Consider the following 71,567-nt stretch of genomic DNA (forward strand, 5'->3'; position numbering starts at 1 on the left):
TGGTTCTGGTTCTCGCTATGGCCTGCTGGCTGGTCAGGAGAGGAAAGTGTGGCTCTGCCAGCAGGAGGAGGCAGGAGGGATCCAGCAGCAAGGAGAAGGTCAGTGAGCATGAGAAGGACAAGGGTGCAGACTGGGGTGGCAGCACTTTGGCTGTGCCCAGCCCATCACCACTGGGCACATCCAGGATAAGGCTGGAGTGGGCTGTGAGCAACCTGATCTAGGTGAGAATGTCCCTGCTCATTGCTGTGGGGTCACCCTGGACAGCCTTTAAAGGTCACTCCCAAGCCCAACTGTTCTGTGATTCTGCTGCAGGGCCTGCCCAGCATGGAGGTTCTGCAGGAGCTGGTGGACGAGCTCCTCGGTGTTTGCTGAGTGCTCTCCCAGAGGAGCTTCATGCCGGAGCTGCACCCAGCTGTTGGGATGGCCATCAGCCCTACAGCCTGCGGTGTCCAGAACAGCAGCACCTATCGCACGCTGGTCATCCTGCGGCCACCCCCCGGCCACTCCTTCAGCCTGGAGAGCAGGAAGCGGCCGCCAGCCAGGTGCATCCGTGTGGTGCTGGAGTGCCTGTGCTCCGGGGAGCGGCTGCTGGGGCACACGTGCTTTCTGCACGCCCCTGGTGGCCAGCGGCCCACGGATCAGGACTGGTACCTGATGGACACCCTCTGCACGGGCTCGTACTTGGACATGGAGAAAGTCACCCGCTGGGTGCAAACACTGGTGCTGTCGGCCTGGCTGCTCCTGCCGCAGTCGCGCCACTGCCAGCTCACGGCGCTGCCCTGCGGCAAGTCCTCCTCCTGCAGCTTCCGGCTGAGCGGCGCCTCTGGCCTGCACTGCGGCATCGAGATGGCTCTGGCCGTGCAGCAAGGCAGCTCAGGTGCCTGCCCTGGGCCTTGAGTAGGCAGCAGCCGGCTCTGCCAGCAGCACCGTGGGCCAGAGAGCTGCTGCCTCTCAGACTCACTGCTGCGATGGCACTGCTGCTGAGGTGACAACTTTGCAGCCAAAAAAGAGTTGAGGGAGGTGAAGTCAACCATTCCTCATGGGACATTTTTTTGTATTCTGTTAGGATTCTTTAGTTCCTTTATTATGAACTCTGAAAAATATAGCTAGGTGATAGTACTTCCAAAACCCCCAAGGCAGAGCTGGGAGAGTTAACGTGACTTCAAATATGTAGAAGTTTTTGTTAAGAAAACTTATACATCCATAGGAGGCTTTCCTGCAGTTTTTATTCTTAAAAAAAATATCAGTTATTTTACAAACATTCGTTCTCCCATCAAGTCAGGAAGAGGAAGGAGGAGCTGGTTCATAAGAGTGCCACGTGCATGAGTGTGGGGAGGGTCGGCTTACCAGGGGCTGGTGTGGCAATAAGCGTATTCAAGGATTGTTGCGGGTGAGGGCCTTGTGAACAGGCCCGCTGGACAGCCAATGCTGTCCCTTTTTCTTTTTTCAGTCCCTTGTTGTGGTTCAAGAAACCTTTTAAAATTTTAAGAAGTGAGACACTGTTTCTCACAATGCATAAAGGTGCAATATCAAGGTATAAAATGCAATATCAAGGGTATAAAAGGCAATTTTGTGCTTGAGCCTCTGGCCTTTTGCCACGCACCCAGCGTTGTCCCTTTTGCTTTGCTGATTTTTTTTATTGTTCTCAATAAAAGATTTGTAACTCATTCCCCCTCGGAGTCTGGCTCATTTATAATAAGCCTGGGCTCCTGGAGAGCTGCTCCTGGTGTTGGGCTGAGCCTGCTTTGCCGAGCAGTCGCGGCCATGGAGGCACAGGTGGGAGCTGCACCCAAGGCCGGCAGGCGGCCGGGGCTCGCAGCTGTGAGGATGCCGGCAGCCTGTGCCCTGAGGCCGAGGCCGTGCCGGGCCTGCTGCGGACCGGCAGGGAGCTCCCGGGCAGCCCTCGGCTGTGTCTGTGCACACAGGGCAGGAACAGAGCCCGGAGGAGAGGCAGGAGCCGTGGCAGGACGCGGCCATAGCAGCAACTCACCGTGCCCAGGATGGCAGCCACAGCCCCTCCCCTCCCGGCCACAGCAGCAGCCGCTCGCCACAGAGGCTCCGGCGCTTCCCGAAGAGGAGGGCCCGGCCCCCAGCACGCCCTGGAGCCCCGCAGCGAGAGGAGTCACCGGCGCCGCAGACGGCAGCGCAGAGGGTGCGGGAGGGGGAGGAGGACATGAGGCTCTTTCTGGGTGGTGCTGTGGCAGCTCTGCCCTCTCAGCCTTCACCTTGAGTCCTTCGGTTCTTTTCCCTAAGCCCTGATCCCCATCCTTAGCCAAGGGCCCCCGGCCCTTTCCAGGCCTGCAGGAAAAGCTCCCTCAGTCACAGAATCACAGAATCACTGGCTCAGAACGCACCTTAGAGATCGAGTCCAAGCCATGCCCTAACACTCAACTAAACCATGGCACTGAGTGCCACATCCAGTCTTCTTTTAAAGGCTTGCAGGGATGGTGAGTCCACCAGCTCCCTGGAGAGGTCTGTCCCAGCAAGAACCAAGATAACACTGGGGCCTTCTACTCCCCAGCACTTGGAGCTCTGGAAGTTTGTCTTTCTGCTTAGGCAAAGGCCATGGAAAATGTTATAAATGATCAAATTGGCAGCCAAATTTATAAAAAATTTGACAATGGTTTATTAGAACGATAACAAAAATAGAATTTCAAAAAACCACCACAGCCAAGGCAGCATCAACCCCGGAAGCTGGCGCTGGGTGAACCTGGATCCCACTGACAAAGTGTCAGCGTCTCCTCAGTGGTTCACCCCGACTGCTTCATGCCGCTAGCTTATATACCATTTATTCTGTCTGGGGCAGAATTGACAGAAGGTTTCTTTTGTGTCCCTTCACATGTATAACTGGGACCATACATGTGCAGAAATATACAAAAGCCAGTCCAGATGTCTGGATGGCTGTCTGAACTTCTTTGGAAGAGCCTTCTTTCACATGTAGCAGAGCAGGGCTGGTGTTCGAGTTGGTAGATGCAATTTCCCCAGGTTCTCGAGAGTGGTTCAGACATTCCTGGGAAGTTGGCCCTCATGGCCCAGGAAGGTTTCATTCATACGTTAACGGGCCTGATATTATCTTAACGATGTCCAGGAACTAATTGAATAGAAATAAGACTCTGCTCCCAGCCATGGTGGTCAAAGACATAATTTGGATCTTACAATATTTTATACACATATATAGCATGAATTATCTCTACTATATACTACAGAAAAATACTGGGAAAACTAGTCACAAATACAGAGCTATAACTAGTTGTGCAAAGAATGCAGAAAACATAGGAAAGAAAAAAAAGACAAAACCCAAATGGCATCAGCAAGATCTTGGGCATGAACGCAAAGATCCAGGTGGTCTTCTTGGCTCTATTTCTTTGTATTTCTGAATCTTGCTTGATTCTCTGGGGAGATGCGTTTGGGAGGTAAAAGTTCATTTCCTTTTTTCTCCTTGGAGCAGCTCCTGTTCCTAACATCAGCTGAGCCTCTCTCCAGCCTGATGCCTCTGATTGTTGCAGCAAAACAATTTATGGCAGACAGAAGACACTGACACTTGCAGAGACGCGCCTTTTTCCAGTGCCAGCTATGAGTGGGAGTCAGAAGAAAAACTCCAGAAACCACAACTCCATTGGAAGATTCCCTTTTTTTTTCATTCCGTAAATAAGCTCTACATCCACTTCTGAATTGTCTGTTGTTTGTTAAGGATGGGAAATTCTCTTTCATGATTTTTTCATGTGGTTTGGAAGTGGATAAGGGTCTCCTTCATTTACAAACTCCAAACCAAAGTGCTTTTGGAATATGGCAATTTTTGCTCAGCCATGGTACTTGTGGATATGAGAAAGCAAGGGCAATGGTATTTGCAGCAAAAACTCAGCAAAGCTTGGCTCAGCCAAAACATCCTGGGGAGATACAGGCCTCTGGGTGCTCCTAGAAATGAGCAGAGTTCCAGCCAAATGGTTCTGTAGCACTAATTGCAATCTCTTTGCCCGGATCAGAGGCTTGCTCAACTGAAAAAGCAGACAGATCAGCAAGGAGTTCCCAAAGGCCCATGACATCGTTTTTATTCTGCTCATCTTGTCGAAGTTTGCAACTAAACCTGTCTTTGCCGTTTAGCTAATAAGAGAAAAAAACAAAACAAAACAAAAAAACCAAACAAAAAAACCCCCAGGCTTTTGACAGGGCCATTACATTCCACAAGAGGAATCATTGGTGTGCATTCCATGGACCTCTCTCAATCCTATAAAAGTATTGTAGCCCTGATTTAAAATTGGCCGGTATGAAACACTTTTGAGAGACAGAGACTAAAATGGCATGTGGGGTTTTTTTTAGAGTGAGGAAAACTACCCAAAGGGTGTTGTTTTGTGACATTTTAAAATATACTACCTCAAAATTACCAACTGCAATAAATCAAGAGGTAAAAAAGAAGTATTTTTGTATTTGGTATGTGAATAATTAGAAACACAAAAGTGTGAAGGTATGAATGTGTGTTTTTATAAAAAATAATGAAATTATAGACAAAAAAATACATACCCTGAACTACAATACAAAGGCAGATAGAAGTGTACTTGCATTAGCTCTTTTTACATTGCTGGAGTTTTTTCCTTGTGAAGAGGAGCTAGGGTATTGCTGAAGAAAAGTGACACAACCAGGACGGGGCAGCGCGCCATGCTCCATGCAGACGGCTGCCAGGGGCTGCCCGAAGAGCGCCCTGCTGCAGCCAGAGCCCTCCTGGCCTTGGGCCCGGGAGCAAAGGGCCAGGGCAGCCACCTCCTCCTGGTCCTGACCCTGCCACCCGTCCCTGCTGCGGCTGCTGAGGGAAAGAGAACCAAAGGCTGTCGGTGGAGAACACCAGGGCAGCGCTGCCGCAGCCTGTCCTGCCCTGCCCAGCCTTCAGCGCCCTGCGGAGCCACATGGCATGCTGGGCAAGGAGCAGCAGCTGGCGTGTGCCTGTGGGGCTCCTGAGAGCTGGCGTGTAGCTGGGAAAAGCTGCCCCAGCCCTGGCCCTGCCCTCTCCAAGCTGTGGCAGCAGCGCAGACTCTGTCTCTGCACAACCACCTCCAGCGCCCACCGTCCACTTGGGTGCCCTTGCCTGCCCAGGGGACGCCCTCCCTCAGGGTGCCACAGCCACATGGCCACACTTGGGGGAACAAGTGAGCACAGCTTGGCCAGAAGAAAAGGTCACCTTTGCTTCCCAAAGTCACCTGGCGAGAGGTCAAGTACTTGTCCATGGCTGGATGGGGCCAGGGCAGGCCCTTGCTTGGGATCAACGCCACTCTTGACTGCTTGTTCCTTGTCATACCTCTGTGCACATTGCAACCGTGTCACCAGCTCACAGCGGGTGTCCCTGCACTGCCACCAGCACCATTTTTGGGGAGCTGGCCATCACTCAGAGCAGCCCCGCACCCCACATCCCTGGAAGACTGCACCTGACCAAAAACATACTGACCCAGCTTGACAGCAGCCACTGGTTCTGAGAAGGATGTTGCAGCTCTTCTCTTCTCAGTGGATCACGTGGTTTTAGTGAAGAAAATCCAGTTCTTGCAGGCACTGGGCGAGAAAACAGACAACACACACAGCACAGCAGCAACAGGACAGACAGCCCTGCAGTGCAGATGGCTGGCACAGAGACTGATTTTGTACCATCCTTTGAAGAGATCTCTTGACAGGAAACAAAGCACCAGTACATGCATTCCCAGGAGAGGAGGACATCTTCCCCACCTTTCAGCAGTTTGCCAAAAGAATTCCTTTCCATTTGTAAAGCAGAGCAGCTCATGCTATTACCTATCCTGACGGGGTTTTCAGCATCAGGACCCTCACCTGTTTATGAGCAGGCTGAGCTCAAAGATGCCCCTCTCCCAGCTAAGGAAGTCTCCAGCCTCTGCAGTCCCACCAGCCCTCAGGGGCAGGGCAGCCAGCACAGCAAGGCTGGCAAAGCCCAAGCAGGAGCACTGACAAGCAGTGGGAAGAAGCCACAGCCTGCCTGAGCCCCGTACAAGCTGTTGCCCCCATTCAGGACACAACAGGATGGGCTGTGAGATCAGCCACACCGGGGTGCAGAGCAATGCCCTTTTTGTCCCAAGAGGTGATGGAAGACACAGAATCCACTGGGCTCTGGTCTCAGCCCCACCAGGTCTTATCTGAGAGCACAGCACTGGCAGCTCTTACAGGCAAGAAGCAGATTCATTGGGTTGTGCTGCAGAATCACAAAGGACTTGATGTGTTTTCCTAGAGACTGATCTGAGCAGGGCTTGGGCCAATGGGTAGGATTCTAACAGTCATGGGAAAGAGTGGGAATCAGGTATGAAAAAGTGCCATGGATCTGAGGAATATACCCTGGGTGGGCTGGAGGCTCTCTCCTGGGAAATGCCTGCAGTACAGTTTTATCTGATCACCCTGTCTCTTGGACACATCTTGATAAGCATAGAACTAGAAATTCAAATAAAGGCCTGTATAAAAGTATCAGTTTTTTTCATTGGGAGCACATGGAAAACACCTTGTGCTCTCTATTTCTCCTGTAACCTGACGTTCTTTCAAAGTAGATCTAATTGTCAAAAGTATAGCATTCTCTTATTGACAAAAATATAGCATTCTCATGAAAATAAACTGCAGATGTAGTAGTGGTAACAGTCATAAAAATGACATCAGTAAGACGTGGGGCAGAAGGGCTCCTTCAGGAGGGAGAAAAATAAACTCCACCAAAAAACTCCACAAACCAACAATAAAAAAACCCAAAACACAACAAGGGAAAACCCCACAAAAAACAAAAAAACCCCACCAAAAATAAACAACACCTCCCCTCAAAATAAATTCCCCAACCAAAAAGGGAAAACTCCAAAACCAGTCAATTTCTGTGAAGTTCTTTGCTCTGATGGCTGGTTTGAAGTCAAGAATCTAAGGAGAATTCAGGAAGCTGAAAACTCTGTTCAGTTTATCCACGAGCACACAGGACTTGCCTTGATCATTTACTAGGTCACAGCCTATAAAGATAAACCAGAGGGAAACAGCTGGAAGAGATTTCATTTTGACCTTTCTTACCTGCTCAACAGAACTTACCAAAATGAAAGTCACCAAGCAGGGCCCAATCCCTACTGCCAGCTCAGGTTAGAAATGAGGCATTAGTTTATTTCAGCCCTGGGTGTGTGGGGAATTCCTTCCCTAACACCTGCACATCAGCAATCTCACTTACTAGTTTGTATCCATGGAACTAAGACATATTCAGTACTTTGCTGAAACTCACAAGCTAAACATTACCCCAAATTTACGACATATTTATATCACTTCTCAGAATTTACTGACATCAGAGCAGGAGTGTCCTGTAGGTCCCTGGTGGTCGTTGCCACAGGTTCAGGAGGAGACCCAGGCACAAAAGAACCTAAGACACAACTGGGCTTGCAAAGCAAATTTATTTTATTAGTTGCAGTAGCAAATAATCCATACCAACCCCAGGATTCCTAAAACTCTACTGAGCAGGAGAAGGAGATGGATCGTGGTGCTCGGCGGCGGGGGCAGGTACGCAGTGCACTTCCACGACATCCCCTGGATCAAAACGGTGTGCATCTTGTTAGGAAAATTAATCCACAAACACCAGAGGTTTATGTCCAAAAAGGAGACAGAGAAGTCCTTTCTGGCTATATTTGAATAAAGGAGAGCCCACGGGGCATTTTTGGAGGATGCAGCCTCCTTTCTATCCTAATTTCCCGGCCCCATTTCCCTTCTCTCTTTCCCTATTGGCTGAGGTACTTGAGAGGTACAGACTCCCTGATACACCTGATACCAAAGATTTCCCAAAGATTTCCCTCTAATGTATAACCCTCCCTTTTAATTTTTAATTCTTAAGGAATTGAGGGGTTTTTCTTCCCCATTGTTTCTTTCATCTCTCAATGTCTAATTTCGTTTATCAGCAAACCTAAAATTTACTTGTAAAACAATTTTTTTTTTCCGTTTATCAATCAGTGGAATCCTTCTCATTGTTTCTTTTATCTTCCAGGGCTAGTTTTATCTACCAGCAGACCCACAGCTTGTTCGTAAAGACAAATCCACTATTCCTCTCAATCCCTCTTCTTTTTTTAATAATTGTCTTTACAAATTTTAGTTATCATTGATTTAATTTTCTGTGCCTGGGGTTTTTTTTTGCTTTGCAATTATTTGCAGAGACATCAATTTCTGGTCTTTTGTAGCCATCTCTGGATCAGTGGCATGGCTGTTACCTGCATCTTTTTGATCACATGTCGAATAAGTAATTGAGTAAGTTTATCCCTTAGCAAGGGATCATGCATCATGAAAAGATTAGAGTTGCTACAGCATACTTGAGGAAAAAAACCCAGTTGTTTTACTCATAGTCTACAGGTAACCACGAAAACATGTCCTCTTCTCATTTCTATCCTTTCCATGTTTGGACTGGTACATGAGCTAAGTTTCTTATTCTTTTTGTTATTTCTTTCACTACCTTTCCACTGTCATCTATTTGCAAACAGCAATTGGAGTTATTCAATTTGCCACACACTGCCCCTTCTTCTGCTAATAAACAGTCTAATACCATCCGATGTTGTAATATTGCACTTCTCATCTGAGTAGATTGGTCAGCAAGGTGGTCAAGAGCTGCAACTGTGTGGTTCATTATTACTTCAAAGACAGCTTGTAACCTAATTATCTGATTTAAATTACAAATGGGTTCTCTGGCACTCAATATTAATTCATTAGGATTCCATGTGGCTGGTCCATAGTGTTGTATAATTCGTTCAGGTGACCATTCATCTTCACTCCGTTTTGGGGTGCTCCCTGCAACCAGGCACAAATCAACTGACTGCTTTTCTCTAATTAGACCATCACATACCTTGATTCCTACCTGATTTCCCTGAACTTGTGGTAGCAGAAAGAGCAATGGTCTAATATACCCTGCCTAACATATCTCTGACTAGTTTGGGAGTAACTTGCGGTAAGCATATCAGCCACAAATCTAGTAATGCCCTTTTAAAGCCCGTGTCCTGTTGGCAAAGGGACCTTTCTAATTTTCATCATCAAGGGGTGGGTCAAAATACAGCTTGCTTCCTGGGCCTAGTGGCCCCCTGACAATGGTCGCCTTACCACAAGAATCACAGTATTTGCATCTCCAAGTTCCCACCTGAGGTTTCCACCTGCAGTTACATCTCAGGCCTGTTTTGCTAGATTTTTTGCTGGACCAGAACCTATTAAAAAGGGTTGGAGTCCCACTCTGGTGTTGCCACTTCTACTGATAGTCACAGACTACATGTGTCGTACTTGTGGAATTATCTCGGGGCCAGCTCAAAAAACTTATCTTTCCCTACTGCTTTACAGCCTTCAAAATCTTTTCAGTAATTATGGAAGGAACACCTTACCTAGCTACTATTAGTGAGCTTAACATGTGTTTGATTCTGTCTGCCTTGATATCTGGAACAGTCATAAGGAGAGCAGGTGGGGGTCCTGCAGTCTTTACCTAGAATAAAGTCTAGTCACAGACGCTTTTTCCTACATATATGTTTCCTGTTCGATTTAGACAATAAATGCTTCTTGCAGAAGAATGAAGCTGCCATGGACTTCTTTCTTCATCTCAAAATCCTGTTCCATTATGGACCTCACTCAGGGTACTAACCTACCATTTAGGCTCAACTGGGCTGGCCAGCCATAGGCAGCTTTCAGATCTCCCTGGCCTTCTGCAGACTCAACAACTGCTAAGGTTATAGGGTTTCCCTACTTCTTCTCTTAAGGTAAAAAAATTATTTTCTCACTTTTGGCCCTAACCTAACTGACAGTATAAGGGTGAGATTATTAAGAGAAACATTCTAATGCTGTAATCTATTCTCCTAACCTAATTTTACCTTTCACGGACTCTTCTACACCACTTGTGGTGAGAGAAGGCACAGAAACAGCTTGACATGAAGAAAACAATGGTGGCAGCGAGAATTGGACCCCAATGACAGGAGATCCGAGAGCAGGGATGCTCACACAAACTGTTTCAGCAGGCGCTCTGTGCGTAGGCACACAGGGCTTTCCCCGATGTCGACGCACTGGCTACTGCTCTCTTCCACCCCTGCAGAGTGTCAGTCGCAGCTTCTCATCTTTCCCTTCTAGCTGAGACATATAAACCTCCGGGGCCTCAGAGACTTTGACCTGAGCTTGATGGGTCCACCTGTGTTCAGCTGTCTTGACAGCTATTTCTGTGGTCAGCAACACTTGGAAAGGTCCATGCCACTTTGCCACCAGGGGTGCTTCTTTCCACTCCTTAACTAAAACCTAATCTCCTGGCTAGGTGTTGTGAACAGCAAAGTCCAAAGGCAGGGTCTGTGCCAGCTGAGCTTCTTGTCAAAAAAGATTTCACAAGAGACAGTACCATGGCCACATATTGTTTCAAATATACATCACTTATCTCTACGCCCCCATTAGGCTGAGAATTACAAGGGTAAGGAATTCCAAACATTAATTCAAAGGGAGGTAATTGAATATCTCTCCTGGGTCTGGCCCTTATTCTTGCTAAAGCCAGTGGCAAGAGCCGTACCCACGGCATCTTAGTTTCTATCACCAGTTTCAGGAGGTGTTTCTTTATCTCTTCATTCATCTTTTTAACCTGGCCTGAACTTTGGGGGTACCCGGGGGTATGAAGATTCTATTGTATCTTTAAGGCAGTCATAGTCCTTGAAGAATTTTTCTTGTAAAATGAGTTCTCTTACCTGGGTCTCTTGCTTCCACAATTCTATATCTTGGAATTATTTGTTCCAAAAATGCTTTAATAACTGGTCCTGTAGTTGCTGAAACAGCTGGAAATGCTTCTGGCCACCCTGTGAACTGACACACTATTACCAGAAGATATTTGAACCTTGCCACTCCGGGCATTTCAGGAAAATCTACCTGGCATCTCTGGAAGGGATCTGTACAGCTCAAGGCCTCCCTCCCCTGGCAAGTTTCTTTGTAACTCTGTTATTGGCTTTTGTCTTGGTTTGGGAAGACAGGAGTCTGCTAAGGAAGGCAGGAGCCTCCCCTGAAATGGAGAATGTAAACCCTCTTCACCCCTCCGAATTGCTATAAATTTTAAATTAAGGGGCTCTAGGCAAAAAATAGGGGAGCAGGAAATAACAGTTCTTTAATAGGGAAGAAAAACAAAAGGATAAAATAAACAATGCGGTACACTAGAACAACACTGAAAGAGTCAGAACTCAACCTGACTCAACCTGTTGGTCAGGGACTTTGTAGCAGTCCAGTTGGAAATGTGGCTGCAGTCCTCCTGAGGGGTCAGGTGTGGTTCTGTTGGAGCAGGGGGTCCTGTAGAAAAGGATGTATTCTTCCTCCAAAGATCCAGTGGAAGAAGAGGCAGTTGCTGTTGCTCTGGGGAATCCAGTGGAGAAAGCCGTGCTGGTGTTTTCCAAACCTCCGGATTATATCTGGGTAGGAATGCTTGGCTCCTCCCTCTGGGCGGAGCATCTCACAGTGGGGTGTTATCCTTCTTATCAGCCATGCAGTGACATTCAATAGCCTGTTATCAGCAGATGTCCCCTCCCGAGGGAGGAGTGATTGTGATCACTCAGAGAGATAAGGAGAATTGCCCACTAGACACAAGACAACTGCCAAACAGATGGTAATAGAATACATCTTGCCTTACAATCTGGAACAGTTTTAGCACAAATCAAAGAACTCTCAATAGCTCACTTGCTAGCCAGAATAAAAAGACCCACAGCAGCATACGTTTTGAGGAAGGCTTCTGCCAGTCCTTGTGATATTTCTCCATGTGATTCTCTTCATGAAGTTGCTTTAACAACTGCAAGGCCAGAGCTTTTGGTATCCACTGCTTACCACCTCTTGTAAACCAATTATCTCCTCTTTCCTCTGCCCCACTCTTCTTAATTATCTCAAGTTCCTCTGGTGGAAAAGACAGTTTCTCTGGCAGCCGTGCAATTACTGGGAGCAAAAGAAGCATCTTAGAGATTTTTTGCAACAATGCAGCTCCCCCAGCTTCTTCATCAGCCGGTCGGTTTCCTCTTACTTCCTCTGAGCACCCTGCCTGGTGCCCCTTGATGTGTATTATTGCTAACTTTTTTGGTAAGAGTTCACTACTTTGAATAGGCGAGAGATTAGCTCTCATGAGCTAATGCCTGCAGGTTAATAAACCTCTTTCTTCCCATAATTTCTTAAATGCATGTATCACCCCATATGCACACTTAGAATCAGTGAAAACATTCACTGTCTTGCCCCGGTATAATTCACAGGCTCTGACGAGTGCATACAGCTCTGCTGTCTGTGCTGACCGGCTGGGCGGTAACCTCCGCCCTTCCTTTAATTGCCTTCCTTTCAGGATAGAGTATCCTGTAAATCTGTCCCCTTCTATCACCCTTGAAGATCCATCAATAAAGACATTTTCTCCCTCAGGCCAGGGAGTACCTCGCAAATCTTCCCTAGCCAGGGTCTGGAGATCAATCACCTGAATACAGTCATGGGCTTCTTCCTGACCCCTCTCTCCAGGGCCGTTTAAACAGGAGGATGGTTGAACCTTTCCCCACTTTTAAATTCTAAATCCTCCTTTTCCATTAAACAAGATTCATACTGTAATAACTGAGCGCTGGTCATCCACTTAGAGGCTCTTTCAGTTAACAAAGCTTTAACGTGATGTGAAACTTTAACAATCAGATACCCTCCCCTTGTCAGCTTTCAGGCCTCAGCCACCATCAGGGCTGTGGCTGCACAATTCTGCAGACAGCAGGGCCAGCCTCTGGCCACCGGCTCGAACAATTTTGAAAAAAAACCAACAGGCCGCCTTGTTCCCCCACGCTCTTGCACCAAAACTCCTTCAGCATGACCCTGTTAACATCCACATCTAGTTCAAATTCCTTTTCTGAGTCTGGAAGAGCTAAGTCTGGGGCCTTAACCAATTTGTCTTTTGAGTTTTTAAAGCTTTGCTCTCCTTCTGGTGTCCATACCATGACATTAGGACTATCTTGGGTCAAAAAGTCATCGAAAGGTCTGGCCACCACAGAAAAATCCTCAATCCATGCTCGGTAGTATCCCACCAACCCTAAAAACTGCCATAACTCCTTTTTTGTCTGGGGTAATGATACTTGTAAAATCCCTTGCATTCTGTCTGGATCAATATACAGTAACCCTCCAGTCAGAATGTCTCCCAAATATTTGATGGGATCATCAAACCTTTTTCTCTACCAAATGTGCCTTCTTTTCAGATACTCTAAGCCCTTTTTTAGCAAGAAAATTAAGCAGCTTTAAGTAGCCTCCTCAACCACCTTTTCATGTCCCCCAGATAAAAGCAAATCGTCCACATACTGCAACAACCTAACTCCTGAGGGTGGAATAAACTCTCTTAATACTTTCTGCAAAGCTTGCCTAAACAAAACCGGTGACTCAGTGTATCCCTTTGGAAGAACTGCCCATGTCAATTGTTGCTTTACCATTTTTCCTCCTTCCTCCTTTTCCCACTCAAAGGCAAAATACTGTTTACTGTCCTCTGTAATCGGACACCCCCAGAAAGCATCCTTCAGATCCAGTACTGAATAATACTGATGTGAAGAAGGGATCTGACTCAGGATTGTGTAAGGATCCGGAACTGGGGGATGCCTTGGTTCAACAATTTCATGTATTATTCTTCAGTCCTGCACCATTCTGTAGGTTCCATCTGGTTTCTTAACCGGCCCGATAGGGGTGTTATAGGGAGACATACACGGCTCCAAGAGACCTGCCTTTCGCAGGGACTTGATGACAGGCTGTAACCCCTTCTTTCCCTACCTTGAAAGAGGGTATTGCTTTTTAGACACCACTTGTCCTGGTTGTTTCAAAGTAATTTGGAGAGGCTCTATGTCTAGCTTTCTGTGTTGCCCTGGCGCAGCCCACACTTCCGGATTTATTTCAGCAAAAGCCTTCTCAGATATTTTACACAAAGATATCACAGTGTTGGACTCTGTGTCATTTTTTACAATACTAATTTGCATTCCCACTTTAGCCATCAACTCCCTTCCCAGTAAATTACAATCACAGTAGGAACACACAGGAATTAATGCATTTCAAACCTGTCTCCCATTTCTATTAAAAGGGGTTGAATAAAATGCACTCTTTCATCCTTCCCACTCACTCCTTGAATAACCAGTGACCTTTTTGATAAATTCACCCCCTTAGGTATAAAATTCAAGGTGGATCAAGAGGTCCCTGTGTCTACCAGAAAACACACCTCCTCCCGGTCTGGACCCACCTTAAAAGTTATCAAGGGCTCCAGTGTGATGAGTCCTTGATATAATGGGAGCCCCTGACATGCCTAACAATCCATTTCCATTATCTTCTGGACTTCCTCCTCCTGAGGGTCCAGCTGTCTCTGCGGACACGCCATTTTCCAATGCCTTTCTGCCTGGCAGACAGCGCACTGGTTTCGCCCCAGCCGCTGTTTGGGTTGGCTCTCCCCTGCTGGGGAGGGAATGCCTCTGCCACTTCCTTGTGGCTGACCCTGACCGTCAACTCTGTCCCAGGGGACCCATTGGACCCTGCGATTTATTTCTCTGGGGCTGCAAAAATTCTGCCATCATCTTTGCCTTAGCTTAACATTTTCCTCATCTCTTCTGACATATATCTGTTGTGTTTTTGTGGTTAATTTTGCCATTCTTCATCTTTCTGTACTCCTTTCCTTATATCAGGCCAGGCCTTAATAACCAACTGTACCTTCAGCAATGTGTCAAAGGCTGGCCCCTCAGGATCTATCCCGCCATGCTCTCGCAGGGCATCCCTAATCCTTTCCAACCACTGAGAAGGGCTTTCATGTTTCTCCTGTTCTAACGACACAGCCTTAGCTATGTTGCCAGTTCTGGGAGCCCGTATCAAATAAGCACAGTAATCACGGAGGCGAGCTAGACTAGCCTGGTTATTTGGGTCCCACTGGGGGTCAGCCTGTGCGATGGCATCATCCACTGCAGGTACATTAGGTCCAGCACCCCCCGCTGCTGGTGGATGTTCATCCTCCCACAGCTGCCGAGCTTTCTGCAAAAGCATTTGTTTCTCTGATGATCCAAACAAAATCCCCAAAAGAAAATCCTAGTCCTTCCTTGTATAATCCACATTTCCCAAAAATTCCTCTATCTTTTCCCCCACCCCTATGGGATCATCCAAATATGGGGGCAAGTCTTTTTTCAAACCTCTTATATCCTGGGTAGGAAGTGGTACAATTACAAACCCAGACCCTTCCCCTTGATCCCCCAAAGGAATTTGGCAGAGTGGCATCTGGTGTACCCCTGTCTCTTGGGTCTGGGGGGCTTCTGATGTCCTAAATTGAGTTCCTCTTCTAGTTCTAGGGGGAGATACAATATGCTGCTCCCCTCCCCCCACACCATCATTATTCTCAGGTGGAGCCGTAGGAACAACATTTCCCTGCTCCCCTTGCACCGGGAGTTGAGGATACAGGGGACCTGCAGCTGGCCCTGGGTCAGCTGGCAACACTGAAGGACAAGATGGGGGAAGGTGCTGAAAAACATCCCAATCCTCACCGTTTTCCTCTTCTCCCATTTTCCTTAATACAATGATTTCTCCTGTTGCTTGTCTAATCCATATCAACCCACATTCCCTTTCAATCCTTCTTTTGCAATTCTCCTCTAAATAACTCCACAAAATTCAACACAAACGAATTCTATCTGTTCCATAAGGTGGCCCCCTTGGCAGCTCATACTCTGGCCACAAAAAATAAAAATATTTTACCCTGATCTCCATACTTTCCTCTGGGTGAATGTATAATCTGTTCCAAGACCTCGGCATTCTCCCCAAGGGACTCTCCGGGGGTATTATGGGATCGCCATCCCTTTTGCCGGGCCCCCTTCCCGGCTTTATCTTTGCAATCCTCCATGGGTGCCCTCTCAGGATTACCTGTGCTACCCTCCATGGGTGCCCTCCCAGGTTTGCTCCCCGAAGATCCCGTTTTAGTGACCGGTGAGATTTTCAGTGGTCAGTCCCTGTGGACTCTTCACGGACCCCCCTGGTCCACCACTCGTCTGTCTCCTGGACAGTCTCGGGAACCCAACCAATCGCCCGGAGCCGGCCGCCACCAAGGGGAGCTGAGCACCCACACCGGGTGAGGCGCACCTCCAGCTCCGCTCACTGCCCACCGCCCCGGACGGTGGAAAGATCCCAGAAGAACCCCCAGTAGTTAGGAAAATTAATCCACAAACACCAGAGGTTTATGTCCAAAAAGGAGACAGAGGAGTCCTTTCTGGCTATATTTGAATAAAGGAGAGCCCACGGGGCATTTTTGGAGGACGCAGCCTCCTTTCTATCCTAATTTCCCAGCCGCATTTCCCCTCTCTCTTTCCCCATTGGCTGAGGTACTTGAGAGGTACAGACTCCCCGATACACCTGATACCAAAGATTTCCCAAAGATTTCCCTCTAATGTATAACCCTCCCTTTTAATTTTTAATTCTTAAGGAATTTAGGGGTTTTTCTTCCCCATTGTTTCTTTCATCTCTCAATGTCTAATTTCGTTTATCAGCAAACCGAAAGTTTACTTGTAAAAGCAGATCTCTTTTTCCATTCCTCAGTCAGTGGAATCCTTCTCATTGTTTCTTTTATCTCCTAGAGCTAGTTTTATCTACCAGCAGACCCACAGCTTGTTTGTAAAGACAAATCCACTATTCCTCTCAGCCTGAATCCACGTGGGATGTCTTGGCTGCCCCACTCCTCCTTTGGTTTTGTCTGCAAATGCCATTGCCTTCTCTGCCTCAACTAGAAATACCACAGCTGTGCCAAAACCAGCCAGTGGGCCATATTCCAAAGGCAGCGTGGTCTGGAGAGGATGAATGAGGAAGAACCTTCTCCACTTACAAACTGTACCAAAGAAGCCCTAAGTGCGACTTAGCACCTGTTAAAAACAACTGGAAATTCAGAGGAAAATGCCGAGGTTTCTGAAGGGGTCAGAAGGAGGCAAATCTTCCAAATCAGCTGATGTTTTAAAAACTTTATTTACTAACAATTCTACTCTAGAAACCTATACTATAAACCTACTCTAGAAACCCAAACTACTCAACTATCCTACTCTAGAGTCCTACTCTACAATCCTACTCTAAGTTGGTTATGGAGATAAGATCTTGATTGTTACATTCTTCTTCTCCACTCCTCCTCCTTCTTCTTCTTCACTGAGTTGATGAGTGGTGCCAGGGTGGACGCTGGCTTGGCTGAAGTAACAAATGGATGCTGTCCACAGGGGAAAAAAATACAACAAAGAACAGTGAACCATGACTTTCCAAGCTCAGTGCTTCACAGAGTCAATCAGGATTCCTCTGGGACCGAAAAAGACCCAGAAAGAGGAGCAATGGGACCATCTGTTCCCCAATTGTCTTGAGCAGGACCTTGCCTTTACAGGCAAATGTGGGCCAGAATCCCATTCATCTGTTTATTGTGATGTCTTCATCTTTCTGGGATTTTTCCCCTGCCTGTGCTCTAGAAATGGTGCTCTCCTTCCCTGGGATTTATATCTTTCAGGAAACTCCAATGACTCACATAGGTCCCTATCCTTGAAGGACAGGCACTGTGCTGATTTCCACAGGGACAGAAAGCAGTGTCTACCTTTCCATGTCCTGCCCCTCCTGTGCTGGGGGGCACCTTCCTTGCTAGCATAGCCAGCCCAGTGGAAATGGGTCCTGTAGTTCCCTCTCTGCCACACAAGCTGGCAGTGACCCTGGGGCACTTCCTATCTGCTTGAGCGTTCCAGGCAGCAGATGGGGCTGGGACAAGTCCCTCCCAGCTGTCCCTATTTGCATGTCAGAAACCCCAGAGGGTGGGTTGGGGGGCACAAACCAGGAGCCCCTCAGAGCCTCACAGTGAGCCCCCCACAGCCCCTCCTGCCCACAGCCAAATCTCTGACTCCTCCGCTGGGACTGGCTTCCTTGGGTTCCCCCACTATCATTTCATGTCTCTGTACCCTGCATTGCTCTACTTCAATTCTTTTGCCATTAGATAAAACTGAGCACCCCACCAAATTACAGAAGAGGACAACAGAAACAGTCAGAAAACAGAGCAGTTCTCCTCTCAAGAAATGCAGATAGAGTTGGAATTCTTCAGTTTTGTAGAGAACAAGCCCAAGGGAGACTTTATTGGAACTTTTTAGGACTTCAGAGTTGTTTTGAAGAAAGTTGAGGACACCTTTTTAACAGGGCCAGGTACAATAGGATGTGGACAAATATTTTTAAACACAAAGGGCATCTAATCAGAGTAGGTCTAAGGAAGAACTTGCTTACTCAGAGCATGGTGCAACACTGGCACCATGATTTCCCCAAGTCCTTGTAGGTACCCCATCCCTGGAATCCTTTCCAGGTCAGGTGGCAATGGGCTCTGAGCAACCTGATCTCTGTAAAGCTGTCCCTGCTCATTGCAGGACACTTGGACCAGAGGACCTTTACAGAGCCCTGCCAGCCCAGCCCAGTCTAGGATTCCTCACTGTTTTCATTTGAAGAGCACCTAGAGTGGAGGTGAGGAGGAAGGCGGCTCATCTGATGCCTTGCACTCCAGTGGAACAGGAGCCCATCCCTCAGACCCTGTTCCACCTGCAGCCCCTTCACATTTTACCTGCAGGAGCTCCTTGGCAGACCAGCGCCACGCCTCATCTCTCTGCAGGCAGCAGCTCAGGAAGTCTCGCAGGCAAGATGAAAATAGGTTGGGCTGCCACAGCTTTTGTCTCCCTCCTGTGGCTATCAGGAGTTGAGGCTGCGGAAAAAGGAAACACCAGGCTCCACCTGCTTCTTTCCCATCTGTAACTGCTCTCCCAGATCCCATTGGTTAAGCTCCACTCTGCAGTGGCAGTTTCTGCCCTGGCAGAGACCCAGAGATGACTTTCCTTTACCAACCAAAAACCCAAACCCCGATGCAGCCACAGCTTTTCCAACATTCAGCACATCTTGCCTTGGCAGCTGATTTCATTGACTGACTTCTAGTTTGTGGGGACTATACCACCAAAAGCACATTTCCTTCCCTGAGGATTCACACCAGGATGACAGGCTTTTTGGAAGAGGGACTTTGCTGAACTAACTCTACTGTTTCCAAGGATTAGGACATGAAAGGTATCTCTGCAGTGCTTGTCGTTCCTTTACGCACAGTTGCCATAAAACAAAACTCAGCAAGCTTCTTGCTTTGTTCTTGACAATAGTGGTAATGGGAAGGAAAGAAAGGGAATCCACCAGGTATTCCTCAGGTAAGGAAACAAACATTTAAATCTCAAATTCCACACAGACACGTTAAGATGCATGCACAAAGTACTGGGATGAAAATGGCTGCTTGGGCACACAGGAGCCACCTGCAGTTCTGTCTCTCAGCAGTCTGACAATTTCAGGCTTTCCTTACATGGAAAAGAAAAACTTTTCATGGTCTAATCAGAAGGAGAGGTTCCATCCCTGTTGTCACCCTCTGCTCATTTGCCTACTCAAGTCAATACATTAATGGTAGGCCCATCCCAGAAAGTGCCAGGGAACAAACAGGAGGTTTTGACAGGCTCTCCCTCACCAGGCTCTGGCTTGGTGACGTGGAGAATGTGGCTTGGGCTATGAAAGAAAAGCGGTCACTGAGGGTTTCAGCAACACTGCACAAGAAACAGAAGATACTCTGTGGCCTTTACACCCTCATGCCCAGCTTTCAGGCATGTTTCCCAGTGAAAAGAAACTGCACAAGGCATTATGTTCCTCTCTAAAAAACAGTACTCTACCAGCTTGGTTGGGTTTGGGCTTCTTCTCTTCATTTCTGGAAATGTAACAGCAGTTCTGAGAGGCTTGCGTTGTGGTTTTAGGGGCATCTTCACAGACAGACAAGTGGGAACAATTGAAACCCAAAGCAAATATTGCCTGAGAAGAGTTGGGGAGTGTTTGCCTGTGCTAAGGCTTGAGCTCTCTGGCAACCCCCTTCCATGATGTGCAGAAACATCCAGCCGCTCCCCGGAACTCAGTCCCTCTGGGCACACAGGCATCTGGAAACACCTGACGATTCCAGCCTTTCTCCTGCTCAAGAGAAGCTGAGCTCCAGTTTCTTCAGCAAAGCCAAGGATGCTCACTTCCATGCAGCTGACAGTGTTCATGGAGCTCAGCAGGTCTTTCTGATACTCCTCAGGCCAAGGAATTACAGCGTAGATTGGCAAGACATGGGCTGAACATTATCCAATGTGGTTCACGTGGAACCAAGTTCTAACGCGCTGACAAGCCAGAGGGAGAGAGCTCATTCTGCTTTTGCAAGATGGTATTTAGAAACATAAGACACAGACTTGGAACTATTCAAACCTCAACTTGCAGAATCCATCTAAAATAGACAAAACTAACAACAGCGAGAGGCCTTGGAGTCTCCATAAAAATGCCCACCACTGTAATGATAACTCTGTGCTCGTGGTACTGAAATAGATGACCAAAGAGACTTTGCTATTATCCTCTTCAACCCAGAGGAGAATTTCAAAGCCTGAAATGGCAATGCACTCCCCTTGAGTACAAATAATTTATGCAGCCTTCTTTCCTTTTCCCATACCACCAGAGGTCACAAAGGGGGTTTTATCCTGTCCCTCTGCAGCTGTGCTCAGCCACTGGACATGGTGGGGAGCTGGAGTCCTCACTGTCATTGGAACTGTGCAGGCCAGGGATGGCCCTGCTCCTGTGGTAAAGGAACACAGCACCGGTGTCCACTGCCCACGTTGGATCCCAGCCCAGGCACCTGGGATCCTGGCTGCAAGCTCATCATCTTGTTACGGTACCAAGAAACAGCCAAGGGTTTGGTGTACAATTCTAAGTGCAGTCAGAGAAAAACACATCCTGAACTAATCTAGGCCACCCACACACAGGACTAAACAATGTACAGATGACTTGAAAGCCTGAAAGTTTCGAAGACCCACAGGATTTGGAAAAGATGCTACAGAATGGAGGAGAAGGGCTGTGTTTAAAAAATGAAAAAGAAAGCAGAACTGTTTGGGCATTGCTCTTTTTTTTTTTTTTTCTCTTTCTCTTTTTCTTTTGCTTTTTTTTTTGCTTTTGCTTTTTCCTGTTTCCTTACTTTTTCTATACAATTGAAACTAGGAAGGTCTAACCTCCATTTCAAAGGATATTTATCACATGTCTAAACTCTGCACTGAAAAATTCCTGTCCTTCAGAAACAGAGCTCCAACAGTGTTCAAAAACCAAGTGAGAAATGACAGGCATTGCTGGTGGCCAAAATGGCAGGTTTCTGAACTGGTTAGGTTTCTGAACTGCCACTTTCCTTTCAGATGCAACCAAAACTAGAGCAGATGCTGAAGTGCTGCAGAGACATTTTTAGAAGGGGACCTTGGTGGAAGTGGTGCCAGCAGATGGCAATGGGATTTTGTCCAGTGGAACCCAGAACATGGGACAGGTGAGAAAGACAGAGGGATCAGGGAGTATTTGCACCTTACCAAGACAGGAGTGGCATTCCAGTAAGGAACTTCTCGTTCCACCATTTCAATGCCCACGATTCCAAAAGACCATATGTCCACTTTGGGGCCATATGGTTGACCTGTCAGCACTTCAGGAGCCATCCACCCAGGAGTGCTGGCCACGGAGCTCCGCCTGCTCTGCTCAGGGGTGAGCTGAGCAAAGAGGCCAAAGTCAGCTGTGGAGAAAACAACAAACCATGAAAGCCAGCTCCAATTAGGAAACCAAGCAAAAGAATTCCCCCCTCTCAGGCTAAGAATGTACAGTTGAATCTCCTGGAGAACTGGAGAATTCCTTGAAGCTTTAGCCAAGGAAATATGGAATTGGCCATTTCCAAAAACACCTAGCAGTGCTCACAGCAGTGGACTTTATTCCCCTGAAGCTTAAGATTGTAGCTCCCTCTGCATGGAAGGGACAGAAACGCCACTCTTGACTTCTTGGGGTTCCGTATACCTCTGTGCACGTTCCAATTGTGCCTTCAGCTCACAGCAGGGTCCCTGCACTGCCACCAGCACCATTTTTGGGGAGCTGGCAGTCACTGAAAGCAGCCCCACACCCACATCCCTGGAATGCTGCACCTGGCCAAGGATATACTGACCCAGCTTGACAGAGCCATCAGTTCTGAAAAGGATGTTGCCACTCTTCACATCTTGGTGGATCACGTGGTTTGAGTGGAGAAAATCCAGTCCTCGCAGGCACTGAGAGAGAAAACAGAAACAGGAGGGCAAAAATTAGTGATGTCGTTTCATCACACAAGAAAGGTAACAAAGAATCTAAAAGATCCCTTTTCCTGGGGAATGGAGAGTAATGGCAGAACACAGTGCTACTGAGAGGAAGAGCTTGCAGCTCCAACACCTGCAGAGCTGCACCTTTCTAAGGAAAGGCATGTCAGCTTTTGAAAGAGCACCAAGCACCTGCTCTTGTAGACTGTCCCCTGCAAACCAGCCAGGATGACTCCTGCTGCAATGGACGTGCTGTTACCATGCAGAGGACAAGAGAAGGGTTTTGCCAAAGAAGAAGAAGTCCCTCCTTTTGGTTTGAAGCGGATCACTTTTGGGTGGGAGGCTGCATGACAAAGGTTTTATTGCTGGCCTCAGCACAGACTTGGAAGTATCACATCAGTCACCTTCCTGAAGGAAAGAGCTTCAGCAGGAGATAGGAGTACTGGCACTGAAAACAGTGAGGGCAGGGGCACTGGCAGGCCTTGCACTTGAGATGCTTTTACTTGCCCATAGCATACCAGCAACACAGAAACAAAGCTTGGCACAGGAAATTAATCCAGGTCTGAGCCCCTGTTTCCCAGACAATCCTGCCCAAGCCCTTGGAAACACAGATGGGATTGCTGACCTCCTGACTGATGGCTGCCATCTCATCTTCACACAGGTAGGTCTTGCTGATGACATCGCTCAGAGTGCCTCCGTCCATGTACTCCATAACCAGCCAGAATTGCTTTTCCACAAGGTAGCTGAAAGGAGGAAACAAGGGCATGGAGAAGAACATACATGGCTATGTTGCTGTTTGGAAAAGACAGGGGTTGATTCTCGTTTTCAGGTCCCTTTGAGACAAGGCCAGAAGAAAATGAATAGACATTGCCTCTTGGCTGTGCATTGTTTGCAATCTGTGCAGTCTCAAGGAGAAAGGCCCAGCTGTGAAAAAGGAAATGTCTTAGATGGCCAGCAAGTGAAAAGTGCAGTTTAGTAACAGCCCAGATAAAAAACCTGTCACGCATATTTTTTCTGGAAAAAAGCACCTAGGCTTCCTGGCATGCACAGCAATGGAAAACAGAGGCAACAATCCAAGGGAAATCCTTGTTACTTTATCTGGCCATAAAAAGACACTTGAAAAAAATCCAAGACCCAAAACAAAGTGGTGGCTGTGAATATAGAGGCAATTGATTTAGTAGGATGTGACTGATCAAAGTTTTTGAATTATTTTCAAAGACCATAGGCCAGGGAAGACTCATGCAGACAGAATGCAATCTCTTCCCATTCACTGGGATGAAAAGAGCAATAATAATTAGCCAATAATTACAGCTCTATTTTCTGCCACTGACTAAAACCAGCTTTTACCTTGCTTGTTTGTAATATGTGAACAAACATTCATGGGACAAAAGAAAACTCACCTGTCTAAACAGTTGACCAGCAGTGGATTCCTATTCATTTTCATGATCATGAGTTCATTGACTTTTAGTTCCTTCTTCCTCAGTCCTTGAAGATTTATTTTCTTTATGGCCACCTAAAATGACATTGAAAATCAGTAACTTGAGAAGTCAGTGGCACGAGACCACAATGCACATGGAGCGAGTGATTTTGCAATAACACAGATGAGCTGTGCCAAACTGCCTTGTGATTAGGCACTGCAATAATTGGGGACTGACATTCCAACAGCCCATTTCTCTGCTCCCTTGGGGCCAGTTCACATGGGGCCACTGACGTTTTGCCTTGTCCACTTGGAAACAGTGGTGTCTCAAGTATCACCCACAAACCTCTGACCACACTCTCTGCTGCTCTTTCTAGGATTCAGAAGATGTAATCCATGCCTTAATACTCTGTGGATATATCTTGGGCTATGGGCAGGGCTTAAGGTTTTAGGGACACCTTGCAGATCTCTCCTTGCATGCAGTTCCCTAGTGCAGAACTGCAGGTGGCTAGGGAGTTACCAGTAACTTTCAGAGGTATTTGCTGGCAGCCAGAAATGAGAATTCAGGACTCTGAAGCTGTAGCCCCAAGGAGCAGTGAGGTGCCCTAAGGCACCACCTTTGTTTCAGCAATGGAGAGCCAGTGAGCGCCTCCTTCTCTGAAAGGAACTGCTGCCCCCCGTGCCTTCCTTCCGGCAGCTGAGGAGGACAAAGTCCCAAATGTATTTCATGGGCTGGCCCCAGTCTGTGCTTCTTGTGCCTTTTCAGCACAGCTCTACCCAAAGCTCCAGCCACAGCTCCCACCCAGCAGAGTGGAAAGCCCCTCAAAAGCAGCAGAGGCTTTTGCAGAGCCTTTCTGCAGGGGCTGATGACATTTACCTCTCCTCCTGTGGCATTGTCGAGCGCTCTACAAACATCTCCAAAAGTCCTAGAAACAAAACAGAAGCAGAGAAAGGAGAGGCCATTTCGATCTTGCACTGAAAACCAGCCCACACAGGAGATCTCTGCTGTAAATGCCTAAAACCTGCAGGATGCAGGAGAGCTCTGCCAGCAGGCAGATGATGCATTTTCCCCTCAAGTGCATGGGCACTGGGCCTGTCGCTGAAGCATTGGAGTTTCCTGCTTCAGCTCCTAAAGACAGCTTCTTCTTTCATCTTGGGTTTCACTTTCTAAACCGTGTGGTTCCTAACCTGACCATTAAGGATTTCCTTCAGCAAACCCATGGGAAAGAAATGTTCATGAGGACTTCATCTGAACCTTATCAGGGAGTAGGTTGCTCTTTCAGGCAAGCAAGTTTCTTTCTCTTTTATCAGTGTGCCTGTATGATTTAGAGACATCCAAAAATGCTAAGGAAATCAACACAGAACTTTTCCATGCTTGAGAGACAAGGAGATCTTCCAGGTCCTGTTCCATGATGCAGGCAAGACCTCAGGAGCATGGAGATGTCTCTGACAATGCCTTTGGAGCCCACTCACCAATTCTCAGCAGCACTGAGAGATGGGACAATCTATCCCTAGTGACTCAACATGTTTGCAGCTGGCCTGACTTCACGCTGGATAGACATTCCACCAGAAAAACACCTGGCCCATGGTTGTGTAGAAGTGCCTGCGGTTGGACTCACCCGCTGCCAATATATTCCAGCTCAGTGTATTTCACAGTGGGATTTTCCATGGGGTTCACCAATCTCCCTGAGGGAAACAAAATGCAAGATGCTGACTTAAAAGTAGAGATCCCAGCTTCCAGGATATACAAAAGGCAGTGCCAGTGCCTGGAGCTCTGAGCCCTTTGTGGTCACCTGGGTAACAACAACAACAACAACCAGGCAGACAGCTTTGAGCACAGATGGTCAGCACAGAGACTGATTTTCTACTGCAGTTCCTCTGGGGAGTCCGAAATGTCCCCGTGAGACCAAACTCAGCAGAAACATTTGGTATGGCTGTGCTGACACGTGCACACACTGCACTGTCCCTCAGACAGGAAATAGAGCAGACGTACTCAGCAGCTCCAGGGAGTCACCCTCGGTCTCCTGTTGCTGAGCAGCAGCTGGGTCAGCGCGGGAAGTGAACAAACTGCCCTGGCTCCACTTCTCAGGTCGGGGAGCAAAGGCTCCTTTAGACAATGCTGCTACTGCTGCAGGTTTGGTGACAAAGCCCATGGAGATCTGGGACAAGAGATGAATTTATGTCAGAAAGGTGGCTGGCAGAGATTATCCTGAGATCCCTTTTTGAAATGCAAGCCCGTAGGAAGGTGCTGTCAGCCACATCCAGGGCTCTTAAAATGGATTACTTGGATGTCCACTTTTTAAACTGGATGGATCAAAACCAAAGGCTAGTCTACTCGGGTTCGTGGCCAGATTCATGTTTGGTTTTCATGGATTTTCAGACAGATGACTGCCACAGTCACCATTCCACTTCCTCTCAAGGATTCCTTTCCCCCTTCAAGGCCTGCAGACACAGGTGCAGCTCCTTGTTGAAATGTTCTCTCCTCCCACTGTGTCCTCTTTTCCTGCACCATCTTCAGGTCATACTTAACCTGCACTTCTGGTGGGGATGGTACCTGTACCTCACTCCTAACGTGGGGCCCTCCATTGCCAGACATTTGCTTGAAGACTTTGCAGGCTCCCCGGTGAGATGTCAACACTTGCACCTCAAATTAAACAGAAAAATACAGTCAGAGACTACAGCTTGTCCCTGTCAGCCAGGAGTCACTGACTGTAAGGAAAGGGAATGAACAGATTGACAAGGGATACAGACAGCTTGTTTCAGTCCTCCATCTGGATCACCATGTTCCCCTGTAAAAACACCTCAAGAAACAAGGCTCTTCAGCAGCCCCAGGAAATGTCCTTCAGAGCAGCTGTGATAAAGACCACAGCAGGATGGCACTGAGAGGCATCACCCCACTCCCTGCTGCTCTGAACTGGAAAGGCAAGAAGAGCAGAAACCACCAGTTTGCTGACTGCAGTGGCTATCCCTCTTTCACTCACTTGCTCTTCTGGAGCCTGAGGGAGGTGATTAGCTTTTTCTGTAATGATTTTCATTTCTTCCTCCAGCCTCTTCTCCAATGCCTTGATCCTAGCTTCAGTTTTCTGCAGCTCTTCCTGCAGGTATTCCTTGATGTTCTGTGAACAAGGGAGAGGACTCTGTTTCATGAGTAGGGTGGCTGCCATTCTTTCCCTCACCTGGTTTTGTTGATCGCCCCTGTGCTGACTGAGATTCATCTTTTGAATTCCTCTCATGTCATCCTTGTTCCTCCTCTTCACTGCCATGATGGCACTCTGAGCTTCGGGCAGCTCTGCTTGTGGCTCTGCCTTGATTTTCTGTACACAGTGCAGAGCAAGTGACTGGGAGCTGCCATCAGGCTCAGCTTTTACCTCCTGCAGCCTCCAAATCACATTTATTCAGCCACTTCTTTCTGCTTCCCTACCCACATCTGCTTCCAATGTAACCCTCATGTCCTGGTGCTGTTCTCTGCAGATTCCAAGGCCCTGTGCTTCCAGTGCCTGTGGGACTCCTGGCCTCCTCAGTCCCAAGAGCTCTAGTTTATGCCCCTCTTCCTGCCCTTTTCTCTGTCACCTGGCCACTCAGGATTACCTGGCCATTCTGCTCTGGCTCTTCCACCTGCTGCCTGAGCTGCTCTTCCTGCTCTCGGGCTGGGAACAGCTCTGCCTGAGTCTGGCACGGCTTCTCTGGTGAAGCAGCCTGCTCCTGATTTTCCTCTAGAAGGAGCTGCACAGAGAGCAAGAGATGATGGGTTTCAACTTCCCATATGACCTTTGTGGGCTAAGACTCAAACACTGATGGGCTCACACGTTCCCAAGGCACTGTGCTGCTGCTCTTCTGGGTCATTCTCTGCCCGTGCCAGCGAGGCACAGATTCCAAAGTGACCCTGGCCCTACAATCAGGGGCCATCTGGGACTGAAGCTCCAACAGCCTCTCAGGCAGCTGACAGGGAAGGTGTGGCATGTCTCAAAGGTCTGGTGAGGGCCTCCCTCTGCTTCTGCCACGTCCTGTTTGTCTTTCAGTAGCAACTGACACCCCACCCTGTCTCACAGCTCCATCGTGGCTCTGCAGGGAGTTTCCTGGGTGAGCTCACTCCTTGTGAGAGACACTTCTGGAGCTCAAGTTCACTTCAGTCCTGCAGCAGCATTCCTGCCTTACTGACATCTACACTCTTGTTAGAAACTCTGGTCATTCAGGAGAATAGGATGCTCGCAAAGATCTTCTGATGGAGGTCAGAGAGCCTCTATGGCCACCTCAGTGTACAGAGGAGGACCAAGGTGTTTCTTCTCCCTCTTTTGTCAACTAAGAATTCTGACCAGCAGTAACAGAGACTCTCCTAAGGCCCCATTAATGAATGCACTTACACACCCCTGGGGATTCCAGTGAAAGAACCCATGTGTCCTGTAACGCCTGGCATGTATGACCAGAGTCACCAAACAGCACCTAGACATGGAATTGTTCCACCTCACTTGGACGGGCAGAAAACTAAAGAATTATCTGGAGACTTCAGAGTAGGAGAGACTGGAGGAGGAAAACAGCTCTGAGGAGAAAATACCACCATATCTGGATGGGGAAACATCTCTGCCTGCCCAGAATTGGTCAATGGAAGGTGTCTCTAATCCTCTCCTGAAAGGGATGCTTTAGGTCTTTAGGTGAGTGTTGCACCTCCAACTGCTTTGGAGCAGACGTGGGAAGATTCAATAATGTAAATGTTACATAGCGTAGATAGCTAGATACCTAGCTAGCTAGCTAGATAGATAGACAGACAGAGAGGCTGATATATCTCACTCTTTTAAATTCTCTTTACTGTCCTTTCTGTTGCTGCACACATCCATACTTGGTAGCCATTGCCCTGATCAGCAGCAATCCTGAGATTGCTCTCCTGTTGCTTCAATAAACCACACTCTTGGGGAATCTGGAGCCTGTAAGTCCTTATGGAATGCAATCAGACCCAGAGCATTGCACTGGGAACTGCACTCTTTGTGCGTCTGTGCTAGTGCAAGTTCTTCTCTTGGACTCAACCACACTGATGGTGCTGAAGTGGCTGTAAACAGAAATGCAGCCTAGTGCCTTCGAACTCCTCTGATCTCTAAGGACCAGCTGGAATGCAAGGGCACTGATTTCCTGCTCAATTCCCAAACACCACACATACTGATTCCCTGGGCTGCAAAAGGGCATGGGCACAGTTAACCTGAAAGTGATGTGCAAGGCCCTACTGACTGGCCGGGCACCAGAACACATCCTTCGGAACCAACCTCCTTGCCCTCAACTATGTGATCTCAGGCAAAACTACAGCATCATCCAGAAGTTTGTCTTGGCAAAACGGAGCTTTTGGTCCTTCAAAGCTCTCAAATGGAAAACTAGGAAAGAGACAGCAATGCCTTTGCTACTGCTGCTGCAGACGTGGAAAAGTCAAACTGGGTCAGAATGCCATTCCAAGGCCGGAAAAGAGCAGGAAACGTTGTGCAGAAGCATCTTTGCTGCTGGAAGAAGAGGAAACTGAACAGGCCTTCTCCTCTTAGCAAACCGACAAACCAACGTGCCGACAAGCCACAAGATGGAAGTGTCACCCACTCCAGTGTCTACAGCACTTGCAGGCAGTGATGGGATATTTGGGGCTGAAACAGCCCTTGTGCTGAGCACTGTCCTGCAGGGATTGATGGAAATCTGCCTGAAGGTCCCTCAAGAGCTTCCCATTGTCCAGGCGGAAAAGCCCCCAGCACCTCCTCACTGGCCTTGTGCTCCACCCCCTTGCCCAGCTCCCGTGGCCTTCTCTGCACACGCTCCAGCCGCTCCATCACTTTCTGCTTCCCAGGGGCTCACCGCTGCACACAGCACTCCAGCTGTGGCCGCAGCTCTGCCCAGCACAGGGCGAGGCTCACTGCCCTGCTCCTGCTGCCCCACTGCTGCTGACACAGGCCACGATGCCCTTGGCCTTCTGTTACCGCATCCACCATTTTCTCTTCTACAACCACATCATCTAAGTAGATGTCATGAAGTTTGAATGGAATTGATTTCTAAGGCACTCTGTCTAAATTAAAATTGTTTAAGTAAACTTTACACAAAATTACTCTTAGTAAAATATTCCACCCTATTATCTGTCCATAAGGAATGTTCTCTCTACAAGACTGGCTTTGTAATTCTTCAAAGCTCTCGGATGGAAAGCACCAAATATCAATCTATGCTTTGTTATTTTTTTGGCAGGCATAAAAATGGATGTTTTCTTGGCCTTCCTAGCTGGCCCTCTACACTCTACAGCTACTGGCCAAGCTTTCTGCTCACTCTACCATTCTTAAACACCAGGAACATGAAATGTTCCTTTCTCACTCACCTCAGGATCAGCACTGCTGAATACATGCTTCAGGTGACCTGTAGTGGGCAAGGGAAAATGAACCAGATGCTGTCAGAAAACTGCCTGGGCTGCTGAATCCCACACAACAAGTCCACCCAAACAGAGATGATTTTCCATTTCACAAAATCTCTGCAGGAGACACATTTCATTCACACAGCGAGCAAAGATCAGGACAATGTTCTTGGTTGTGCCTACACTTGGCCCTGTTTTGCCAGTAAATACCAACATGAATTTGTTTTTGCCATTGATACAAACATGATCAAGAAAATGCAAATTGTTCTTAAACACTCTGCTTCTCTTCTACCAAACACATAAAACTACTTTTAAAATCCTCTCCCTCAGGTATTTCTTTTTTTTAATTATTGTCATCCATTCATTCTCATTACCATGCTAGAAAAAGTGTCCCAGAAAAGCTTCCCCAAATCCCCCTGAGCTGTGGCACTTCTATTGTGAAACAGCACAGCAGCAGCTCCAGGGATCAGGAGCAGACACTCACTGCTTTAGAGTTTGCACTTCCTTGGAAGGGAATCACTATTTTAGCACTCAGTCAAAGGTCAAGTTGGACCTTGGTCAAATCCTTTCCTGACAAAATTTAGAAAGAAAGAAGCTTTCCCTGAATTCGGGCAACAACTGCAGAGTTTTTAGAAGGCCCTCCAAGAAGGTCTCCCAGTCTACATTTTCAAAGCTGGCTCGCTTGTCCCAGCAAACTGAGGAAATGACAGACTCTGCTGCCACAGACTCCCCTGTGGAGGGAAGAGAATCCCTGCAGGTTCCCTTGCAGATGCTGCCCCTGTGCCTACAGACTCCCCCTTTTTAGCTGAGCGTCTTGACAGCAGCTTCACCAAACCAGTGGCATCTTAATGCCCTTTCTGTTTCTAAATCAGAAACTCAGGCACTAAGAAAGGGCAGGAAGACATAAAAAAGGCAGGCAAGGTTACACCCTAACCTAAGCAGAAGGGAAACCTCTACTTACGTGCAAAGTGAGTCACGTAATAGATGGAAAAAGAAACGCCATATGCAGCAAAAGCTGCAGTAGCAAGATGATGAATCATTTTAGCACTGTTGAGCAAGTTTGCTGCAACAGTTGGAAAAACAAGGCTCCTGTCAGTGTGCAGCTGCACCCTGACAAATGCCTCAAGCAGGAGGATGCTCCTGCTCTGAGCAAGCTCTAGGGCTGCTCTGACACTCAGGCCTTCCGTGCACCAAGGCAACTTTCTGATGTCATCACGATGACGTGGCAACCATGCCCTGACATCACAAAGCAAACCCTCTCTGCTGGTCTGTGAATTTATGCAAAGCAGTAACCAACCTTTCCTACAGCAAACACAAAAGAGCCTGGGAAGTTCTCCCCTGTCACAAAGCAGCACAAATTCCCCTCATGGGCCAAACCCTGTTCTTCAGGGGATCCAAGAGTAACTCCAAGAGTGCCCCAAGCACTTACAGCCTGTACCCCAACTGAGAACTCAGATGGGAAAAAAGTAAAGGAAACCAGACCAAGAAAATAGCCCACAGCATTGCACATGCTTTTTAAGTTTTAAAGGTTCATTAAACCTTATCAAAGGCGTGAATAAGGAAAGATTGCAGCGCTGAGAGTCTTCATGACTAGCAGCCACATGCTCTTTAACAAAAAGGATGCTCTGCCTTTTATACCCTTAGCCTCTCCAAAAGTATGTCAGTCAGCTCTTTCTCTGCTGTCCATTGCTGGGGATTACTTTCTTGCATCTTCATTGGAGGTCAGCTGTTGTTACACCCTGCCTCCTGGTCACAAGCCAGCCCTCCCCAAATGCCCTGACTACCAAGGCTATTACAAGGGGGAGGGGAAAGAGGACTGTGGGAGGATATATTACAATACCATCACTACACAGTTGAACATCCACATCATATCTACTTCTTAGTTGTCAGAGCCAACCATTACATTACTCATCTAGAACACACAGAACCAGAATAGCAGCCACGGTTAGCAAAACTGCTGAAATCATCCCTAAAAAATCTCCCCACATATTTGCACATTTCTTGGACATGCCCAGGGCTCTGGTGCATGTACATCTCTGCCTTTATTCCCCTTTGGAAGCAGTCAAACTGGCAGCATCTGCCCGCCAGCAGCAGCCACTCCAGGCTGGGAACGCGACTGGCAGTGCTGGTTTCCAGGGGCTTCTGTGTCCCAGGGGAAGCCAAGGCAGGAGCGGTTGAACGGTGCTGGCGCTGCTGCTGCTCTGTGCCAGAGAGCCCCGGCTGGGCAGGGCACGGTGCCCACTGCGCTGCGGGCTCTTTCTCCTGCCAGAGCTGGGCAACCTGGGAACAAGGCATGGCAACTTGTGGGCAAACCAAGGGGTTTGTGGGGCTGCACTGCTCTGTACATGCCCAGGACACCTGCAGCACAGAATTATAACCCTCAAACAGGTAAACCAGAGGGAAACAGCTGGACAAGATTTCATTTTGACCTTTCTTACCTGCTCAACAGAAGTCTTCAAAATGAATCTTACCAAGCAGGGCCCGATCCCTGCTGCCAGCTCAAGGTTAAAAAGGAGGCAATACTTGATTTCAGCCCTGGGTGTGTGGGGAATCCCTTCCCTAGCACCTGCACACCCAGCAATCTCACTTACTAGTCTGAATCCATGGAAATATGACATATTTAATACTTTGCTGAAACTCACAGGCTAAATATTCCCCCAAATTAGAGTATTTACTGATTGATACTTATTAATTTAGTAATACTTAAATCACTTCTCAGACTTTATTGACATGAGATTAGGAGTTCCCTGAACATCCCTGGCGGTCATTGCCATAGGTTCATGAGGAAACCCAGGCACAAAAGAACCCAGGACAAAACTGGGCTTGCAAAGCCAATTTATTCTATTAGTTGCAGTAGCAAATAATATATACCAACCCCAGGATTCCTAAAAATCCGCTGAGCAGAAGGAGATGGAGCGTGGTGCTCGGCGGCAGGCGCAGGTAGGCAGTGCACTTTCAGGACAACCCGTGGATCAAAACAGTGTGCATCTCATCCTTCTCACCATTCCAGCCAAGAACCAGGCCTTTTACCTCCTGCTCAGGAGTGGAATTTCCTCAGTTTATCACATTAGCTCACACATGGCCGGAGCCTGAGATGAGACCAAAGACTCAAGGATTTAAAAGAACTGGAAGAGTTAAAATTTTAGCAAGATATAGTTAGAAGAAAGAGTAAAGCAGGAAGTATAGAAATAATAACGGGTAGTTATTGTTTAGCATATAAAGTAGTTAAGGCTAGGGTGATATATCACTTGCCTGTCTTTACTAAGTTTAAAGAAGCAGGATGGGACATGGATTTCATTGTGACAAAGAAGTGGACTGTAGCCTACACCTGGGCCCTGAAACTTCAGCTACAGTCAAGGGGTCCGAAAGCCTGCCAACAGGTCATAAGTAAAGAGGTCAAATTGAGGAAGACGTCTTGGCCTTCATCAGAAGGAGACCTTTCTCCACTTTAAAACCTAACAACCCCTTTGAAGTTTGTGCCCCTTTGATAGCACAAACAGGAAGGAACTTTGTACTCAATTATAATCCATTTTAATATAAAGTGGGGGAAGGCGGTGTTAGCTAATGAGTATGTAGTAGGCATTTTGGGACTTATATGAATGTGTAAGATATTTTAGATTGGTAGAGAGCCAGAGCCGCTGATTCCTCGCACATATCTTTAGGAGACGACGCCTCGTGTGCCTAGCGCTGTAATAAACATACCACCTTCTAACTTTAACCAGAGGCGAGTTCTATTCAACACCTCATTTGTGACCGTGGCAGGAACACTTCTCTGTTCTGGCGAGAACAACCGGGGAGGTCTCTGGGCGCTGCCAGGACATTCCTTTCCTGGATGGACCTCCGCTCTCGGCTGTTCCTCGTGGGAGACAGACAAGACTGCTGGGACTGTGGATAAAGGGTATGTGTAACTGTGTATAAAGTAACCCCTAAGGCGTATGAAGGGGCAGGGCTGTTCATAAGTCACACAGAGATGTCCTGCTTACGATGTACGCCTGTACAGTTTGGGTTTGGGTCTGGCTGCCGGCAGAAAGGATTTGCTGGGTCAATAAGGACCTGCTAGCAATTCTGGGGGTTAACTGAGCATATCCTGTTTATTGTTGCTATTTTTACTGTGTGTTGTTATTGTAGTTGTGTTTTGAGTGTGTGAATGTTTGAGGAAGATGATGGGGGTGGATGCAGATGTGGTGTATGGTGTGTGTGCTGTGTTGAGAAAAGTGAGCACCCTGTCCCCTAATAAAGAGGTGCCCCTTTCCCGGTGAGCTTGTGTGTGCAGACTTTCTAAAGGCATTCTAAAGAAAACTGTAATAGATCATTTCAGATCTAAGGGCCCTGCAAAACGAGTTACATCAACTTTATTTCTACATCAACCTGCTTCAGGTGAGGCATTGAAACCATTGTACCGTTTGGGGTGTTGGCTGAATAAAGAAGACAGTGATACTTCCATTGCAATTAGTGACATCATGACTGATGTTAGTGCTGTCAGACATGCAACCTTAAAGAACAGAGCAGCAATTGATTAGGACCTTGGAAGAGGCAAGACTTTTTGGAACAATGACTTGTAATTGCTATCAGTCATGACTTATGCCTTTTGAACTGACTGGACTTTCACAGCATTAAAATTGCTGTGCTGTAATATAGCAAGGCTTAATGTGAGCAAAAAGGATGCTTTAGGAAGTAATAAACAGGGACACAATAGTAATGCTATGAAATGCAAGTTAGCTAATAAATGACATGGTTACAAAGGTTTCTTTGTGGTTGTACTGAGAGGGGGAAAGACACAGAAAAGACACAGAAAGACATAGAAAAGAGGAGGAAAAATTTGGTGTCATGCTACTACTGGTATCATCCTGGAGGAAAATCTCTTGGGTTTCTTAAGGTCACAGCTTTGCAAAAACTAGGAAAACTGCTCAGCACTGCTAGCCCAATTGTGAATGGTTTTCTTGATTTTGCAAAGCTGGGATGTGAACACTGGACTCTGTCTTTGGTTCATCTAACCTGCCCTCACCTGCAGACAAAAGCACCACCAGCAGCACAAGCTACATCGGTCAATTTTCTCAAAAAGCTGTGTTAAATTTGGGAGAGGGAAGGAAAACATGCTGGCCTGCCCTGGCTGCCCAGGACCCTGCGCTCCGTGGCCTCTGCAGAGCTGCACAGCGGGGAGGCAGCTTCGGGCACCTCAGCCCCTGGGCAGGAGTGGCTTCTTGCTCTGGAGGGCTGCCTGTGGGCAAATGCAGGCTGCTGGCCTTCTGCTCTTGGCCCTAGCCTGGCCTTGCAGGACTAATCCTGTTTCCTGTCTCAAATGTGCTAAAGACAGACTTGCTTGTTTCCAGCTCTGCACAGCATTGATTTATACCACAAAATACTGAAGGACTAAGGCCTGAACAACAGACTCTGACTGAAGCCTAAAACACAGGACCTGAGCCAAAGCTGCCCTACAGATGATCTTTCCAACGAAATGTTCTATGTATCTGCTCCTTAAGCAAGTAATACTATCAAAAGGATTGATGCATCCATTCACTGGTGAAACATGTCTTCACCTTCCGGCAGTAGGGAAATGGACAAGGCCACACCTGGCCTTGGTTCCTCCTTGAGTCCTGGGACAGCTCAGGGAGAAAACCAAGAGGAGAATGAAACCAGCTGTCTCCCCAGCAGAAGCTCTGGCACATTGCTCGTCCAGCACTATCAGAGCTGGGCTACTCTCACAGAGCAGTCGGAAGCCTCGAGGCCGGCAAAGGCAGAAGCACCGCAGGATTTTCCGGTTCCCGGCCGTGGATCAACAGGGCTTGTCTGGAACAGCTTCTCCCAGCTGATGTGCGGCTCTGGATGAAGGCGAAAGGATTGGGGTACCTGGCATGTATCCTTCTTGATCACCTGAGGCAACCTTTTGTAATAATGCTGAGGTGCATTGCTTAGCCTATCCTTTCCTGACCCTTTTTTGCACTTTTGCATTACAGTAAATTACACTGTTCCTTCAGCTGCTGTCTGTGTCTGCATCTCTGACCCTCCCCACCAGTAAAACAAACACAAAGCCACTTTAGCACAAGACCTGCCTCTCTGCCGGCCCATCTCTTGGAAAACACCCCTGGTGGCCATCCCCAGAAATGAAATTCCCACTTAGCAACTTTCGTTTTCTGCAGGCAGGTGAGAAAAGGAGCCACTCTCAGCTCTGGACACCTCTGGTAATCAACTGCTTTCAGCAGTCACAACCCTGAAATATCAACCTCCTTCCTTAATCTGCCCATGGGGAGCTCCCACCAAAAAGCCTTTTCTCCAAGGATACCCACAGAAGAGCTTGAGAAGGGAGCAGTTAGAAACACAACTGCTTCAGAGTTTAAACCTGCCTTTATCAAAGGAGCACATGCCAACCTGTCCCAAAGGGAAAGCAGGCAGGAATGAGAAGCTCCACTCCCACAACAGCAACCTCTGTGCTTCCTTCTGTTCCAGCTGGAGAGTGCAGGCCATGGGCTACACCTCAGTTTTGGAAGGAAGCCTGGGAATTGGCCTGATCTGGGAGAGCAGCAAAAGGAATTCCCCAAATGTAGGAAAAGAATCTCTGGAAGTGATAGATGATGACAGTATTTCTGCAGAAACATTGGCAGAAAAAGAATTGAAGCATTTCAAGAAGTCCCCAGACTGAAATTTGTTTGCCAATATGACAACCCCAAAGTCTCTGTGGTGTGTCAAGAAGCTCAGCAATGAACCTGCAAGGCTTGGATAAACATCGTTGGTGTCTGTCCCCCAGAGCACAAGCTGCTCCCCAACAAGACTTCAAGACTAAGGGACAAAGCTTCCCCCTTCAGCTCTCCACAGCACCTCTAGGGAGTCTCTCTCCATTGCAAGATCTCCTTTGTCAGTCTAGAGTGACAAGAGTTGGCTGCAGGAGGCATTTACATTGAACTCTTCCCAGATGGGGAAAGAAAAAGAAGAGGTGATTCCTGAGGAAAGAAAAAGGCAACGCCATTTGGGAAGACACCAGCATGAGTTTCCTATAACTCTAGGCCAGAAATCCCTTGAATAAAGCAACATCCATCCATGGGGCAGCACTTTAGCGTTCAGATCAATGCTGACAAAATTGCTGCCCCTTCCTGCTGCCGGAGCTGACTCCAAATCACGAGAAATGTGCCAACTCTGCCTAAGACAGGCAGACATGGTGAGATGAAACCAGCTAGTCTGCTGAAAAGGAGACCAAATGAATGTTTTCTAATTCCCCCTTTTCAACCTTTCCCCAACCAAGACAGAGCAAAATCCTTCCTCTCTGTCACCGATGGTGACCTAGGCATGTGACACAACATGGGGACAAAGCCCGCCACTGCTCCAATCACCTTTTCCTGCCTTTCCCTTCCAGCCTTGCGCTTCCCTGTCCTGCCATAACCTGCTGTGCCATCCCGTGCCGTGCTGAGCCAGGTCAGCGGTCACGCATTTTGGAAAAAACCCTGCCCTGTGCTGCCTGCCGGCATAAAGGAACATACCACTTTCTAACTTTGACTAGTTAGAGAGTCTTTGTCTGTGATTTTCAGTTTTAACAATTCAGGGAGCTTTTGTTTTCCCTGAAAGAAGTACGGTCGCTGCCAAGGGAAACACACCTAAAGACCAACAGTGACCCAGCCTTCCCTTTGCTTCCTTTTTCCTTCCCTCACTGCTACGCCATGCTCTCACAGCAGGACCTCAGTGCTGCCTCACCTGAGGATCTAGAACTGCCTCCAGGCCCTCCCAGGCTAAGTGCAGGTGCTCAGGACTCTGAGGTTTTCCTAGCTTCTCCCAAGAAGCTGTTTGCCTCATCTGCACTTCTTGGGGTTTCATTGGAGGAACCAGGCACAGGCAAATTTCATCTCCACTGTGATCTCATCATTCTGCTTGTTCCCATGCAGCTTAAATGCCAACCTGAGCTCATCGTTCCTCTGGTTCCCATAGACCATCACAGCCCTTCCATGGCCTCTCCGGAGAGGAGCAGCTGCACATCTTCAGAGCAGCAGTTGCCAGCCTGCAGCCCATCATGTAGGGAAAGAGTTTCTAGCCTTGCTTTCCAAGCAGGTCCTGGTTAATGACCCTTTAAAAAGTTTTCCTGCAGTGCTCTATAATGGGTAGATATCAAGTGGGAATCAGGTAGAAAGTGTCAAGTCACCTAGGAAGGGGGACCTTGAAAACAGAAAGATTCTCTGCCTGCTTTTCCTCTCCTTGCTGAAGATTTGGAGGGTGTTCTGGGCATTTTCCAGACAGCCTCTCTGTAGGGGTACAAGGGAAGGGTAAAAGATACTGCCTTACAAGTAGTCAGTGTTAGGTGTACTCTCTCCTTTGTTTGAATGAAGCCAAACTAGGATGGTGACAGGATATTGCAGATGTATTTTAGAATAAACTCACAGTACAAGTTTAGCATGCATGTCTGCAGATCTGGGCTTTTCCTGGGTTAATCCACTTTCTTTGGTCTTTGTGATGAGAAACCAAATGTTTCCCAAATCCCAAAGCTGCTGGGAAAGGAAAATGCAAAAGGCTGTGATTATAAGGTGTTTGTGTCGGTCTGTGTGTGTGTCTATATCAGATATACAATCCATGCTTTAATCTATGTACATGTCAATTAAGAGAAATATTTTTAAGAGGAAGACTTCACTCCTCCAATCCCATGGGAAGTCTGGATACATTTCTGGAATGGAGGTTGTTCTGTGCTTCCTGTGATGTTTGATCCAAGGCAGCGCAAGAACTCTGTGTCCCAGAGACACATCAATGAGCCTGACCATTGTGTTTGGAGTCTTGCAGCCACCCCAGACACTTCAGCCCCCAGCACTCCAGATGGCAGTGCAGGTTTTGCAGCATGGACAGCCCTCAGCTGACTGTGGAATACTCCTGGGGAAGAGGAATTGCCACCGCTGGATCTGGACATGGTGCTTGAGACGCTGGAGGAGATGTTTGCTCCCTCTGCTCAGGTAACTGCATTGGACAGGGAGAAAGGGGCTGCACTGAGAGCTTGTGAATGTTGTTGCATGGCTGAGAAGGAAAAGCTTCTTGACTTCAGCTGGGAATGGACAGGGGAGGCTTTGCTTGGTAAATCAAGACTTCCTAAAGAAAAGGGAATGAAAATGTCTCCCCCCTGAGGAAGGATGAAAATGTGCGAGCCTTTGTTGGCCAAGTTTGGATGCTTGTTTTCCTGGGAAGAATCCCTCATGCAGGGGCATTTGTGGTGAGGTGGTGGAATCTTTGTAGGTTATAAGAGGCTTTGTTTGATGGGAAAGAAGAGTGTTTGGAGAAGTGGCACTGAAGGCCAAGTGTCCCGTGCAGGGAGGGGCATGCCAGAGGTGCCTCTGTTCCAGCAGCAGATGTGGGCTGTGCCTCTTTTAGGTGGAAAGGCCAAGGCAAAGCAAGGGCTGGGCTGCTGCTGCTGCTGCTGTGTGAGCCCTGCCATGCCTGTAGGCGCTCCCAGAGCCGTGGCTGGGGCTGGGCTGGAGCTGCAGCTTTCTTGTCCTCTCAGTAAGCTGGTGCCTGCACTGCGGTTTCCTTCTGGGAAATCCTCAGCTGGGCAAACTGGCCAGTCTTGCTGTCCATGTTCCAGAGCTCAGTCCCCTTGCTCTTGGGCATCTCTGTGGGAAGAGATGTGTGCTCCCACACTGTCCCTGCCAAGCTGCAGCCTGGATGAGACAGCTGTGCTCAGGGCTGTGGAGGGAGGAGCACATCCCTGTGCCAGGAGCTGGCAGGACTCCTTCCTTAGCAGTCATTCCATGTGTTCAGTGTCAGCCCCCACGTTCAACACCGTCAGCTTTGACAGCTTTTGGACTGTGTTTGAGAAGTCAAATCTTTCTGACTGTTGAAGGGCTTTGGGGCCCAGAGTTCTTGTTAGGAACAATGGATTAGGAGTGTGAACCATGGAGTTCTTAGATCAGATGTTTTGTGTAAGTGGTGAGAAGGGTTTCTTCCTTTCTCTTTCAAGAGGAATATTAGTGTTGCCCCTGAGTCTTCAGGAGGGGAGCCTGTGGACAGAGCTGCAGCAGAGGGAGCTTTGCCTGGCACCAAGAGCTGCAGGAACAATTGCCAGGAACCCTAAAGAGCTTGGTAAGGACAGAGCCCCCATTATTTGGAGAGGTGTGAGATGGCTGCTCTGAGCCTGCCTCTGGCAGGGAGGGAGATGAGAAGAGTTGAGTTCCTGTCTGCAGGCTTGGTACTTCCTGGTGCCTTTAGTTCAAATCCTGCACTGGCACACCCTGACCGATCACTGCCCTCCACGCTTCTCCAGAGGCTGTGACACTGAGTCCTCTGCTGTGGCAAGAGAGCAAGGAATAAACCTGACCTTGTGGGACTTGTGTCACCAAGCCCGGTGTCCCAGCTTTGTGCTGATGTCCATGGATAAGTTTGCTGCAGGGTGTCAGTGCTCTGGAGGCAACACTGAGTGACTCTTGAAGCAAGAGAGGAAAAGCCCTGCAAAAAGTCAGTGTAGAAGTCCGAGCTTTTTGTTTCCAAGCATTAAAGCAATGTAGTGCCAGTCTGCTGATAGGTGTAGTGAGATAGATTAAAAATATCAGCAGCAGTAGCTCTAAAGCCAAAGAACTCATTAGTCACAAATCCAGCAGCTCAAAGAAAAACTGAAATTACCCCAAATTAGCAAGAACTAAAGGAGAGAGAAAGAGCACTTTGCATCTGCATTCTTTAGCAAAGCTGGTGCAGCCTGCAGGCCTGCTAGGGAGCTCTTTTCTTCACAGCTGTGAAGCACAGAATTCACTGCTTAGAATTTTTAAAAGTTTAATACTAATAGGATATAAAAAGGACAATATTTGCTGCACTGGGGTGCTCCTGGCCAGCAGCCAAAGAACACCTGGTGTATAGAGACAGTGCTTTCATCAAACTGCTACACTGCTGAGATGCAAGCAGATTCATGTGTTTCATGCATTATTCAAACTTTCTTGGGAACTTTCTGATGTTTTGGGAACTCCTGTGTTTGACTTCTTCCCACTCAGGCTTATCTGCATGACATCCTGGGTGCCAGGTCAATATATTTCATTTCTTCCTGTGTCTCCATCCTGCTGTTTCACATCCTCTGAAAAGGGTTTAGTATGTCCTCCTTCAATTTAACATGGTATTCTCTAATTGTCCTCTGGTGCTCTGGTTTATGTCAGGGTTATCTTATCACTTGGACAGGAGGGTCAGTGGATGGCCTCACACTGTTTTTAGTTACACAAATGCCTTTTTTTCTCCTTGTGTTTTGTTAAGGTCTAGAACACAATACATTCATCACACTGTTGTCTCCAGAAGTGATACATACATAGTAGATGCATTACACTACTTTTTCCATGAGCAGTAGAGTGCACACTTTAGCTGACAGATTCCATTCTATTAACAAGCAGCTAAAAATAGTTCTAACTGATGCTATTTCTAAATACTTATAATCACTAACAATGTGCATAAGCTAATACATAAATGCCAAAGCCAGTATTATCTGGTCATTTGTCACACAGCTGTTCATCCCAGATGTTTTGGAGGAGCTGTTGCTCACTGCAGAGGGCAGGCTGTAGATGGCAGGGAACGGTGCTAGTTCATAACTCAGCTCCCAGCACCTTCAGCTTCAGGCATTTCAGTGAGGACTGAGGTCTCCCTGTCAGCACAAAGAAAGAACAAGGCTGGGCTTCTTTGAGGCACCTGGGAGTGTCTGTGCTTCAAGCTCTCGTGGGGACCCTTTGCACTGTGAGTGCTGTGAGTTGATTGGGATACTTCAAAACTTCAGAAGGTTTGAACACTTGGAAAGATTCCGGCTCTTTGAAGAGCAGGCTTCAAACTGCCAAGTGAGAGTCTGCCTTTCCAGACATCTTTTACAGTCTTTGACAGAAGGACAGTTCCTTCCAAAGGCAAAGATGCACAGAGGCCAATATTGACCCAGTGTTCCCTTTGCTTCCCAGACACCCACAAGATCGACCTTGCCAGGAGGGCTGCCCTGCATGGGAAGAGGGATCAAAGGGAGAGCCTGTTACCATCGGGAAGGTAGAATCCCTTTCTGTATACACAGATTTATAGATTTCTAAAGTTCTATTTACATATCCATATAGTTACATTTAGAGATTTAGAGAGGTGTATTTATATTTGCATATATATACATCTATATGGTTAAATTGACATATATCATTAGAGATGGGATAGAATTTTCTTTGTATGGATGTACTTAACTTTATAGTTATTGAGATTTAAATTTATATATTTCTAGACTGGCATTTAGATGCCTACATTTAGACATCTACATTTACATGGCTACATTACCATGCTTAGATATCGATCTGGAAATGGGCATTGATATTCCTTTAGGGGTATGTGGAAGTTTAGATACAGAGATTGAGCTGTGCAGGCCTAGGCTGCATTTTTACCTCTTCCCCCCCTCACCTGCCTTTCTCAGCTCTTGCTTTTCCCCCTGTGTCCCCTGTGTCCCCTCTCCCTGCGCTGGGTCCGAGCTGGCGGCCGGGCCGGCCGGAGCAGCACTTCCAGCCCCGGCTGTCCCTGGAGCGGTGGGAGCTGCCGCTGGCCCCAGGCACTGTCCCCTGAGGAGCTGCTGAAGGACGGTGAGACAGAGGGGGCTGAGGGGGCTGAGGGGGCGGTGGCGCTGAAGGGACGGGGAGCCTGAGCTGCTGCTGGGGCTGGGGGCTGTGGGGCAGCCGAGGGCCATGGTGGCACTGAGGTGACAGGGAAGTGGCACAGGCTGAGGGGCTGCCGGGTCTAAGGGAAACAGGATGGGTCAGAAGGGACTGAGGGGGTGAGAGGACTTTGAGGGGCTGAAGAAACTGAATGGGGGGGCTGGGGGTTCAGCGCGAGCATGGCAGGGCTGAGGGGATGGAGGGGGCCAGCAGGGAGCACAGAGGGCTCCGGGACTGCAGCTCTGCCAGGCCTTGGAACCAATTCCAGAGCCTCAACTTTTGCCCCAGATGCAAGGAAGACCTTGAGGACAGCCAGAGACTGACGGGAGCCAGCAGGGAGAAGCTGAAGGCCAGCAGCAGGAGCAGGGAACGGGGGACCTGCTGCTGCCAGCCTGGAGAGAGCCTGGCTGAGGCCACAGGCCCGGGCAGGCAGGGTGGGGCTGAGGGTGGCGTGGGCTGTGGCCGTGGGCACTGCCCGGCGGGGCAGGAGCGGGCCCTGCCCGTGCTGGGGCCACTCAGCGCAGCTGCCCCGGCCGGCACAGGGGCTGTCCTTGGCCAAGGCAGCTGTGCCGGCAGGGCCCGGCAGCTGTGCCGCCTGTGCCAGGCTGCCGGGGCTGCGGGACGGTCCCGCCGCGGCTGCGCTCACCACAGCCTGGCCCGCTCGCCTGCTTTTTCTTCCTAATCCTCCTGGGGAGGCTCTGAGATTTCCTCTTCCCTGATGGAAGTGCAGCTGCTGCCAAGGGAAACGTGCCCGTACTCACTCAGAGTTCCCTTTGCTTGCCAGATGTCCCATCTGCTGTCCCTGTCAAGGAGAGCTGCTCTGCCCGAGAGGAGGAGACCGAGGGAGCGGCTTTGAAGATGGGGCCTCTGCTACCAGTGCGGTTTATAGATGTCTGGACTTACACAATAGAAAGGGATAATTATATGGATATGTACATGTCTAGGCTTCTATCCGTATAGGAATAATTCTCTATACATGTTGTTTTATTTATGGATGTATTACATATATATGTATGCATATATATTCATATGTTTTTGTCATTACATATATGTGTATGTATGTATCTAAGTATATATGTATGTTGTTATATCTGTGTTTAGTTCTATTTCCTAGCTTTACTGCTGTGTACATATCTTTTTACACTGATGCAGGTATAGGTATATGGTTTTTAAATAGGTATATTGGAATTTGTATTAGGAGATAGGTGTATTTTTTAATGTTTATTGTTCTTTTTCTGTCTCTTTATTATTATTTACATGTGTGTCCAGATGTATAGCTCTATGTATTGATGCAGATGGATGGATATTTAGCTTGGCAGAATGGTGTTTGTATAGTTATAGATAGGTTTGGTTTATATATCTACTGATATATATATATACACACACATATATATATATATACACACACACATATATATTTACATATATATTGTATGTAGTATGTGATGTTTAATCTGTATTTACATCTGTAGATTGTTATACTTGTATATGTATTTATATATGTGCATATATGTATGTATTAAATTCTGTTCAAACGTTTGGAGGATATAGTTGTAAAACTCTATTGATGTCTTAGTGTAGGGCTATTTAGAGAGGGAATGCATATTTTTGTATTTCTATATGGGCTCTACGTTGGTAGTAATATGTAATAAATTAAGTTGGTAAACGCCTAATTGATCTTTGTGTATAGTGAGTTGTGTATAGTAGAGGCTAGCATTAAATTAAATTTTGTTAACTGAAGTTAGTATTTGTATATTTTTGCCTAGACTGGTTGTAACAATCAGCAATAATAAATTCCTGGTTTTACCCTAAATTGAGATCTGTTTAGTTCTGTATTGTCAGCATGGGTGTAGCAATATGTAACAAACGACATTTTTCAACTGAAATTCAAATTGATTCTCGTAGATCACTGTGCGGCTGTGGCAATCTGCAGGAAATGCCATTTGTCAGCTGCGATGGGTGTTGTGTGATTTGTGCTACCCAAAGCCATGAGCAGATGGAAATGCTGGAGGATTTTGGCCGTGGAAATCTCCGGCCATGGCCAGCACATGCCCCACCTGCACTCAGGCTGGGCAAGGGAAGGGCAGATTTGGGCTGGCAGCAGAGCCACGCCTTGGCTCAGAACTCGCTGCAGAGGCCTGCTGAGAAAACTCCGGGACTCCACTAAGAGTAGAACTCCAAGCAGGAGCAACCCTGGCAGGAGCAATCATTCACAATGAAAAAAAGAGAGAAAATGTGGCCGAGCAGATGTGGGGATACTCTGTGAGTCTGATGAAATGCTCGGAATCACCACTGCCTTGGCACGTCTTCTGCAAAAATATTTTGTTAAAAACTGAACACCTCCCATGAAATACAGATTGCACTTTCCCCTTCACTTCCCTTGCTGTGTGACTGGAGACACTCTCTCCTCATCACTGAGAATTTTTGCCCTTCTGCACCTCCCATTAAATCGAAGATGATGTACTACCACTTGGCACCAGAAATGAAAACAGCCCTGCCCTCGTGGCAGTGTTTGCAAAGCCTTCCCTCCTCCCGTCTCCACGTCTCACAGATGGAACCCTCTCCTGCTGTCCAAACTGTGCCTGAGGTGAGTGAGGGCTCCAGGAGCTCCGGAGGGTGCCAGAGCACCACCCGTGGGAAGGTTTTGCAAGGCTTCCTAAGCACCAGTAAACTCTGGGTTTGCCAATCTTCCCCTGGAATACTGTCCTGCTCAAGAATGATCTTGGAGGGCACTGTGCCTCCAGCTCGCTCAAGTAAAGTTTGTTTTCTTCAAGGCTTGAATAGAGGAAAATGAAAATTGTCAATTTTAGAGTGAAATTTGGGGGTTGGTGCAGCTGGGTTTGCTCCTTTATGTGCTGTGGAAAGTAGGGGAAAAGCTTTACATTCCCAGCAGAAGCTGACACCTCGTGCTGCTGACCGAGGGCAGCTGGTGGCCTTCCCACAAAATGCTTCTTTTGTCCAGCTCTTGGAAAAGTTCCAGCCGGCAACAATTCCTGCTGCTCACTCCAGCCCTTTCCAAGCAGGAGGAATTTGTGTAAGCAGCCTGACAGCTTAGTGGCAGGAAAAGAAAATACTCAGCTGAGTGTTATCAACTCTCTGTCAGAAGCCACATCCTCAGCCCCTCATCTCCTCCAGTTGTCTCAGACGTGGAGGAAGCAGCAGGAAATCTCTGATCCTGGAAGGGAAAGCAGAAGAGAAGAGGCAGTGGCCAGTGCCTGGGGCCTTGGGAGCAGTGAGAGCCATCCAAAATAGGATCTCTGCTGGGCTGTGGAGATAAGAGTGACCAACCAGCAATGCTGTGTGTGAGACTGGAGCCATCTGTGAAGGTGAGCATGGAAATCTGACCTTGCAAAACAGAGAAAAAGGTGTCCTTGGGTATTTGCCAAAGCTTGGAGGGGCTCTGAGCCACCTGGTCTAGTGGAAGGTGTCCCTGCCCATGGCAGAGGGGTTGATCTAGAGGGTCTTTAAGGCCCCTTCCAACCCAAGCCCTTCTGTGAGTCTGAATTACAAACCCACAATGACAAAGAGAGCACAGCAAACCTGGCCCCCCACTGTTATTGGAGGGTGCTGCAGTCACTCGTGTCACCTGGAGACTGGTTTGTATCTGGAGAAATTTGCATGGTCCCACAGAATTTCGGTGTGACTTTCTCTGTTCAGAGCCCCAAAAGATGCCAGAACAGATGATTTGCAAGCACAGAATTGGTTAAGCTGCCAGTGAACCTGAAGGGAGAAGTGTATTCATGTTATTGCAGCGTTTACCCTGTACAGGTGATATTTGGTTTCCATTTTGAATATGCAATGTTCTTGCACAATGCTTGTATTTGCAGAAATACTGGCTTTAAATCCTAATTCCATCTTCACACAAGGATGTGTAATCCATCAGAAATGTTTAACACAGAGCCATATTAGCTCTGGGCTCGATGGTATGGGTTGTTTAAAGTGTTTGATGAGTAATGGTAGCTGTAACAAATACCCCTCTTGTTAATTTGGGTCTGTCCTTTATCAACCCTGTTGCATAGAAATCACTTATTTACAGCAGAGACTAAGTGAAATTCTTTCATACAGATGAGAATTGTGCAATTCAGGCTGATCAAAGGGGAAGTTTTCTGTTATTGTGAAAAGACATCTAGATAACTGATAACTTGTTTGCTGTACATCCTGGAGGGGCTTTGCAGTTAAGAGTGAAAAGGAAAAAGACATTTCTCTTAAGAAGTGTCTTGAAAGAGCTTTTTGTATCACCAGAAGCAGCTACACTGATACTGACCTCCACATTTATAAATGCACAGCAGCCACTTACGTGACTTCATCTGGCCATGATTTTTAGCTGCAATTCCAGAATCTCATCAAACATGTTGCTATCCTTTTAAACAAGGAAGGAGAGCACAAACACCAACATTTCTCATCAGCCTTCTGGGTTGGAAAGACCATTTAATTTATGCTCCCTCAGCTGTCAGCCTAAACTCCTAAACTCTGCTCTGCAAACCTTCGGTCTACGTTGGACCTTATAAACTTCTTGAGCACCAACTAAGTTGCAAACCTGCTAAAAAACCCTTCAGGCACCACACTGTTTTATGGTGGCAGGACTTCACTGTTCCAGCACAGAATTTACTTCACTTGCTCCTGCAAGTCATTTCCACAGTGGAAATGAAATCAATGCCTTGCTATCTGCATGTGATAGGATTTTCCTCCTGTCCTGACAGACAACGGGGAAAAAGATTTGTTTCTATTATACCATTACATCTAAATCCTTGGTTTGAGAGCAAAAGGAAAATGTTACTTTAGGAAGTAATTTCTGCCTGGACTCTTTGGCATGAGGACAAACTCTGGTGTGCTGGCAAGAGCAGCACTGTCCCTGTGGGCACAAGCCCCCTGAAGGATGAACAGGCTGTTGTCACAGGGGCCACACCTGCAGGATGAAAACCCACCATGCCCTTAACTCAATGCAAACTAAGCACAAGTGACACAGCTCCTCATCCTCAGCAAGGACTTGCCTCCGCAGAGATCTTACTGACAGACTCAGCTCTTGTTTGCAAGTGCTGTGACACTGTCACACCAGTCAACCATCCCTCCCTCTCTTGTCCTTCTTGGCGTCCGACTGCTGAGCTGCTGCTGAGAAAGAAGAGGCAGAGTCCTTCAGGCCAACAGGGACTTTCCAATGGGCAGAAACTTCCTCCTTTCTTTTGCCTTCAGTGACAGCAGAGGGGTTTGTCCTCAGTCTCTGTGTCAGCAGGGAAATTGTGCCTGCCTGTCATGCCTAGGATCTGAAGAACCTGGATTTTTACTGGTGTAAAACCCAGGGTGACCTGACCTTCTGCAGGAATATGGAGAGAAGAGTCAAAAGGGATTCCTGGAATGTTGCAATAAGCAGATAGTGGTATTTAACATATATAGATACAAAGGCATACAAGCTCATCCAAGCATATGCAACTGATGTAAACCTAGTTTAAAAAGATGTATTTTATAGTAATAAACAGTGAGGATTGCAGAGCACAGGAAAGGAAGTTTCTGGTGGGAGGAACACTGGTTTTAAAGGTAGGACCTACTCATGAGGTTTGATTTGTTCCCTCTTGCAGGAAGTCATGGTGTTCAAGAGTAGAATCTGGGGCCAAAAGTTTGAGAACAGGGTGTGGTAAGATCACCAGAGTATTTTATCTGTGTCCAGGAAGAAGCCCTGCAGAGCTTCTCTTTGGCTTTGACTGAAAGTAGAAGTCCTGTTTTTACCAAGAATTTTGATCTCTTGGTGTTTTGGAGGAAGAAAAAGAAAACAACAAACCACCTCAAGCCTGCATTGAGGTGAGGTGTACCACAGAGGGCCAAGAGCTCACCAAGGCAAGAGACCCTCCTGTAATTTAAACTGGTCTTTCAATAACAACAATAATTTCTCAGTACATGTTGATTTCAGCAGGCACCAGCAGAGCAAGTCAGATTCTCTCTTCTTGTTCTGACCTTTCACATATCACTAAGGAAAGGTGAGGCTGTGTCATTCTCAGTTGGATCTTTAATTCTTCAGAAGTCAAAACTGAACTCTAGTCAGGTTCATTAACACTGTAATTTACATACTCCTACAATCTTGTAGCCTTTTATATTTGCCTGGAGATTTGAGCTCGTTCCTTGACAAGAAGGAAAGACCACATATGGGTCTAATCCTTTTTTGATATGAAACAGTTTTTAACAGAAAACAGGGAAAAAAACCTTTGAACACATTTTTAATTGGAAGAAATGTGGCTGCTGCAGCAAATACTTACCAGGACAACAAGGCATGAGCTGTCATTCTTTATGGTATTGTGTGTGCATGAAATCCTGTTACTAAGCCTCTGTTTTCAAGACTGTAAAACACACAGTGCAATGTGAATCTCTGTTTAATCTCCTCACCAGTACGACCTATGCTGGACTCTGAGAGCCCAGTTTAATTACTTTAATGCTTCAATCATATCTGTTAATATTCAAATGCCATTAACCATAGCACTCAGTCTCTGGCAGATATTTGGTCTTCAAGGAAAACTTTTTACTAATTTTTTTTCTACCTCTTTTAAAACCTGCTGGGTTCAGTTAATATCAAGAGCTAGAAAGCCAAAGCCTGTGGGAAAGCGCTATTTATTGTAGCAAACATCTGTGTTGTCAGAAAATGTCCTTTAGATAAAATCAGAATTCCAAGGACTCTATCCTCTCCCTCTCTCCCTTTCTCTTCCCTTTTCCTCTTTTTTTTACCTTTCCCTTCCCCTTTCCCATTCCCTCTTCACTCCTATGGTCTCTTTTTTTCACAGAGAGAGGTTTTTATAACCCATGCCCTTCAAAGGGATTTACCACCCCTTCATTAGCTCTGCCAGATGCTGTTTGAAGGTGTTCTCTCCATTCTCTGAGAGGCATCTCTGCATCATCCTGCCCCTGCAGACGCTCTTGCTCGGTGGCAGAGGCTGTCACAGCACCGCCAACAACAACTGTGCAGCCAGAGCTGCAGAATTTGTCATTGCGGGCCTGAAAGTGCCAGCCCTGGATGGAAACATCAGTAGGAGCTCACGCTCTGCCTCCCCGTGCTGACAAATCCCTGGAATCCCTCCTGCTGTGCTCTGTGGCAGCACTGCCAGAGGAGGCAGAGGATGTGACAAATCTTTAGGGACACCTCGGGCTGGCTCTGGGCAGCAGGACCTTCCCTTAGCCCATGGTCAGTTCTGCAGACAGGTATGGCCACGCTCCTCAAAACACTCCTTGCTTTTTGAGGGAAATCTATTCAGCTTTGGTCGTTTAAGGCTCTGAAAGGGGCCAAAGACTCAGCCCTCTTCTTCTGATAAAGCAGACGATGGGCAGTTCTTCAGCCCATGGAACTAAAACTAAATTCTTTTGGCCTAAGTAGCTCCCAAGCACATCTTTTGTGAGGGAATTACTTTCCCACACATGGGGCACTTTCCCTCTTTTGCTGCTAAGAAAATCCCAGTGTTTGATGCAAACAGCCCCAGGATGTTTTCATGAATAGCTCAGGAAACAGCTCACAATCAACCTCTTGAGGAAAGCAAAGTGTGTTTTCTAATGTAACCAATTAGTTTGAGTTTTGAATGTTTTGCATTTGCAACTGAGGCCCTGTAAGCAATTCTAATTGTTGTCAGTAGGTGAGGTACTTCTGAACAAAGAAATAAATTTTACATGGCATTTCCTAATGGATAATTGTCATAAAATGAATGGATGTTTGGAGAGTGTGTTATTATAATATGGTATGTTCAAGGTGTGACACACACACACACACACACACACACACACACACACACACACAAGTATACAACATACTTTTGTTTTATAAATGCATAGTTCTAAGAATTTATAACTTTTATTTGGCTTAAAAGGTCAAAAAGTCAGTAGTAAACACCTGTCTAGCCTCCTGGACCTCGGTTCTGGCCATCCAGGGCCATAGGGTGCCACCTCAAAAAGTATTTTTCAGTCAACAGTAGCAGACATAGGCCCCAAGGCAACAACCTGCCCTCTTTGGTATCATCAGCAATAGAAATTGGTATCTTTCCAGTTCCCAAATGTCAAAAATTATGCATTTTTGAATGCAAACTATGATGACTTTTGCTGATGCTTGTAACGTTTCACGATTAAGGTTTCTGAAGTTTTACCAAAGAGAGATGCAAATGTCACAGCAAGCATAGCAATGGTGAAGGTTGAATCACCCTGAAAAAACCTTCTCTTGCTGAAGTATCCATAGAATCACAGCTGTATCCAGAGTGCACCGGTACCACCTTACCTGGTCCAAGAGCCATCCTGGAAATGCAGAGCATGCCAGCCCCGGGTCTGGTCCTAGTGCCTGTTCTTATGCACAGTTATCTCCAAAATCTGCAGCAGCCCAAGCAAAGCTCACGGCACAGCCCATTCTGAGGGTGCCTCAGGGACCCTCCACGCCTGTTCCAAGCACACAGGGACATCAGGTTCTCCCACAGCAGCAGGCTGGTCAGTCCCACGGGCCTCACCCTCAAGCTGTCTCTGTCCTGCACCTTCTGTGCCCCCAGCCCAGGAATGTGACACTTGGGTGCTACCAGGGACACCAATTCTGCTTTGGCCAGACACTGCAGCGTCTCCAGGCTGCCCCGGGCTCTGTCCAGCCCTGGCCACTCCAGCCTGGGGCAGCTCTCTCACCAGCAGGAGAGCACAGCCCGGCTTAGTGCAGCTTCTCTTCAGCTCACGGTGCCAGGAGTTGTTTGGTGTGGGGTGAAGCCCCACGGCTGCACCGGCACTGGGGCAGAGGAGGGGACAGTACCGGGACAGAGGCCAGCCTGGGCACAGGTCACTGCAGGGTCCCTCAGCTTCATCGGCCACGGACGGCTCTGGAGACAGCAAAAACCCCAGGAAAACTGCAGAACGGGGAACCAAGGGGATAAAAGGGAGCTTGTGGGCAGACTTTGGGGAGAAAACCTATGAAAACCAACATCAGTGTGTTCCTCCTCCCAAGGGAGAGGAGGAAACCCCCAGCAATACCATCACAAACCTCCCAGCAAGAGAGCCAGGACACCGATGGCTCCCTGTGAGCCCCAGGCTGTGGCTTTGAGCTGTGGGACCTCAGGAAGGGTTGGAAGGGCCGGGACAGCACAGAGAGGGGCTGGGGCTGTTTCTGTACTGAGTTCTCACTGCTCTGCTGGGGCTCTTCAGCATCAACTCATCCCAGGGGTGTGTGACTGGCACAAGTGCTCTGGGGCTAGCACCATCGCTGTGTGTCATTGCAGTTCCTGCACATACTCATAGCACAAATGCATGGCATTTTATCAGGCACTTCCTTTTTCTTTTTGATACTAATGAATTTAAAGGGTTTAATGATGATTTTTTGGGGTGAAATAAAGTTGTCAAGACCGAAGCAGAAGGGCGTCCCAGCATCCCCCATGCCATCACCTCCAGAAAGTTCTCTGTTCTCTGTGAAATTATTGGTTTGAAAGTGCTGCAGTATTTTGCATATTCCTAATCCTTCTTTCCTATTGGACCACACCCTCAAACTCCACCTCTATCCTACTTTATACAAGCTGCGTTTACCCTTGCCCTTGGCCTTTTTGGTGCTCTCCTCTGTACTGGGCCTGCCTTCATCCTGTTTGTTATTTTCATATTAATAAATCCTCTTCATTTTTGGGTCACCAATCTGTGCCCATCCCTCATTTTTGATCTCCAAGTTTGGAGACCTCTCACCAATCTCCTGGGCAGTCCAGGGGTCTGTTCATCTGGGCCAGACCCTGAGTGACTGCAAGTCCCCTGTGCTTTTCACAAATAAAAGTAAAGTACCCTCTAAGAAATGAAACACAGCTATCCAATATATCCTCTGTTTCCAGAGGAAAGTAAAAAACTTTTCCAGGATGGGAAAATGAACAAGGCTGATTAGGGACTTCCTTCTCTCTGACACAGGCTGAATCCCTCAATTAAGGGTTGAGGCAGTAAGTGCTAAAAAGTGCTGCTGTTCAATCAGTTTGTGCCCACGTTGCCTCCTCTTCTTCTGCCTTGCTTCTGCTGGATCCTGCAGTCACACTGCACTTGCTGGGCAGCCTCTGCTCGGCAAAGCTGCCTGCTCTCTCCACAAAGGAATTTAGGGCAGCTCCTGCAGCCCAGGAAGCTCCCTGGACAAAGACTGGCAGATCTGCCTGTACAGCCATCCACAACCCAGACAACAGGCAAGGAAGCTGCAGGAATGTTTAATTTCATCCCAAAACGGGCACCTTCATCTGTCCCTGTGAGTCATCTCACATTCTCCTTTGACTGACTTGATGGATGTAAACCAAGCACATGGGACTCCAAGGAGCCGCTCACACGGACACCTCTGCAGGGACCTGTGATCCACTGAGTGAAAACCCTGCTTGGGATGAGCCAGTTTGACTCTGCTTCACAGAGACTGCCAGAAAGGAACACCCTGTCCTTACCAGCTGGGTTTTAGTATGTCTTTTTATTCCATCTACCGGAAGGACGTATACATTTTTCTGGCCAAAGATTTCATCAGAGTTCCCCAGTCACAGGGGGACTCTGATGAACTGTCCTGATATAGCCTGGATTCATTATCCTGAAATATTCCCAAAGATTTCCCCAAGGAATGTTAGAAGGAAAAAAGGAAAGTAAGCAGAAGGATTGTGATCTTTGTTTTTTATCTATCATCCTTTTATGTAAACTGCATTTAGCTGAAAATGCTTTGACTAGCCTTGGCTTTCCTCATTAAGTGGTTCTCGATTTGCTACCACCACCACAACACCCAGGCAGGTCATGCTGGTGTTCATTGTCATAAAGTTCATCACAAGTTACATTCTCCTCCTCCTCCTTCCCATTCTGCATGCCCACCATGAGGACTGAGAGCCATATGCCTTCAGGAAAGCGCCCTCATTGCTGGACTACGGTTCTGCTGTAATTTCCTCAAGCAAATCAATAAACACTTGCTGGCAATGAGGAAATCTATAAAGTGTGGAATAAAACAGAATTATTATTTTCAGTTCATGGCATTACCTCATTTTCTGATTTAAAAAAAAAAAAAAGTGTTGTTATGGTTGTTTGATTATATTACTTTAACTCTCTTTTCTTCCACACAGTAAACATGGCAGATAATATTCTGATAGAAGTGAAACAGGAGGCCCTGGGTGAGCTGTGGTTGCCCAAGGCCGGATCACCACCTCTGCCCAGGAGCCACCGGAGCCGAGTTCTGGGCGGCCCGGGGAGCACTCGGCAGCTCCGAGACGGCAGAATTTTGGCTGGGTCCCCGTGCTGGCTGCCAGCAGAGCCCCGGCGGGGGGTGCTGGGATGCGGGGTCCCCCCGCAGAGGGGACTGGAGTGCCTGGACAGGTCCTGCATTGTCTGCCCAGAGTCACGTGGGATCACCGGTACCAGCGGGGCCGGGCTTGGGAGAGCGGAGAGTGGCAGTAGCAGAGCTGGGGGACACTCGGCAGCCTGCAGGGAGGTGTCCGGATAGGAGGGACCCCCAGGACCCTGAAACATGGCCCCAGAGAGAGGGGAACTCTGGCAGCCTGGAAGTACTAGGAGCACGGAAAAGGGGGACCCATGGGTGGCCCAGAGCCCTGAAACAGGGACCCCGACAGGCGAGACCCTGGAGCCGCTCTGACAACAAACTGGGGAGCCCAAGGAAGGGGAACCTTTGGGATTCCCAGGACCTCCAGCAGCCAGGACAGGGGGGATCCCACATAGGAGACCCCAAAGAGGAGAGACCAGTGTGGGGGAACTTCTGGGTGGGAGTGTTTTCGGAATCTTGGTGTTTCAGAGGTTTTAATGGACACAAGATACCTGGTAACTTCTACAGATAGATTTGGGCAGGAGGAACTCCCAACCCAATATACTCTCATCTTGCTTCCCCCCAAAAGAGGATTTCCCTTTCCCAAACCTTGCTTGGACGAACAAGCAGGCAGAAAGGAAAAGGAAGATGCCCCAGAACACCCAGGCGGGTGAGGAGGAAGTCACTGCCCCTTTCCCCCTCTATCTCCCAGCCCAGCATCGCCCCTGGCTGCAGGACAGCCCCACTGCCGACATCGTCCTTCCAGGGACGGATTAGGGAGATCTCCTTCCCCTTCCTCTGGCATGGAGACAAATCCCATCCTGTCCTTGTCCTTCTTCCCCCAGTCAAGGAGCTGAGCATGGAGACCAGAAGGACAAATCCCCATGGCAGAACCTCGTGGAAGAGGCTGTTTTGAGCAGCTCCACAGTGCAGGAATCCAATGGGGAGGAAGAACCCCAGAGATCTCGCACAAGGAGGGGCTCCGAATCCAGCCCAGGGTGTTCCAAGGAGAAAAGACCCATCCTGTGCCAGGATGGCAGCCTGAGATCCAGCTGGAGCTTGGAGCTGGTGGTGTATGAGCAGCTTCCTGATGGAGAGAAGCTCTACAAGTGCTTAGAATGTGAGAAGAGCTTCAACTGGAGCTCCAGCCTGACCCACCACCACATTGGGGAATGGCCCTGTGAGTGTGGGGAATGGAGGAAGAGCTTCATCCAGAGCTCCAATCTGATCTGTCACCAGATGATCCAGTGGGGAATAGCCCTACATGTGCCTGGAATGTGGGAAAAGCTTCAATAACAGCTCTGTCCTCATTAGGCACATCCACAGTGGTGAACGGCCCTTGGAGTGTCAGGAATGTGGGAAGAGCTTAAGCACGAGCTCCTGCCTGATCTGCCATCAGTGGATCCACACTGAGGAGGGGCCCTGTGAGTGTCCTGAGTGTGGGAAGAGGTTTCAGACAAGCTTCAATCTCCTCCTGCACCAGCGGATTCACACGGAGCAGAGCACTTCTGCTGCCCTGACTTCAGGAAGGGCTTCCACCTCAACTCCAATCTCATCACTCACTGGTGCATCCCCACTAGGAGAGACTCTACAATGTCCGGAGTGTGGGAAGAGCTTCTCCTGGCAGTCATCCCTGACCCAACAAAAACGAACCCACCAATAAGGGAAGCCCTGTAAGTGGCCCCACTGCTCAAAGAGCTTTGTCCTCTGCTCCAACTTCATCCCCCATCACAGGACCCCTGTTAGGCAGAGACCTGGTGACCCACATTCCCCAAAATCCACACTGGGAAGACACCTGTCCCTTTGCTTGCACCTGGCAATGATGTGAGGTGGGACCAAAGAACATGAGAGTCTGGCCACATCCCTGTCATTATCTTCAATCCCACCTCAGGTCACTGCCAGAGACAGAGAAAGGAACTCTCTCTCTCTCTCTCTCAAGGAGAAGGTGTCTTTTGCAGGTGGGAGAAAATACGTGGTCCGAAAGAGCCGGGTCGGTGTTGTCACAGTTTTCCCTGTAAATCGTTTCTTTGTCTTATCCCTTCTGTTGCCAATATTGTTGTGGTTCCCAGTAACTTGTTCTTATCCCAGCCGGGATCTTTGCCTTCTGTGCTTTCACACAGGGCCACTGTTTACACAGCTGGAGCCATGATCAGTCTCCAGGAGGCATTTCTGCTCATCCACGCTGTAGGACTGTGGACTCGCTTGAAATTTTGGTATTACTGCAGCTGAATGAGGCTTTCCCACTGTTTGTGCCTGGGCTGATTGCTATCCTTTCCTTTTCATAATTCACCAAACAACAACAAAAGTAAAGTAAAAATGGCAACTGAAAATAATTTAAGCAGGAAAAAACCATTTCCCCTAGAAATAACTTTGTCAAACCAGAAACAGAATCAACCTTACCCAAGGATGTGCTGCAAATTCCACCAACAGGCATGAATATAAAACATGTTTGACGCCATAAATGTGTGTGGGTTCTCCACTTTACCAAAGTGATTTCAGTTTCAATTGAGGAGTGAAACAAATTCATGCTTCAGCAGCTGGTGCATGGGCTGGGTGCACCAGGCAGCCGAGCTGCTTTGTGCAGACAGCAGTAAGGCAAACTTTCTCAGCAGTAGTTGCTTTGCTTTCTCTTTAATTTCTTCTCATGCAAAAGGAAACAGACTTCAGACTTAACCCTTCAAGAATATTTGAGTTTTAACCACCTCATAATCTGCCTCATCTGCCTTTTTTATACAACCTGGTCTCATAAAACAGATGGATTTTTATTTGTTTACTGTGGGACATAAGAACAGCTCAACAACCACCCCAGCGTTTCATTTCTTCAAACAAAATTGTATACAAAACAAGTTCCATCAGAGAAAGTTCCATCAGAGTCAAAGCAAGTTGCTGCATGATTCAGTTAAAATAAACTAATTTTCAGAACTAAATCACAAAGCTGGGAATGTGAATAAAGGTGAGAAATTGCTGTAAAATTAACTGGAAAATTCCATAATTCCATGATTAAGCATTATAGATAAATCAAAAGAAGATCAAAAGAATTTCTTTATTAATCATCACCATATGATCAAAAGATGTTTAAGTCCTAGGTTTCCAACATATTTTTTTAAAAAGTTACATTTAGCATCATGCTTCAGGGGAAAATAAAAACTGTCATGTTTCCAATTTAGGTAAAGTATACTTTTGAACCTAAACATTTCAGTGCTGTTTCTTTGGTTTTTAAACTAGTACTGTAACTCTGAGATGCTGCTATTTCACAGCTCTTAGGTTACAGTACTTTAATAGAAGTAAGTTTGACTTGAGACTGTAAGACCACTAGCTGTTACAGTTTGTTGGTTTGGGTTTTTGTTGAACACATAAATATAAAATAAAATAATAATAATAATAAAATAATAAAGCCTCTTTTCTTTGCAACTTCTTGCTGTTATTCTGACACTTCTACCACGTCCCCTCCTGCAGATGCACAAACACATGCACAGATGTAAGGCAATTCAAAATTCAAACCCCAGTTAAGGAATTACAGATTTTGGGGCTGGATGTGGAAGCATTACATCATAGCCCTGTAGACATAAACATGAATGTGTGTTGTAAACTCCACATCCACAGAGGTGTGACTCTTAGGCAAGAATGATCTTTATACTGAGTTTTCTAGAATTTATGGAGCAATGACTTTCATGTGGGAAGTAGCTAAGCAGGATGTTCTGACAGGCTTAAGGTAAGGAGCCTTATCCACAACTCCAAAAAGAAATGTAGTTCTAAATATACCCGAAAGTGAGATCAAAACACAAACAAGGTTACATGTTGGGAATCCAAAGCGATAATACAACTTTTTTTTTTCATGAAAGATGAAAGAAAAAGAAATAGAAGATGGGGGAAATGCCAATAAAAAATAGAAGAAGCACACAAAAGGGGTTACTGCCACCATGGGTCCAGCCCTGGTTTCTCTGTCAGGTGTGACCCCAGGCAGCCAGACCAGCAAGGTGGGGCAGGAGAAGCCTCGTAGGAGCAGCCGGGACAGCAAAGGACAGCAAGGACAGCAAAGACTCCCGACACATTGCAGACACTGTGCCACGTTGGGCCTTGTTTATTTAGGGGTGTCTTGCTTTAGGAGAGATCTTAGCAGAGGCACACGCAGCAGGAGCACCCTCAGGCACCCAATGGCATGTCCAACACGCCCCTCATGAGCTCCCTGATGGTCTGTGCTCTCTTGAGGAGTCCCTGAGGTCCATCATGTGTCCAGCTCTGCTGGAGAGCTGAACAAACTACCCAGAGCTGGTGAAAAATGCTGTGAACAGCAGCTACTTCTGAACCTCTTACCCCTAAACTTAGTATTTAAAGTGTGCATACTCTGCTGATGCTCAGAAAAGGCGACTGCCTGAGCATTTTAAAATGCCTAAATCCCTCTCTCCGCAAAGTCCTAGCCAGACTGCGTGGAATCTCTCTCAAAAACCTGCGTCCCCTGCTCTGAGTCCCAGAGCACGTGTTCGCTTTTCGGAGAGCAGTGATCCCCAAAATGGCCCCCATGCCCTAAGGGGTCCACAAGATGGAAGATGCCACGTGGCACCTTCCCATACCTGGTCATCTTCTTCCCAAGATCCCTCTAAGTATCCCAAAATTCCTTCCCCATCCCCTTCCCCTCCTGCTCCTTGTGACACCTTTCCTTCCCCCACATTACCTACTGTACCCTCAGCTCCACCCTCTACTCCTCCCAGGGGGCGTCTGCCGATGTGAGGTTACCAGGCATCCCTGCCCCCTGTTCCCATGGTGTCCCCACCCCCTGCCAGCCCCCTGTCTCCGCCCCCTGTGCCCATTGTTTCCCCGCCCCCTCCCCGGGTTCCCACGGTGGGGGCACGCCCACTGTTTCTCCCTACAGTTGTATCAGTGTTCCCAATGCTTCTGATCCAAGTGATACGGGGCAAGGAACTGCAGACCCAATTCAGGGTCCTACTTTGTCATTCGCTCCTGTTACATATCAGCCTGCAGCACAAAGGGGAACCGGCCCCAACTGCTAGTTGGAGCTCTTCTGGACGACAATTGATTAAGGAAAACTGTAAATCCCATAAAGAGTATGGCCCACACAGTCCATATTTCCGTGGCCTTTTAAATTCTGAACTGAGTAGTTCTGTAGTAGTCCCACATGATTTAAAACAGCTTTTCTCATGCCTCATGACCTCTACAGAATTCAAATTATGGGAATTAGCATGGAAACAACTGCTAAAAGAAGCCCTCCCAGGCTTGCAGGCTGATCCAAACACAGCGAAAGATACCAATGGCATGCCAATTACCATTGACCATCTCTCCGGTGAGGGCCAATGGTCTTTACCCTCAATCCAAGCTACTGTAATTCCTGTGGAAACACTCGAGAAAGTCAAAGGTGCAGCTGAAAAAGCATTCTTTTCCCTCCAACCCGAGGGGCCTTTTGAGTCTTATAGTAAGATCAAGCAGCTACCATCAGAGCCTTTTTTAAAATTTGTAGAAAGGTTAACTAGGGCTATTGAAATACAAGTTAAAAAGAAAATGCAAGGGAAGAGGTTTTAGAGGAAATGGCATTTCCAAATGCAAATGAACAGTGTCGAGCGGCAATTTTGAGTCTTCCCCTTGAACCCCCCCACACTAAAAGATATGCTTCTAGTCTGTAACAGGAAAGTGCCTCTAATGAGTGTTGCTGAGGACACCAGATCAAGGCTGCTGCCAAGACTCCCTCAGCGTGTCGCCGTTGCCAGCCCTGCGCCCATTCCCTCAGAACAGCAGCACCCTGGGCAGCAGCGAAGACCAACAATGGTCGACCCCACAAAGCCATGCCTGCTTTGCAACAACTTTGGGCACTGGAGTATCCAGTGCCCCCTGAAAAAGCAATTTGATGAATTTAGAAATAGCAGGGGAGGAGAACCACAAGCACTCCCAGAGACTCAACAACAACAAAAAACTGAAAAGCCAGCCCTGGCCTGCCAGGCGCACAGACACAAAAAGAGCAGGCCAAGGGAATGAGGGAAACAAAATAAACCAAGCATGTGGTAATGTTACTATTTCTGTAAGTGATGCAAATGCTTCAAAGACCATGTCTGCTGGTCCATTGTTGCAAGTGAAACAAAATAACCTTTGTTATGATTTAAGTGAACCCGTGTTAACCCCATCTGTCAATGAGCCTTACAGGTTGCAGCTGACAGAATCACTCCACCTGGAAGACACTAACTGGCATTTTGTCTCTGTCAATCCAGAACAGGAGGGTACCTGGCACCGAATTCACTGTAAGTACATCGTCAATGGGGACACCAAACACACACCACAAGAGATTGAAATTGCTCCAGGAATGACAACATCAGATCCTGAGCAATTCTTTCTCGGGCTGCACTGTTTTCACCCGCCCCTGTTTCTTCCCAAAGGACATGTTGTTGCTCAAGCTATCCCTGTGCCGTGTTTACCTGAAGGCATCGAGAAACAAGGCCCACAGTCACACGGGTCCAAGTTATTGGGAAAGATAAACCCATAATCTGGTGTAATGTCAGTGGGGGTGAGGAGTCTAAAGGCATTGAAATGCTTGTAGACACGAGTGCAGACTGCACAGTGATCCCAGTACAAGACTGGCCAGCACATTGGCCTTTGCAAGATGTTGTTGGTCACGTTCAAGGTGTAGGAGGTCTGCAATTGGTGAGACGATCCAAGAGCATCATCCAAATTGAGGGACCAAACGGACAATTGGCAAATATCCGTCCATTTGTGTTAGATTATTCGGAGCCATTATTAGGGAGAGATTTAATGACCCAGTGGGGTGCCACAATTGATATTCCAGACTCTCCACAGGAGTTTTGTACAGCGGTCATGGAACAGCGCCCCGCCAATAAACTGAAGTGGAAAACAGACGAGCCAGTTAAGGTGAAACAATGGCTACTCAGTAAACAAAAAATAAAGGCGCTCGAGGAGCTAGTGGTAGAGCAATTATAAAAAGGTCACATTGTGGAGACCATGTCCCCGTGGAACTCTTCTGTGTTTGTCATTCAGAAAGCTGACAAAAAAAGATGGCGGGTTCTCCACGACCTCCGACAAATTAATGATGTCCTTGAAGATATGGGTTCTCCCCAACTGTGCCTCCCCAAGATTGGAAATTAGCTGCTTCAGGGTTCGAGCTCCAAGAACAGAAAATTCAAAAGATGTCACCTTGGAAATATTTGGGCCTAAAAATTGGAAATAGGACCATTGTTCCTCAAAAACTAGAAATCAATCCAAAGATCAAGACCCTTGCGGATGTCCACAAGTTGTCTGGGTCTTTAAACTGGGTAAGGCCATGGCTAGGTCTGACAAATGAAGACCTTGCCCCTCTTTTTGATTTATTGAAAGGGGGAGAGGACCCGGGTGCTCCTAGGTCTGTTACCCCAGAGGCGCGGAAAGCTCTAGAAAAGGTTCAGATTGCAATGTCCACAAGACAGGCCCACCGATGTCAGCCTGACCTGCCATTCAAATTTATTATCTTAGGGAAGTTGCCATACCTCCATGGAATCATTTTCCAGTGGGAGGAAGAACAAACACCTAAGGCAAAGGATATACCAAAAAAGGACCAAGACCAGAGGGACCCTCTCTTGATCACAGAATGGGTTTTCCTCAGTCACAAAAGGTCCAAGAGAATGACAAAGCCTCAAGAGCTGGTAGCAGAACTGATCCGGAAAGCAAGGACCCGCATCAGGGAGCTAGCAGCATGTGACTTTGAGTGCATTGATATTCCAATTGAGTTAAAATCAGGCCAAAATACTATGCAAATATTGGAACAATTGTTTCAAGAAAATGGAGTGTTGCAGTTTGCTCTGGATTCCTACTGAGGACAAATTTCTGTCCAGAGGCCTGCCCACAAAATGTACAAACAAGATGTTCAATTCACTCTGAAAATGAGAAGTGCTCTAAGTAGGAGACCTTTAAAAAAGGCTTTGACTGTCTTTACAGATGCATCCGAGAGGCCTTACAAGTCCGTTATGACTTGGAAGGATCCTCAAACCCAGCAGTGGGAGACGGACATTGCTGAGGTGGAAGGTTCACCTCAAGTTGCGGAATTGGCTGCAGTTGTTAGAGCTTTTGAAAAGTTCTCAGAACCATTCAATTTGATTGCAGATTCTGCATATGTGGCAGGAGTAGAATCCAGGGCAGATCAAGCAATACTGCAAGAAGCGTCTAACATCGCACTTTTCGAATTGCTCTCAAAACCTGTAAAGTTAGTCACCCACCGAGAGCAACCATTTTATGTGATGCACGTCAGGTCACACATCAACTTGCCAGGGTGTCCTAGGATGACTATATGATGCTTTTATCCCCAACCCTCTTGTTCTGTTTATGCTGAATAGTAAGTTTTGCACCTTTAAGACTTGCTCCAAGGATTGAGGGGGGAAGAGGAGGCGCGCAGTTTGTTTTCAGACACTGAACTCACTCCTGCACATTCCTGCTCCTGGACTGCTTTGTCTGCGGATGAACAGACGGCAGGACAGGCTCTCTTTTTTTTTACTTTTAGTTAGTTCAGCTAGCTGAGGCAAAGAAGTTCCCTGAACTGTGGGTTTTGGTTTTTTTTCTTTTTTTCCCTTTCTTTGGACCTGTTCACACTTGCTCTGGACTGAACAACCATAAGAGCACCAGCAGCTCGCATCGGTGGGCCGGGCCGGGCCCGGGCCGCCGCATTTCCAGCGCCCGAGGGACTGATAAGGGACTGAGTGAGCTGAACTGGAATCTGGGGAGGGGACTTTCTGGGTTTGTCATCTCTTTTGGAGCAGCAAGGGGTTTTATTGTTTAATATTGTTAAGGTTTTCTTGTTTAATAAGTTTTTTTCCACTTTTCTCCAAGGAGGTATTTTCTCCCGGACCGGTTGGGGGAGGGGCGAAAGAATCCGATTTCCTAGAGGAGCCCTTTGGGGGTTCTCTTCCAAATTTGCCCTGAACCAGGACATAGGGTTTATCGCTGAAGGCAACAGAAGGGCAGATGCTCTTGCTGCACCTGCAGAGATAGCTACTCTCCCAAATGTTTTTGAAGAGGCAAAAATCAGCCACCAGCTTTTCCACCAAAATGCAGCTGGCCTAGTTCATCAGTTTCACATCACTCGAGGACAGGCCAAAGCGATTGTAGACACATGCCCAAATTGCCAACAACATGCACTCCCTACAGTGAGTACAGGAGCAAACCCAAGGGGATTGAACAGTTGTGAACTGAGGCAAACAGATGTTACACATATACAGTCATTTGGACGGCAGAAATACCTTCACGTTAGTGTAGATACCTTTTCTGGAGCGGTCTATGCTTCTGCCCACACGGGAGAATCATCTATCAATGCCATTAAGCACCTCTTACAAGCCTTTTCTTTCATGGGCATCCCCAAGGAGCTGAAAACTGATAATGGACCTGTTTACAAATCCAAGGAATTTGGGAGCTTCCTGCAGCAATGGGGAGTAGAGCACAAAACTGGCATCCCCTACTCCCCTACAGGTAAAGCCATAGTAAAAGGACTCACCGTGATATCAAAAGAGTCCTGGATCAGCAACATCAGGTTCTGAAAGTGGAACCTCCCCACATCCGGTTGTCCAGGGCACTGTTCACAATCAATTTTCTGAATTGTTCCTTTGACAGCTTAAATCCGCACATCTTACGCCACTTTGGAGGGAGCAGTCATATGTTGATGAAAGAAAAGCCTCCGGTTTTAGTAAAGGACCCTGAGACTTGGAAAACGGTGGGACCTTACAAATTGGTTACTTGGCGACGTGGATACGCCTGTGTGTCCACCCCCTCTGGTTTAAGGTGGGTCCCTTCCAAATGGGTAAAGCCCTATGTTCTCAAAGTCTCAGAGAAATCTACAGAAGCGCCCCAGGTTGCTAATGCTGCCTGGAGAAGAAAACGCCACACGCGTTCTCTGGAAGAAATTCCATTTAAGCCTCCCATCTGGAATAGTTTGTAATATGTTTGTCTTAAGTTTCCTTTTACCAGTGTAGATCCCGCTGTTGGTGTGCAGTCTCGAGACGCCATGAGACCGAGCCTGCTCCTTGTCCTACTCGCGATCATTTCTCCAGTGATCTCCTGGATAGTCCCTCAACCCAAAGTGAACGTACATCAAGAGAGAAACTGACGACTAGCTGAGTGGACTGTTCAAAAGCTGGGGACTCTCGGGCTGGTTGAGATCTATGCTGAAAACTCTGTTTTTAGTACTGTTTATTTTAGTTATTGTTACTGTAGTTGTTAGCACTGTTTTTGGTTTAATCAAACGCATGGTTCTCAAGTTGATTTCAAGCTCACCTCCCCCTCCTGAAGTTTACTATTTAGAAGCCCTTTGTGCTCCAATAGACGACATAGAAGCCTCAGTAGAAAACACTGACCCTCCTGCAGAGGAGGAGTCAATTTACCAACCATGGTTTGGCAAACATTCTGCACCACGAACCCAGTCCTCTTCTTTTTAAACAAAACTAGGGGGAGATGTTGCAGTGTGATCCTGTCTCTCAGGTGTGCCAACTTCCTTCCCCTCCCCCTGCCCCCTTGCCTTCTTTCTAACTGTTGTCTGTCAGGTTCTACATTCCAGTAAGGGTGTCGTGTGATTGGCAGAAGTTCAAAAGATCCTTCTCAGACCTGGGGTCATTGGCCTGTCCAGTTGTCATTGTCCCCTGAGACCCTCCCCCTCCCACCTGGTTGGTGGCTCACCTATCCTCTCCCTCCCCCCTCCCTGTGGGCTTAGAAGGCACTGAAGCCATGCGGTCTGTATTCTGTTGGAGTTGTTACCGAGATTCAGAACTCTGTCACCCTGGAATAAACTCTGGATTTAACCCTCCGGCGGAATCCGCTCTCTTTCTCTTCACGATCGCCTGAACCTTTTCCACTAGAGGTAAACTGAGTTTCTACTTTGCTTGGACTCATTCTGAGTGCCTAACTGCCAGCCAGCCAAAGGTGTCTCTGAGGTGAATCATCCACAGCTGCTACCTTTTGAGCACTAGAGCTGGACGAGCCCAGGCATGCTCCACCCGGCAATATTGGGATTTTTTATTCCAATAGGCAATGGCATGTCCAACACGCCCCTCATGAACTCCCTTATGACCTGTGCTCTCTTGAGGAGTCCCTGAGGTCCATCATGTGTCCAGCTCTGCTGGAGAGCTGAACAAACTACCCAGAGCTGGTGAAAAATGCTGTGAACAGCACCAGCACCAGTTCCCTTGGAACAGGAGGAACACCTGTAGCTGATGCTGAGTCAGTGCAATGTGCTCATGGGTGCTTTGGCAGCAGAGCCTTGACTCGGCACCGTGCAGGAGATGTCCCCTTGTCCGGTTCTGTTTTCTTTGCTTTTTGCTCTCACTGCTAACACTGCTCTGCTGTGGCTGAGGCTGAGACATCCCTCCTACCCTGTCAGCAGCAGCCCCTGTCCAGAACTGGCTATAAAATATGAGCAAAGCAGCTGGGAACAGCAATGCATTGAATCCTACGGCTCAGGAGCGGTTATGTCAGAGCCCTGCATGCGCTTTATGCTTATCAGCAGTTTGTTCTCTGTGCACAAAATAGTGATTGGTGGAGGTTTTTTGCCTAAGAGCTCTTGAGAAGCAAACGTTCTGCTGGGATTCTCATGAGTGTATCCATTAGGTTCATTGCTGGGAAACAGAAAGTAAGGCCAGTGTAGCAGATGAGCTAGGAGCTGGTCACTCCCTCCAAAGGGCTCATGTATGATGTGGGAACACCACGTTCCAGGATGGGCGAGAAGGGTAAATGTGCTCAAGGTGCAGCAGGTGAGGTCTGGGTTCACCCAAAGGGCAGTCAGGAGTGGTGAGCACTGGAAGATCCAGCTGCAGTCCCCATCCATGTCCCTTTCAGTGGTGGCTTTAGGTGTCTGCAGCCTGGATCCAGAGTGCCCTGGGGACTCCTGTGGCTGGCTTTGCACTCAGGGTGAGGATGCCCTGGAACTGCTGAGGCCAGCAGTGGGGAGCAAGGCTGGGGCTTGTGGCCTGGCAGGTGTGGCTCTGGGGGCTGTGACATGCCAGGGCATGGGTCACAGTGGGAGCTGTGAGCAGGGGCACGGCCAGCTTGGCAGCTGAGTGACATGGTTCAGCTGGCTGTGACATCACAGAGGACAGGTCATGCTGGCATCTGTGTCCAGGGGCAGCACTGGGCAGTTGGATTCTGGCAGCCAGTGAGTGCACATGGAGGGGGAAAGCTGGGCTGGATAGGGGCAGGGAAAGGTGGCCTGGGGGTTTAAAGCCAGAGTGAGAGCTGGGACCCTCAGAGCAGGGTGCTGTCCTCAGGGCTGGGGGAAGAGGGGCTTGAGGCTTTCAGCGTGGCAGGTGCCCAGAGAGGCTCTGGGGACATTCCAAGTGCCACCAGCCCCCTGCTCCCTCCCAGCCAGACGAGCTGAGCCCCCTTTCTTCCACCAGGCCATGTTTCCAACACTGGCCTTCATTCTGGCCCTGTTAGCCACCTATGCTGGGCTGAAGATGGAACTTCCAGTTGATAAGCATGAAGTGAAACGGATGCTGGAGCGTGAGAAATATTTGCACCAAGAGATGGTGCGGCTCCTGCGGGAGATTGAGGGCAGCAGTGGGACCATGGAAGCCCTGCTCTGTTCTGCACTGGAAAAGCAGTGGCTTCTTTGGGTCAGTGCAGCAGCCCTGGTTCTGGTTCTCGCTATGGCCTGCTGGCTGGTCAGGAGAGGAAAGTGTGGCTCTGCCAGCAGGAGGAGGCAGGAGGGATCCAGCAGCAAGAAGAAGGTCAGTGGGCATGAGAAGGTCAAGGGTGCAGACTGGGGTGGCAGCACTTTGGCTGTGCCCAGCCCATCACCACTGGGCACATCCAGGATAAGGCTGGAGTGGGCTGTGAGCAACCTGATCTAGGTGAGAATGTCCCTGCTCATTGCTGTGGGGTCACCCTGGACAGCCTTTAAAGGTCACTCCCAAGCCCAGCTGTTCTGTGATTCTGCTGCAGGGCCTGCCCAGCATGGAGGTTCTGCAGGAGCTGGTGGACGAGCTCCTCGGTGTTTGCCGAGTGCTCTCCCGGAGGAGCTTCATGCCGGAGCTGCACCCAGCTGTTGGGATGGCCATCAGCCCTGCAGCCTGCGGTGTCCAGGAGAACAGCAGCACCTACCGCACACTGGTCATCCTGCGGCCACCCCCCGGCCACTCCTTCAGCCTGGAGAGCAGGAAGTGGCCGCCAGCCAGGCGCATCCGTGTGGTGCTGGAGTGCCTGTGCTCCGGGGAGCGGCTGCTGGGGCACACGTGCTTTCTGCACGCCCCTGGTGGCCAGCAGCCCACGGATCAGGACTGGTACCTGATGGACACCCTCTGCACGGGCTCGTACTTGGACATGGAGAAAGTCACCCGCTGGGTGCAAACACTGGTGCTGTCGGCCTGGCTGCTCCTGCCGCAGTCGCGCCACTGCCAGCTCACGGCGCTGCCCTGCGGCAAGTCCTCCTCCTGCAGCTTCCGGCTGAGCGGCGCCTCTGGCCTGCACTGCGGCATCGAGATGGCTCTGGCCGTGCAGCAAGGCAGCTCAGGTGCCTGCCCTGGGCCTTGAGTAGGCAGCAGCCGCCTCTGCCAGCAGCACCGTGGGCCAGAGAGCTGCTGCCTCTCAGACTCACTGCCACGATGCCACTGCTGCTGAGGTGACAACTTTGCAGCCAAAAAGGAGTTGAGGGAGGTGAAGTCAACCCTTCCTCATGGGACATTTTTTTGTATTCTGTTAGGATTCTTTAGTTCCTTTATTATGAACTCTGAAAAATATAGCTAGGTGATAGTACTTCCAAAACCCCCAAGGCAGAGCTGGGAGAGTTAACGTGACTTCAAATATGTAGAAGTTTTTGTTAAGAAAACTTATACATCCATAGGAGGCTTTCCTGCAGTTTTTTATTCTTAAAAAAAAAATCAGTTATTTTACAAACATTCGTTCTCCCATCAAGTCAGGAAGAGGAAGGAGGAGCTGGTTCATAAGAGTGCCACGTGCATGAGCGTGGGGAGGGTCGGCTTACCAGGGGCTGGTGTGGCAATAAGCGTATTCAAGGATTCTTGCGGGTGAGGGCCTTGTGAACAGGCCTGCTGGACAGCCAATGCTGTCCCTTTTTCTTTTTTCAGTCCCTTGTTGTGGTTCAAGAAACCTTTTAAAATTTTAAGAAGTGAGACACTGTTTCTCACAATGCATAAAGGTGCAATATCAAGGTATAAAATGCAATATCAAGGGTATAAAAGGCAATTTTGTGCTTGAGCCTCTGGCCTTTTGCCACGCACCCAGCATTGTCCCTTTTGCTTTGCTGATTTTTTTTATTGTTCTCAATAAATATTTATAACTCATTCCCACTCGGAGTCTGGCTCATTTAAAACAAGCCTGGGCTCCTGGAGAGCTGCTCCTGGTGTTGGGCTGAGCCTGCTTTGCTGAGCAGTTGCGGCCATGGAGACACAGGTGGGAGCTGCACCCAAGGCCGGCAGGCGGCCGGGGCTCGCAGCTGTGAGGACGCCGGCAGCCTGTGCCCTGAGGCCGAGGCCGTGCCGGGCCTGCTGCGGACCGGCAGGGAGCTCCCGGGCAGCCCTCGGCTGTGTCTGTGCACACAGGGCAGGAGCAGAGCCCAGAGGAGAGGCAGGAGCCGTGGCAGGACGCGGCCATAGCAGCAACTCACCGTGCCCAGGATGGCAGCCACAGCCCCTCCCCTCCCGGCCACAGCAGCAGCCGCTCGCCACCAAGGCTCCGGAGCTTCCCGAAGAGGAGGGCCCGGCCCCCAGCACGCCCTGGAGCCCCGCAGCGAGAGGAGTCACCGGCGCCGCAGACGGCAGCGCAGAGGGTGCGGGAGGGGGAGGAGGACATGAGGCTCTTTCTGGGCGGTGCTGTGGCAGCTCTGCCCTCTCGGCCTTCGCCTTGAGTCCTTCGGTTCTTTTCCCTAAGCCCTGATCCCCATCCTTAGCCAAGAGCCCCCGGCCCTTTCCAGGGCTGCAGGAAAAGCTCTCTCAGTCACAGAATCACAGAATCACTGGCTCAGAACACACCTTAGAGATTGAGTCCAAGCCATGCCCTAACACTCAACTAAACCATGGCACTGAGTGCCACATCCAGTCTTCTTTTAAAGGCTTGCAGGGATGGTGAGTCCACCAGCTCCCTGGAGAGGTCTGTCCCAGCAAGAACCAAGATAACACTGGGGCCTTCTACTCCCCGGCACTTGGAGCTCTGGAAGTTTGTCTTTCTGCTTAGGCAAAGGCCATGGAAAATGTTATAAATGATCAAATTGGCAGCCAAATTTATAAAAAATTTGACAATGGTTTATTAGAACGATAACAAAAATAGAATTTCAAAAAACCACCACAGCCAAGGCAGCATCAACCCCGGAAGCTGGCGCTGGGTGAACCTGGATCCCACTGATAAAGTGCCAGCGTCTCCTCAGTGGTTCACCCCGACTGCTTCATGCCGCTAGCTTATATACCATTTATTCTGTCTGGGGCAGAATTGACAGAAGGTTTCTTTTGTGTCCCTTCACATGTATAACTGGGACCATACATGTGCAGAAATATACAAAAGCCAGTCCAGATGTCTGGATGGCTGTCTGAACTTCTTTGGAAGAGCCTTCTTTCACATGTAGCAGAGCAGGGCTGGTGTTCGAGTTGGTAGATGCAATTTCCCCAGGTTCTCGAGAGTGGTTCAGACATTCCTGGGAAGTTGGCCCTCATGGCCCAGGAAGGTTTCATTCATACGTTAACGGGCCTGATATTATCTTAACGATGTCCAGGAACTAATTGAATAGAAATAAGACTCTGCTCCCAGCCATGGTGGTCAAAGACATAATTTGGATCTTACAATATTTTATACACATATATAGTATGAATTATCTCTACTATATACTACAGAAAAATACTGGGAAAACTAGTCACAAATACAGAGCTATAACTAGATGTGCAAAGAATGCAGAAAACATAGGAAAGAAAAAAAAGACAAAACCCAAATGGCATCAGCAAGATCTTGGGCATGAACGCAAAGATCCAGGTGGTCTTCTCGGCTCTATTTCTTTGTATTTCTGAATCTTGCTTGATTCTCTGGGGAGATGCGTTTGGGAGGTAAAAGTTCATTTCCTTTTTTCTCCTTGGAGCAGCTTCTGTTCCTAACATCACCTGAGCCTCTCTCCAGCCTGATGCCTCTGATTGTTGCAGCAAAACAATTTATGGCAGACAGAAGACACTGTCACTTGCAGAGACGTGCCTTTTTCCAGTGCCAGCTATGAGTGGGAGTCAGAAGAAAAACTCCAGAAACCACAACTCCATTGGAAGATTCCCTTTTTTTTTCATTCCGTAAATAAGCTCTACATCCACTTCTGAATTGTCTGTTGTTTGTTAAGGATGGGAAATTCTCTTTCATGATTTTTTCATGTGGTTTGGAAGTGGATAAGGGTCTCCTTCATTTACAAACTCCAAACCAAAGTGCTTTTGGAATATGGCAGTTTTTGCTCAGCCATGGTACTTGTGGATATGAGAAAGCAAGGGCAATGGTATTTGCAGCAAAAACTCAGCAAAGCTTGGCTCAGCCAAAACATCCTGGGGAGATACAGGCCTCCAGGTGCTCCTAGAAATCAGCAGAGTTCCAGCCAAATTGTTCTGTAGCACTAATTGCAATCTCTTTGCCCGGATCAGAGCCTTGCTCAACTGAAAAAGCAGACAGATCAGCAAGGAGTTCCCAAAGGCCCATGACATCGTTTTTATTCTGCTCATCTTGTCGAAATTTGCAACTAAACCTGTCTTTGCAGTTTAGCTAATAAGAGAAACAAACAAAACAAAACAAAAAAACCAAACAAAAAAAACCCCCAGGCTTTTGACAGGGCCATTACATTCCACAAGAGGAATCATTGGTGTGCATTCCATGGACCTCTCTCAATCCTATAAAAGTATTGTAGCCCTGATTTAAAATTGGCCGGTATGAAACACTTTTAAAAGACAGAGACTAAAATGGCATGTGGGGTTTTTTTTAGAGTGAGGAAAACTACCCAAAGGGTGTTGTTTTGTGACATTTTAAAATATACTACCTCAAAATTACCAACTGCAATAAATCAAGAGGTAAAAAAGAAGTATTTTTGTATTTGGTATGTGAATAATTAGAAACACAAAAGTGTGAAGGTATGAATGCCTGTTTTTATAAAAATAATAAAATTATAGACAAAAAAATACATACCCTGAACTACAATACAAAGGCAGATAGAAGTGTACTTGCATTAGCTCTTTTTACATTGCTGGAGTTTTTTCCTTGTGAAGGGGAGCTAGGGTATTGCTGAAGAAAAGTGACACAACCAGGACGGGGCAGCGCGCCATGCTCCATGCAGACGGCTGCCAGGGGCTGCCCGAAGAGCGCCCTGCTGCAGCCAGAGCCCTCCTGGCCTGGGGCCCGGGAGCAAAGTGCCAGGGCAGCCACCTCCTCCTGGTCCTGACCCTGCCATCTGTCCCTGCTGCTGCTGCTGAGGGAAAGGGAACCAAAGGCAGTCGGTGGAGAACACCAGGGCAGCACTGCCGCAGCCTGTCCTGCCCTGCCCAGCCTTCAGCGCCCTGCGGAGCCACATGGCATGCTGGGCAAGGAGCAGCAGCTGGCGTGTGCCTGTGGGGCTCCTGAGAGCTGGCGTGTAGCTGGGAAAAGCTGCCCCAGCCCTGGCCCTGCCCTCTCCAAGCTGTGGCAGCAGCACAGACTCTGTCTCTGCACAACCACCTCCAGCGCCCACAGTCCACTGGGTGCCCTTGCCTGCCCAGGGGACGCCCTCCCTCAGGGTGCCACAGCCGCATGGCCACACTTGGGGGAACAAGTGAGCACAGCTTGGCCAGAAGAAAAGGTCACCTTTGCTTCCCAAAGTCACCTGGCGAGAGGTCAAGTACTTGCCCATGGCTAGATGGGGCCAGGGCAGGCCCTTGCTTGGGATCAACGCCACTCC

At 48.0% G+C, this 71,567-nt stretch overlaps 1 protein-coding gene across 1 annotated transcript; it reads right to left on the minus strand.

The window, feature by feature from the left end:
* Positions 1-16,961: 16,961 nt before the first annotated feature.
* On the minus strand, positions 16,962-37,794 carry LOC132322467 (uncharacterized). The gene is given in 13 exon segments (XM_059836953.1): positions 16,962-17,161; positions 18,533-18,670; positions 21,360-21,556; positions 21,977-22,076; positions 22,726-22,843; positions 23,501-23,613; positions 26,499-26,831; positions 27,106-27,240; positions 29,846-29,883; positions 30,840-30,947; positions 30,950-30,995; positions 30,997-31,058; positions 37,695-37,794. Coding segments are annotated over 13 exon segments (1,587 nt in total). The 3' UTR covers positions 16,962-17,062.
* Positions 37,795-71,567: the final 33,773 nt, after the last annotated feature.

Source organism: Haemorhous mexicanus, chromosome Z (genome assembly GCF_027477595.1).
Source record: "Haemorhous mexicanus isolate bHaeMex1 chromosome Z, bHaeMex1.pri, whole genome shotgun sequence".
Classification (NCBI taxonomy): domain Eukaryota; kingdom Metazoa; phylum Chordata; class Aves; order Passeriformes; family Fringillidae; genus Haemorhous; species Haemorhous mexicanus.